The sequence below is a fragment of the Taudactylus pleione genome, unplaced genomic scaffold (genome assembly GCF_031769625.1).
Source record: "Taudactylus pleione unplaced genomic scaffold, aTauple2 ptg000363l, whole genome shotgun sequence".
NCBI lineage: Eukaryota > Metazoa > Chordata > Amphibia > Anura > Myobatrachidae > Taudactylus > Taudactylus pleione.
The window spans coordinates 1,100,238-1,161,185 of record NW_028284764.1 but is presented as its reverse complement, the minus strand read 5'-3'; the positions used below and the strand labels follow the sequence as shown (position 1 = coordinate 1,161,185).

At 45.9% G+C, this 60,948-nt stretch overlaps 1 protein-coding gene across 1 annotated transcript; it reads left to right on the top strand.

The window, feature by feature from the left end:
- The first annotated feature begins 476 nt into the window (after window positions 1-476).
- Window positions 477-58,879, top strand: LOC148508502 (calpain-14-like). Its single transcript, XM_088444423.1, has 24 exons — window positions 477-556; window positions 18,501-18,955; window positions 20,151-20,220; window positions 22,471-22,589; window positions 23,861-23,997; window positions 26,577-26,751; window positions 29,230-29,295; window positions 29,407-29,492; window positions 31,089-31,163; window positions 32,082-32,242; window positions 32,653-32,816; window positions 34,210-34,221; window positions 36,342-36,547; window positions 38,733-38,769; window positions 40,313-40,363; window positions 41,220-41,277; window positions 42,529-42,593; window positions 43,843-43,911; window positions 44,875-44,953; window positions 45,357-45,476; window positions 46,524-46,642; window positions 47,179-47,232; window positions 49,429-49,501; window positions 58,755-58,879. The coding sequence occupies exons 2-24, from the start codon at window positions 18,722-18,724 to the stop codon at window positions 58,877-58,879; spliced, it is 2,355 nt and encodes a 784-aa protein (XP_088300549.1). The 5' UTR covers window positions 477-556; window positions 18,501-18,721.
- The last annotated feature ends 2,069 nt before the right edge of the window (window positions 58,880-60,948 follow it).

Sequence of the window (60,948 nt, the reverse complement as noted above, 5' to 3'; positions counted from 1 at the left end):
CCTGAGACCACCAACGGAGTATGAAAGCGTGGGTGACCTGAGGCCACTGGTGGAGTATAGAGGCGAGGGTGACCTGAGACCGCCGGTGGAGTTTGGAGGTGAGGGTAACCTGAGACCCTCATTTGATGGTGCTACAGGTCAGGAATTGTCCAAGCCATGCATGCGTTATGGACAGAAGGTGATGGTTGGAGGTAACTTTGTTACAGAGTGTGCATTACCGTAATAAAACATGTTGGTCACTTTCCCTTGGAATGTTTTAGTAAAGCAGAAGACTGGTACATTGTAAGCCGCTGAGTCTGTAAATATTGTCGTTCACACAAGTCCTGTCATGAACCAGGAGAGAATTTTACCATGTCTAGGAGGCGGTGAAGAAAACATATTCAGGGACATATGAATGAGCAGGCAGAAGGGGCGGTCCCAGGGGTTATTATGTCACAGCAGCTGGCTGCACTTATAAAGCCAGTCACACAGGTACTCGGGAATAAAGTTACTGCCTGACACACAAGGAACTAGCTGATCATAACAAGGATCCGACTCTACCTGGTCCACCTAACAGGTTAGTCTCTGTCTCTCTCTGTGGGTGATCATTTCAGCTTTCCTATCCTATAAAGGGCGTTTATAATGCGTTTAATCCAATGTGGGGTATTGCGCTCATTTTCCGGTGTGTAACACCACAGCGGAGAGATTTAAGTCTACTTTATAGTGTTGTACAAAGAATAACTTATCTTAATGAACATTAAATTGTGAACTTGATGAGTGCAGCATTTAACCTGTTACTGCTGATGTCTGAGGCAAGTTCAATTGATAAAAGCTTTTAGTGTAAGAATAAGTAGCAGAACGTGCACCAAACAATGCACTTGTGTAACACAGGAAAGAGACAGCTGTCATCCGCAATAGGCAATTTCATGTGACAATGTGACTATGTGCTCATTTTGGTAAAGTGATGACTTATTTACTATGTGTGCGATTTTATTAGCAGAAAAAATCACTGTATATTCTGTAGATGTGTGGTGTGTGAGTGTGTGTGTGTGTGTATATATATACAGTATATATATATATATATATATATATAAGTCCACAGTGTGCTGTCACAGGGCAGGACAGAACACAGCACATCACTCCAGGATTTTGTATATAAATGCAAAAATGTATTCAACTTTTCAAGGCCCTTGCGGCCCCGTCGTCAGGAAACAAACACACGTTTGTTTCCTGACGACGGGGCCGCAAGGGCCTTGAAACGTTGAATACATTTTTGCATTTATATACAAAATCCTGGAGTGATGTGCTGTGTTCTGTCCTGCCCTGTGACACCACACTTTGGACTTCTATACTATTGTTTGTGCGAGCACCCAGGTATTTCAACATCAGAGGAACATTGGGTCTCATTCAGAGCCGCTCATAAGTGGCCGTTCGCTCGTTCCGAGCGATGTTCGCACATCTGCGCATGCGTACGGTTTGTAATACGCATGCGCGAGCCAGTCAGTGCGGCCGAAAATCATTTGTTCGCTATATAGCGAGTGCCTGCTAATTTGAGTGACAGAATGAGGCGTATGTGGGTGGTAACAGGGGAAGGTGCTTGAAAACGGGGAGTGGAATTCAGAACGCAGGCGTGCTTAAAGGTCAAAACGGGCATTTTATGGGTGTGCATAATTAATACAGCAGCGTCATTGACCACGTCACTTGGTTGTTTTATAGTCAGAACTGCTCGCAATATAGCGGTAGGAAAAACCAACCACAAGAATAGCGAGCAGTTCATACGCTGTTCGATGTACTCGATTAATCAAATAAATAGCGGACATGACGTATGATGCGAGTGGCCAGGGGGTGTCTTTTTCAAAATTACGACCGCAAGTTTTGTTCGCTCGTTCAGACATAGAGGCGTGAACAGACCGCAAAGAGCGAACGGTTCATTTGAATAGCCACCCCTTTTTCCTGAACGAACGACCGCAAATAGCGTCCGGCTCTTAATCAGGGCCATTGAGTGCCGAACCATACCAAGCCTATATATATATACTGTGAATAAGGTAGAGGTAGTGAGAGGCTGGTGTCTCGGCTGCTGTGAAATTGCAAGTCCCAGCAATGTGTGTCATGGCAGCAAGCGCAACTGGCATGGCATGCTGGCACATATAGGTCATAATACATATTGAAAAAACAAGTGAAGAAAAAAACAGGTACAGAATGCGATACAACAATACAGCATTCCTAGAAGAAGGCCAACGGCGGCCGAAACGCGTTGGAACACACAGCACACCCAAATCTGACCACCAGCTAGAAGCATACGCTGCCATTTCAGTCCGGTATCAAGGAAAACATTCCCCCTAGCAGTGGTCACGTGACCCAGAAGTGAAGCAGAGACGCCGTCCACGAGCCGAACAGACATCCATAGAGGGCCGAAGAGGGAGACACACAGCAGCGCGGCAAGAGTCAGGTAAGTCCCGTGTTGGAGAGGTCGAGAGATCAAAACCGGCTTCATTCTCTCCCAAGGCAGAGGAAGACTGCCCCGCAGTCGGGAACCGGTACGTGCCACAACAAGCACGGTGCTGGTCCCAGACGCCGATCAGCCACCTCAGCCAGGGACTCCTGCCACACTGTCCCGCAGCCGCACACTTCCGCCCTGAAGGCAACCCGGGCACCGTATTCCCATCTGCACACCCTGCCATTGCGAACTATTGAGGGTCAGTAACGGGACGCCGTTACCAGACCTCACCCCAGAGAACAATTGAACTTATCCATACCAGTCTACATGCACTGACTGGACTTAAGTGCATCCCCTGTACCAGTCTACATATAGACACAAGACCTTTTGTCACCACACATAGACAACCCAGTTACTTTGTCCCTGTGTCTATTCATTTTTCTCCATTTTATATACTGTATTGTTGTATCGCATTCTGTACCTGTTTTTTTCTTCACTTGTTTTTTCAATATGTATTATGACCTATAGGGGCCTATTCATCAACACTAAAATAACGTTTTTAAGGACATTTTCCTTAAATAACGTTATTTTGGTATTCATGAACAGACTTAGGGGGTCATTCAGACCCACTCGCAAGCGGCAGTAAGCTCGCAAGTGGGTCGATGTTCCCCACTGCGCATGCGCATGACAGAGGGAGCTCCGTCGTGCGCATGCGTGAGACCCGGACTGCGACAGCCAAGCTGTCGCTCCGGGTCTCGCACCAAAGGGGGCGTGCTGTCGATGGTGAGTGACAGCACGCCCCCTTTGGTGGGCGTGCTGGGGGCATGCCTGCCAGACGGAGGCGTTCCCATGGGAACGCCTACCGTCTGAAGCCGGCCCCACTGACATCACTAGTGATGTCAGTGGGAGTGATTTTGGCTCTGATAGAGCCCAAATCACTCCAGGACTTGTGGCTGGGAAACCCTACCGCAGGGTTTCCGTTGCAAGTCCGATGGTCAAGACCATCGCGACCATCTTTTTGGACGCTCGTATATGCTGTGGGTGGTCACCCACAGCTATACGAGCGTCCATTTTAATGGAGGAGGGCCCTGATTCAGAGCGAGCGCTCTGGTCAGAGCGTCCGGCTCTGAATCAGGCCCTTAGCACAGGAGATATCACAGATATCTCCTTGCTAAGTTCCCCTGCGTTAATTTCCACACTCCCCATACATTAGTACATTAGTATGGGGATGTGGAAATTGTGGTATTCATCAAATTCCGAAAATTATAAATTTTCGGAATTTGATGCAGTTACTATTCGCCACTGTGAGGTGGCGAATAGCAGGTGAAACTTACCTGTATCCGCGTGTGCAGGTCCCCCGACGAGTCCCTCCGGCGCTCTGCTCTGTCCTCAGGCTCCGGAGGCTGGTCGGACATGTGTGCTCCCCAGCATGTGGTCTGCAGGGAAACCACATGACAGACCAGCAGGACGGAGCCGGAGGCTGCTGCGCGGACAGGTAAGTCGGGGGGGGGGGGGGTCGAGGGGGTACACAAACTTAACGCATCTGTAGTAGGGGTGTGCACCGGCCACTTTTCGTGTTTTGTGTTTTGGTTTTGGATCTGGATCTTTCTTCGTGTTTTGGATCTGGATTGGTTTTGCCAAAACCACCCTTCCGTGTTTTGGGTTCTGGGTTTTGTGTTTTGGATCTGTATTTTTTTTTAAAAAAGCATAAAAACAGCTAAAATCACAGAATTTGTAGGTTTTTCTGCTCCTATGCTATTATTAACCTCAATAACCTTAATTTCCACTCATTTCCAGTCTATTCTGAACACCTCACACCTCACAATAGTGTTTTTATGTCCAAAAGGTTGCACCGAGGTAGCTGGATGACTATGCTAAGCGACACGAGTGGGCGGCACAAACACGTGACCCATCTAGGCGTGAAACTGCAGTGGCAGACAGGATGGCAGTTTGAAAAACTAGGCCCCAAACTGTACATAATGCAAAGAAAAAAAAGAGGTGCAAGATGGAATTGTCCTTGGGCCCTCCCACCCACCCTTATGTTGTATAAACAGGACATGCACACTTTAACAAACCAATCATTTCAGCGCCAGGGTCTGCCACACAACTGTGGCTGAAATGATTGGTTCGTTTGGGCCCCCACAAAACAAGCTGGCAATTAATGTGTCCCTGCACAAACTGGCTCTATGGAGGCAAGATGTCATCCTCATCCTCCTCATCCACCGATTCCTCACCCTCTTCAGTGTGTACATCCTCATCCTCACAAAGTATTAACTCGTCCCCACTTGAATCCACCACCACAGGTCCCTCTGTACCTTCTGGAGGCTGGTCTCCCTGGAAGAGCTGATAATTCATTTTGATGAACATCATCTTCTCCACATTCTGTGGAAGCAACCTCCTACGCCTTTCGCTGACAAGGTTCCCGGCTGCACTAAACACTCTTTCGGAGTACACACTGGAGGGGGGGCAACTCAGGTAAAATAGAGCCAGTTTGTACTGGGGCCTCCAAATTGCCTCTTTTTCCTGCCAGTACAGGTATGGACTGTCTGCCATGCCTACTTGGATGCTGTCACCGATGTAATCCTCCACCATTCTGTCAATGGTGACAGTATCATATGCAGTGACAGTAGACATGTCAGAAATTGTTGCCAGGTCCTTCAGTCCGGACCAGATGTCCAAACTTGGTCCTGCCTGCCCTGCATCACCGCCAGCGGGTTGCTTAGGATACCTAAGTTTTTTCCTGGCAGCCCCAGTTGCAGGAGAAAATGAAGAAGGAGCCGTTGACGTGTCACGTTCCGCTTCAGCTGACAGTGTGTTCACCAGCAGGTCTTTGCACCTCTGCAGGCTTGTGTCGGCCGGAAAGAGAGACACCACATAGGCTTTAAACCTAGGATCGAGCACGGTGGCCAAAACGTAGTGGTCTGATTTCAACAGATTGACCACCCTGGAATCCTGGCAAAGCGAATGAAGGGCTTCATCCACAAGTCCCACATGCCGAGCGGAATCGCTCCGTCTTAGCTCCTCCTTCACTTTCTCCAGCTGCTTCTGCAAAAGCCTGATGAGGGGAATGACCTGACTCAAGCTGGCAGTGTCTGAACTGACTTCACGTGTGGCAAGTTCGAAGGGCTGGAGAACCTTGCACAACACGGAAATCATTCTCCACTGCGCTTGAGTCAGGTGCATACCCCCTCCTTTGCCTATGTCATAGGTGGATGTATAGGCTTGTATGGCCTTTTGCTGCTCCTCCATCCTCTGAAGCATATAGAGGGTTGAGTTCCACCGCGTCACAACCTCTTGCTTCAGGTGATGGCGGGGCAGGTTCAAGAGTGTTTGCTGGCGCTCCAGTCTTCGGCACGCAGTCGCTGAATGGCGAAAGTGGCCAGAAATTTTTCGGGCCACCCAAAGCGTCTCCTGCACGCCCCTGTCGCTTTTCAGAAAATTCTGCACCACCAAGTTTATTGTGTGAGCAAAACATGGGACGTGCTGGAATTTGCCCAGATGTAATGCCCGCACAATATTGGTGGCGTTGTCAGATATCACAAATCCCCAGGAGAGTCTAAGTGGGGTAAGCCACTGGGCGATGATTTCCCTCAGTTTCTCTAAGAGGTTGTCGGCGGTGTGCCTCTTACTGAAACCGGTGATACACAGCGTAGCCTGCCTTGTAACGAGCTGGCATTTCTGAGATGCTGCTACTGGTGACGCTGCTGCTGTTGCTGCGTAAGGTGATACATCTACCCAGTGGGCTGTCACAGTCATATAGTCCTTAGTCTGCCCTGTTCCACTTGTCCACATGTCCGTGGTTAAGTGGACATTGTGTACAACGGCATTTTTCAGGACACTGAGGACACTTTTTCTGACGTTTCTGTACAGTCTCGGTATCGCCTGCCTAGTGAAGTGGAATCTAGACGGGATTTGGAACCGGGGACACACTACCTCCATCAATTGTCTAAATCCCACTGCACTAATGGCGGATACCGGACGCACGTCTAACACCAACATAGCAGTCAAGGCCTCAGTTATACGTTTTGCTTCAGGATGACTGCTGTCGTACTTCATCCTCCTCGCTAAGGACTGTTGGAGGGTCAATTGTTTAGTAAAAGTAGTGGTGTTCCTACTTCCTCTCTGGGATGATGAACGACTCCCAGCAGCAGCAACAGCAGCAGCGGCAGCAGTAGGCGTAGCAATGCAGGATCCTCCAGAGGAATCCCGGATAGGAGAGTCAGTCATGCCAGTGACATGGCCTGCAGGACTACTTCCGATCCTGACTAATGGAGGAAATTGACGAGGAGGGAGTTGACGGTGTGGTTTGCAGGCGCTTGGATACAACAGGACAACGGGATTTAGGTGTCCCTGGACTGCTTACGGTCTTAGCCAAAGTTTCTGAACTTGACAGTAACTTTTTATGAACGCGCTGCAGGTGCCGTATAAGGGAGGATGTTCCTAGGTTGTTGACGTCCCTACCCCTACTTATTTCACCTTTACATATGGTACATATGGCAAGACAGTTGTTGTCCGGATTTGGATAGAAATATTGCCAGACCAAAGAGGTGGAATGTTTGGTCTTCTGCCCAGGCATGACCGTGATGGGCTTTTTCATCCCACGGACAACAACTGTCTCCCCCGGAGCCTGATTTAAACAAACCACATCACCATCAGAATCCTCCTCGCCAACTTCCTCCTCAGCGCCAGCTACACCAGTATCCTCATCCTGTTGTACTTCAACAGTGACATCTTCAATTTGCATATCAGCAAGTGGACTGTGGGTGCTCCTTTCAGCACTTGCAGGGGGCGTGCAAATGGTGGAAAGAGCCACCTCTTCCCGTCCAGTGCTGGGAAGGTCAGGCATCGCAACCACCACCACACTTGGACTCTCCTTGGGGATTTGTGATATCTTCTTAGAAAGCACAGTTCTTCGCTGTGCTTTTGCCAGCTTAACTCTTTTGATTTTTTTAGTGGGAGGAGGGCTTCCATCGTCATGTGAAGCTGAACCACTAGTCATGAACATACTAGGGATCGACCTTAGCCGTTCCTTGCCACTCCGTGTCGTAAATGGCATATTGGCAAGTTTACGTTTCTCTTCAGCTGATTTAAATGTCTTTTTCAAGGTCATTTTCCTGAACTTTGCCATTTGGGATTGTATGTGCCCTCTACTATGACATTGGGCATCGGCCTTGGCAGACGACGTTGATGGCATGTTATCGTCTATGTCATGACTAGTGGCAGCAGCTTCAGCACTAGGAGGAAGTGGTTCTTGATCTTTCTCTATTTTATTTTTATCGGAGAAAGTTTGGTCCTCCATTTATGTTATATCGATTTGATATATACGTGCGGCTAAACACAGAAAATAATTTTTTTTTTGGTTTGGACTGGAGTGTACTTTGTGGGTTACAGCACCCTTTAACGGTCAAGCCAGCCGGCCCTTTACTTATGACACAGGCGCACGCTTGGCACTACTTTGTTGATGCACGTGCGGCTACTGCGCACACAATTCACAAACACAGAAAATAATAATTTTTTTTTGGTTTGGACTGGAGTGTACTTTCGGGGGTTACAGCACCCTTTAACGGTCAAGCCAGCCGGCCCTTTACTTATGACACAGGCGCACGCTTGGCACTACTTTGTTGATGCACGTGCGGCTACTGCGCACACAATTCACAAACACAGAAAATAATTTTTTTTTGGTTTGGACTGGAGTGTACTTTCGGGGGTTACAGCACCCTTAACGGTCAAGCCAGCCGGCCCTTTACTTATGACACAGGCGCACGCTTGGCACTACTTTGTTGATGCACGTGCGGCTACTGCGCACACAATTCACAAACACAGAAAAAATTTTTTTTTTGGTTTGGACTGGAGTGTACTTTCGGGGGTTACAGCACCCTTTAACGGTCAAGCCAGCCGGCCCTTTACTTATGACACAGGCGCACGCTTGGCACTACTTTGTTGATGCACGTGCGGCTACTGCGCACACAATTCACAAACACAGAAAATAATTTTTTTTTGGTTTGGACTGGAGTGTACTTTCGGGGGTTACAGCACCCTTTAACGGTCAAGCCAGCCGGCCCTTTACTTATGACACAGGCGCACGCTTGGCACTACTTTGTTGATGCACGTGCGGCTACTGCGCACACAATTCACAAACACAGAAAATAATAATTTTTTTTTGGTTTGGACTGGAGTGTACTTTCGGGGGTTACAGCACCCTTAACGGTCAAGCCAGCCGGCCCTTTACTTATGACACAGGCGCACGCTTGGCACTACTTTGTTGATGCACGTGCGGCTACTGCGCACACAATTCACAAACACAGAAAATAATTTTTTTTTTGGTTTGGACTGGAGTGTACTTTGGGGGTTACAGCACCCTTTAACGGTCAAGCCAGCCGGCCCTTTACTTATGACACAGGCGCACGCTTGGCACTACTTTGTTGATGCACGTGCGGCTACTGCGCACACAATTCACAAACACAGAAAATAATTTTTTTTTTGGTTTGGACTGGAGTGTACTTTCGGGGGTTACAGCACTCTTAACGGTCAAGCCAGCCGGCCCTTTACTTATGACACAGGTGCACGCTTGGCACTACTTTGTTGATGCACGTGCGGCTACTGCGCACACAATTCACAAACACAGAAAATAATTTTTTTTTTGGTTTGGACTGGAGTGTACTTTCGGGGGTTACAGCACCCTTAACGGTCAAGCCAGCCGGCCCTTTACTTATGACACAGGCGCACGCTTGGCACTACTTTGTTGATGCACGTGCGGCTACTGCGCACACAATTCACAAACACAGAAAATAATTTTTTTTTTGGTTTGGACTGGAGTGTACTTTCGGGGGTTACAGCACCCTTAACGGTCAAGCCAGCCGGCCCTTTACTTATGACACAGGCGCACGCTTGGCACTACTTTGTTGATGCACGTGTGGCTACTGCGCACACAATTCACAAACACTGAAAATAATTTTTTTTTGGTTTGGACTGGAGTGTACTTTCGGGGGTTACAGCACCCTTTAACGGTCAAGCCAGCCGGCCCTTTACTTATGACACAGGCGCACGCTTGGCACTACTTTGTTGATGCACGTGCGGCTACTGCGCACACAATTCACAAACACAGAAAATATATTATTTTTTTAGCACTTGGGGGGAGCACCCCTGATGGACAGAGCACCCCCTGGACAACACTACAGCACTCCTTTAGGACTGGGACACTGCACAGGACTTTGGAGTGGACACAGCCCCTATGGAGAACTGACTGCACAACACAGTCCAGCCAGCCCCTATGGACTTTGAAGTAGTGGACACAGCCCCTATTAACAACAGCAGCACAGCACAACACAGCCAGCCCCTATGGACTTTGAAGTAGTGGACAACAGCAGCACTACACTACACTACACTACACTACACAGCCCTAACTCCCACCCTCCCTCTTCACTGTCCACAGCCGAGTGAGAAAATGGCGCCGACGCGGGTACCTTATATAGGATCCAAAACCCGCGAGACTCGGAAGGCGGGATGATGACGTTTTGCCTCGATTTCAGATCCGAGTCAGGCGGGAAAAGTCGAGCCTGACTCGGATCGGACTCGGATCGGGGGGGCTCGGGGGGGTTCGGATTTCAGAAATCCGAACCCGCTCACCCCTAATCTGTAGGCAGTGCTGCGCATGCGCTGGTTTTACAGATGTAACAGCGCATGCGCAGCACTGTTTCCAGATGTGATAAGGTAGTGTAGCCAGGGAAAAGTATCTATTTCCCGAAAAGCTGTCATCGCAAAATTGCCAGCTTTTCGGAATAGATACTTATGGAGAGGTGGAATGATGAATTCCACTTATAATTAGCTAGAACTCCATGAGAGTTCTAAACCTAATTATCTCTAGAGAATTTTTAGGTTTAATGAATAGGCCCCATAGTGTGAGATTATCCTTTATGGTAATCTATTATTATTATTTCCAGTAAAATTCTGATGTACTTGATCTATTACTGTTTTCACATTTATTTCCTATATAATACCACCATACAATACCAAAACATTGTAAGGGGTGAGCGCTGTTAATTTTACTAATACTGTATCTCTAGAGAATTGGACAATTCTCATACGAGCTTCACACCCAATACAGATACACCCACTCCAGTGCGCAACCTACAAAATACCTGTATTATATGCTGGCACATATAGTTCCACAGCATCATGAGGTGGCCTTTGTGGACTGACCTTGGAGCACGCAAACCATCTGGGTTTTCTGTGTAATAATATAGGAGCTTTAAGCAGTTGTCTTGAAAAGAATCGTTAAAATGATTTATTGCAGAAGACTAGTATTGTGGTGTTAAGACCCGATGGGGCCCTAGGTCAAGATGCTGGTTTGGGGCCACGTTCCTCCACCATGAATACTCCTGGCCCATGTGTCCACCGGGCGGTAGAGACCTCTCCGTAGGGCTGGCAGGGGTAAAGGAGTGAATCTACCGGGGAAAATAGACTTTATTACAATAAATTCTCACTAGATGAATGAAATGTATCTCATCTCTCTGCTAGTCGCTGGGGTGATGGGTAATGTAACACGATGGTTCTGTACCTTTGGACAGTAAGCACAAGTGCCCGCCAGCAGGAATGTATAGCTTTGTAACACCGAAACAGCTGGGGAGCTTGGCAGGAGATGCTGGGACTTGTAGTTCTGCAATAGAGGCCTGGAATGACGACACTGGCAGTTCCACCGCAAGACTGGCTGAAGTTGGTAAGGCAAGGCATGCTGAGTCTTGTAGTTTTGTTACAAGAACTACAGAGCTGAAGAGCTACAGGTCGCCTTGCCTATACCCGAGCTAGGATAATTACTGACTCAAAAGACGATGACCTGAGCAATTACAGTTATGGGAGAATATTTTGAAAATGGGCCTTGGCCTTTTATTTTTAGACATCTTAGCCAGGCAGCGGGCCAAGCACTGCACACACGTGATATCAAGTGTGTCATTAGAAGAAATGAATAGAATTTAGATTAAATACAGCGGGGAAGCTGCAATAAGGTCTCCACCAGTCTGGTCTCAACCCAGCACGAGCCAGTGGCGGCATCATATGCAAATGTGATAGATTACAGTCTGCTGCCTCTGTAGTTGTTACAGAGAACAATGGATTTTGGCCGATGTAACTTTGGGAAATCATGACAAACGTCTCTTTCTTTTTTAACCCCATGAACCCAGGGAAATGCATTTTTTCTATATTACTTAGTAAGCTCAGCGTTTCATAAACACCATTGTGGTGTTAGCTGGAGACGATGGATATTAACGGTTGTTCGGCGACTCGTTTTGTAAACTGCGACTCACTAGGAGCAAGTGGCGTCACTGAGGCACGAGGCATTTCATGCCTCATACCTCGGTGCTTTATGGATTAACATGAGACACTGGTTCAAATTTGTTGCCTATAGGTGATTTATTTTTACAATGTCATATTGTGCTTAAATCAGTCTTTGCTCCTAGGGCTTACCATCTCATTAAGTAAGTGACCCACGTACTGTCAGGTGAATTTACACATAGGGCCTATTCAGAGTTGTACACTAATGATGCCACTGCTGCGTCTGTGTACCCAGCTTCTGTGCCAAAGTCGCAGATGCCAAGGATTGTATTGAGACACTGCCCAGCAGCTTTGCATATCCACGTACAAAGGCAGAGCATCGGTGACAGATCCTTGGATAATCGGCCTCCTGAGTGACCCTACGGGCGCGGAGAGAGGCCGCCTGTTCTGAGATGCCGGAGTCATGCTTATTGTGTACCCTTTACCTCCCTCAAACGCTCCCTGACTGTCACTCATGCTGCGAATAAATAGTTGCTGGGATCTTGATGCATGCATAGTGTGACTTAGGGGCTTATTTACTAAGCAGTGTTAGGAGACAGAGTGAAAAGTAATAAGAAAGTGATAAGGTGCCAGCCAATCAGCTCCCAACTGTCATCTCACAGGCTGTATTTGAAAAATGACAGTTGGGAGCTGATTGGCTGGCACCTTATCACTTTCTTATCACTTTTCACTCTGTCTCCTAACACTGCTTAGTAAATAGACCCCTTAGATGCATGTGCAGACTGCCGATTATTGCTCAACTGCAAAAACACTGGCATAGCGTTAACTTTGGGATTTTTAGAAGTGGAGATGTTGCCCATAGCAACCAATCAGATACTACTTAACATTTATCTACCACCTTCTAGAAGATAATAGCTAGAATCTGATTAGCTGCTATGGGCAACATCTACGCTTCTAAAAACCTGCACTGTAGTAAATATATCCCTTTAGTATCAGGCTCATAGAGGGCAAATGAGAATATCACAGAAAAAACAGGTCCAGGAAATGACGTCAGCAGATATTGGCTATTTCTAGGTGTAACGCGCTGCGTGACTTTCCTGTAGATTACTAATCCATTTCAGTTTTGACAAATATGTCAGAAGAGACAGATCGTGAAGACAGAAAGAGTGAGGTCATGAGGGACGAGAGCGCAGGTGGAGACAGGTGGCGTTTTGTGCACTATTTGTGACATTCAGCAGCCAGGGCGCAATCAGTTGTGTTAGCCATACGTATGGTGATTTTTTACTGTTTATATTAATTGTTTTTCCTGTTCATTTATTTATATTAATATATTAAATATTTATTTTTATATATATTATTTTTTTTTTTTATTATTATTATTATTATTTTATTTTTTTTCCTGTTTATTTTGGTGTATTTTAATACATTTTTATATTGACTAGCGCCTGTTATATATATTTTTTGGTTGTGTGTAATCAGGAAGTTACGGGAGAATTTTAGGATGATGTGAGTGGAGGAAGTAACAGCCGAGAACAGCATGTGGGCACCTTCTATCACAGGCGTTATGTGTTTACTAGCGGTTATTTATGATATTTATTATCAGTCTTTTATATAGCGCACACACATCACGCAGGGCATTGCAGAGAATATTTCAATCATCCACACCAGAGCAGTTAGCTCTAGTGGTTGTGGAACTACTAGTCCCAGCATGCTAGCCTGTAAACTGCCACTTTTTGCTGCTGGTGTAACAACATTTTGTTAACACTGATTTGGGACTCGCTCCTTACATTGTGTCCGAATATAAAAAATAATAATTGTGGAAAGTGATATTCTGATAAACTTTGAGAGGTAGAGACTGTGGGGTAAATTTACTAAGCGTCTGGTTTTGCCGGGGTTATGAAATCCTTACCCATCGCCGGTAATCTGAAGCACCAAACCACTGAATTTAGTATTCTGCTTTTTTGATCTGGTCCGACAAACCGCCGTCGATGTCCATCTGTTTTACAGCGGTTTTGTGGTTTTTTTTTTAAATGGGATTTCGATTAAACCCTTCATAAAATCACCAAAGATGCAACATTGCCGCTTAGTAAATATCGCCCTGAGTTTTGCGCTGCCCATGTAGAGGTTGTGGGGATCGGTTGCTGTACAGTACTTTCAGTGGAACTTTATTCTATGTCTGTGGTGTATACATCCAAAATAAGTACAGCTCCAATGTCCAGGGCCGGTGCGAGGCTTCTAGGCATCCTAGGCAAAACTTCTGCCTTCTTCCCCACCTTCCTCCTACTTATTTAGCCCCTCAGGTGATAATGACGTCACTGGTGGAGTGGCGGATAAGTTTTGTGCTCTCTCTCTCTCTCTCTCTCTCTCTCTCTATTATATATATAACACAAAACTTATAAGCCACTCCACCTGTGAAGTCACTATCACCTGAGGGGCTAAATGAGTACGAGGAGGTGGGGCGCAGGCAGAGGTATGTATGTATATATATATATATATATATGTACACAGTATATATATATATATATATATATATATTATATATATACAAACACACATATTTATATACACACACACAGTATATGCACATTATATATAATATATATATGCACACATATATTTATTTATAAATATATATATATATACACACACAGTGTACATATATAGACACACACAGTATATGTATATATACACAGTATGTATATATATATATAGAGTATATAGGCTTCTAGTTACAAATGACTATTCCCCAGCCCCCTTAACTCTGCAGCGGGCAGCTTGTGGTTCATGGATTGCGTGGAGAGCCCCCGATGTAGAGGCCGTCAGGCTATAGAGCCTGTGCGGCTCGTGACTTCAAGTATGGGAAGAGATAGATCCCCTTCCGTTTCTGTACAATGACGTCATCTGCCAGTGTCCAACATCATTCCCTACCATCCAAGTGGGCACAGAGGGGGAATATAATCATGCGGCGAGCGAAGCGAGCCACCGAGCCCGCAAGGGGCCAACTTTCTTATTTTCGTGGAAAGTGTGGGCAGAAAACTCCCCTTCCGCCCTCACTCACGTCACTTCCAGGTACGGCTAGTGAAGGGGATTTATACTCTCCCGCTTCTGTATTGGCACAGGAGGGGCAGGGTACAGAGGGAACCTGTCACTGTAGGCGGAGCGGCAGAGGTGGCTGGCCGGTGTCACAGTGACGTCAAAGGCGCCTGACCCAGCTGCCGCAGTTTCTCTGTGTATGTGGGGGGGTTTGCCTTCTGGGGTAGGCAGGTGTCACCGGGTCTCTCGGGTTGCAGGAGCTGCATCCGGGAGAGGGAAGACCATGCCCCCTCTCCAAGGAAGCCTCAGCGGGGCGCCCATCAGGTCCCGGCGCCCCTAGGCAGCTGCCTAATGGAAGCGCCGACCCTGCCAATGTGCCCATTCCCTCATGAACAGTACAGATTTTAGGGGAAAAAAGTAAATATGATTAACTAAAGTACTGTGTCCTTTGGGTTGGGTACGAGATCCCAGCAGTCAGGGTTGCGATGGTCAGAATACTGACAGAATTTGATAAATGTTATAAGTCTTACCCTAATTCTCCCCCTAACCCTAACCCATCTTTCCTGCAGCCTAACCCTACCCCCTGCAGTCTTACTCTAAGCCTCCTCCCCCTAGTGCCTAATCCTACCCCTAATCACAACCTTAATACTCACTGTGAGCATGTCAGCGGTTTGGATTTTGGAGCCGGGATTCAGACTGCTGTCGGGATTCTGGCGCCGGATTATGACCATCGGGATGCCGAATACATCCCGTGTACGGAACTAGTGCACATGCCTCATTATTTCTTGTACGCCATTCTCCAAAATGTATATTACAGATATGCCCAGCTGTATCCTTGCTTCTGGCACGGCAAATCGCGCCACGCAAAGCGCGAGACCCTCGCCGGCGAGCGGATATGCGCAATGCATACGTGCCCGTGGCTCCATAGGAACGCATGGTGCGATTGAAGGGCGCGCTATAGCGTACCGTAGTATATGCAGGTATGGGGAATCGCATGGTGTGATGCGTATGCACGTTTGTGGCGCGATCAGCCGCAATGTAACTGGGCGCATCTGTATACAAACTTTGTTGAATCCAGTAATTCATAAATAGAAGTCTAGTATACAAGTCAGCGATTGTTATCATACTGTATAGGTGGGGTGTAATATTAGCCCTCATTCCCCACATAAGCATACGATGTGACAGGCAGCCGCCTCCTGCACGTGAGGAGCTGGGCTTTGGAATAAGTGGATTGGTGAGTAACATGTTCACAATCTGCTGGAAGGTGTCTGATAGCTGACTCAGTGAGTACAGCACCTGTCCTGGCAATTCCGGTTCTGTCTGCAGTAAAACACGGGAGTTACTCAGCAGTCACAGCACAAACCGGGCTGTAAAGTCTTTATGCTTCTATTTTAGTTCAGTACAGTATGTACAGTCACACAGTACCACTGCTTCATGTACAGTCGCACAGTACCACTGCTTTATGTATAGTCGCACAGTACCACTGCTTTATGTATAGTCGCACAGTACCACTGCTTTATGTGTACAGCCGCACAGTACCACTGCTTTATGTGTACAGCCGCACAGTACCACTGCTTTATGTGTACGGCCGCACAGTACCACTGCTTTATGTACAGCCGCACAGTACCACTGCTTTATGTATACGGCCGCACAGTACCACTGCTTTATGTACAGTCACACAGTACCACTGCTTTATGTGTACAGCCGCACAGTACCACGGCTTTATGTACTGTTGCACAGTACCACTGCTTTATGTACAGTCACACAGTACCACTGCTTTATGTGTACAGCCGCACAGTACCACTGCTTTATGTTTACAGAAGCACAGCACCACTGCTTTATGTGTGCAGCCACACAGTACCACTGCTTTATGTACAGTCACACAGTACTACTGCTTTATGTACAGCCACATAGTACAACTGCTTTATGTGCACAGCCGCACAGTACCACTGCTTTATGTTTACAGAAGCACAGCACCACTGCTTTATGTGTGCAGCCACACAGTACCACTGCTTTATGTACAGTCACATAGTACAACTGCTTTATGTGTACAGCCGCACAGTACCACTGCTTTATGTACAGCCGCACAGTAACACTGCTTTATGTGTACAGCCGCACAGTACCACTGCTTTATGTGTACAGCCGCACAGTAACACTGCTTTATATGTACAGCCGCACAGTAACACTGCTTTATGTGTACAGCCGCACAGTGCCACTGCTTTATGTGTACAACCGCACAGTACCACTGCTTTATTTGTACAGTCACACAGTACCACTGCTTTATGTGTACAGCCGCACAGTACCACTGCTTTATGTGTACAGCCGCACAGTACCACTGCTTTATGTGTACAGCCGCACAGTACCACTACTTCATGTGTACAGTCGCACAGTACCACTGCTTTATGTATACAGCCGCACAGTAACACTGCTTTATGTGTACAGCCGCACAGTACCACTGCTTTATGTGTACAGCCGCACAGTACCACTGCTTTATGTGTACAGCCGCACAGTACCACTGCTTTATGTACAGTCACACAGTACCACTGCTTTATGTACAGTCACACAGTACCACTGCTTTATGTATAGTAGCACAGTACCACTGCTTTATGTATAGCTGCACAGTACCACTGCTTTATGTATAGTAGCACAGTACCATTGCTTTTTGTATAGTAGCACAGTACCACTGCTTTATGTATAGTAGCACAGTACCACTGCTTTATGTATAGTAGCACAGTACCACTGCTTTATGTACAGCTGCACAGTACCACTGCTTTATGTATAGCTGCACTGTACCACTTCTCTTGTTCTGTGTAACTTTTCAGTATCTGCATGGATATTTACACAGTACTGCTTCTCTTGGCTGTTGTGCTCAATACCGAGTATTCAAAATCCTATTTCTAACCCAAAAAGCGATTGAGTTAAATGGGAAACGATACTGGGTCTAAAGGTGCGTACACACTGGGCGATAAAGTGGACGACTGAACGATAACGATATCATTATCGTTCAGTCGTCCACTTTATCGTCCATTTTTAAGCCCAAAAAGATGAACGATGACGACGACGCGCGTTCCCGCGGGTCGTTTGTCATCATCGTTCATCGGGCTGACATGCAGGCCAACCTGACGATCTCGTCAGGTTGCTGCATGTCAGGGAATGGGGGAGAGAGCCCGGCGCTGAACGATATCGTTAATGATATCGTTCAGCGGCTGTGCTCAATGTCATAAACGGCATTGAGCACAGCCTGCCGGGGACAACACTACACGATATCGCTCAGGGAGCATATCGTCTAGTGTGTACGCACCTTTACTGTTAGACCCAGTATCGTTTCCCATTTATCATGGCCTCACATCGCCTTATAGCGCCTCACAGCACCTCACATCGCTTTATATCACCTCACATCGCCTTATAGCAGCTCATGGCACCTTGCAGCACCTCACAGCGCTTTACAGTACCTCACAGCACCTCATAACCCACCACCCTACAATGACTGGATATGAGAATTTGCTTATTTGTGGTGTCATTCCGGCCGGCTCTTGCTATCTTTCCCATGAAACGTGCATGACGTCACCCATTGGTTTAACAACTGTATTTGGTGCTAGTAATTATTGCTCATTATAGACATTAGTGACTGAGTCATGACAACCGCGTCGTAGGCCCAAGTCAGACAAACTACATCTAGTTGACAAGGGACAGTGACCAGGCCTCAGACTCCTCTTCAGGTCCATGATTATGTATAACGCAAAGTGTAATTGCATTAAAATGCTGTGAACATCTCTACTTACAGGACAGGACTGAGAATACACATAGGTGGGATTCTGGAGAGGCCCCTTCCAGTGACTGCGAACGATATTTGGAGAATCTGCTGGAAGTGACTCGTTGGGAAAGATCTGCCGGATAATTAGTCTGATCATTGGAATCTTGCATTGATTGGCGCCGCCAGGTAGAGCTACTTGGTTAGTGGCTCACTCTTGACGCCTGTTTCAACGCCTCACCCTCCATCCCAAAATGCCTCGGCTTTCCTTCATCACCGTGGCGAGAAAGCCACCGCAGATCTTGCGTACAGGGACGTTTAGAAAGCCTCGGAGACTTGACAGTCAGGATTATCAGACCTTGTTGGACAGGTGCCTGAAGTACAAGCAGTTGTTTGTGGATAGCGGCTTCCCGGCCGAACTCAGCTCCATCGGCTGCGGGAATCTCTTGCGGAAACTACCGCCTTGCGTTGAGTGGAAAAGGCCGCAGGTAAATTCATGATGAAATCTTGAAATAATATAAAATTTTTATATATTGTACCTTAAATGGGAATAAATATATTTGCTGATATCAAGCTTCACTACCAGATACATTTAAGGCCGGATTAAGGTTTGTGGGGGCCCCGGGGTAACTAACTTGTGGGGGGGCCCCTACCAATAAAATTGCAAAATTATTGCAAAATATCCTATCTAGATATTTGGTTTTGGAAATTGCGTTGCACGTTCTACTAGTACAACACAAATGTGAATTGTAGGTGACATATTTTTTTTCCCAGTGACATTGGATATATTTTAATTGGTGCTTGTATGAAATGAGTATACATTCTAATAGAGAAGAATAGACTACCCTTAGGGGTCTAGTTACTAAGCAGTGTTAGGAGACAGAGTGAAAAGTGATAAGGTCCCAGCCAATCAGCTCCCAACTGTCATTTTTCAAACACAGCCTGTAAGATGACAGTTGGGAGCTGATTGGCTGGCACCTTATCACTTTCTTATCACTTTTCACTCTGTCTCCTAACACTGCTTAGTAAATAGACCCCTCAATAATATTTGCTTTCAGCATGAAGTTCTGTAACTCAAAAATTCACTGACTGTACAGGAAAAAAAGTTCAACTAAATTCTCTACAGAATGTTTTTTTAAAAATAGTCTTATTAAAATTCAAGTTCTGTGCTGCATACTAAAGTATAACAAAAAAATAAAATAAAATGTTACTTCCCCTTTAAGCTTTATTGCAGCAATGTACCGTAGCGCCTAATTAAATCATACAAAGGTACAGTAGCTGTAACTATTGAGATTTTACGTACGCTCACAGCTGATTATAACTCGGCAATTCGATTATTTGCTTTCCCCCTCTATATTTAGATATTGTGTAAAGCTAAATGTTCTTGCAGGATCCGGCTTTACAGCCCCACGGGGAATAACTAAACAGGGATGACTGTGCTGTATTTAATATTTACCGCTTTCATTTCATTCTTCTGTGTACCTCTCTGTACTTAATTACGGCACGGGACTCGCTGTAATTATTGCAGCAAGGATGGAACAAACATTTTTAAAGTCAGACTGTAAAATCGTCTCTATATCTACATATCCCTGGGACAAAAAAATGAACATGCAGCGAAGACAATGAGAGAAAGGGAAATAAAAAAGAAATATTGCGTAATATAATATTTTGTTATCCTCGCAGGAGCTGGTGAAGAATCCGCAATTTTTTGCTGAAGATGCCAGTCGCTTCGATTTGCATCAGGGACTAACAGGTACTGGAGGCAACTTTATGGGAATAACCCCACCCCACACCCAAATCTTTTATATATGTTTTAGGGGATGGCAGAATTTTTTATGTCTATATTTACAGTTAAGTCCACCATCAGTGTTATTTTAGACCATCAGTATCATTTTAGACCATCAGTGTCATTTTAAACCATCAGTATCATTTTAGACCATCAGTATCATTTTAGACCAGGGGTCAGGGAACTTTTTTACCTTTTACCCCAAAATATATTTAGATACGCCGACGTTACCCCCTTGATTTGAAAGGAAGGAAATCATATAGTAGTGCCCTCATATAATGCCCCTGTAGTAGTGCCCCCATATAATGCCCCTGTAGTAGTGCCCCCATATTATACCCCTGTAGTAGTGCCCCCATATAGTGCCCCTGTAGTAGTGCCCCCATATTATACCCCTGTAGTAGTGGTCCCATATAGTGCCCCTGTAGTAGTGCCCCCATATTATACCCCTGTAGTAGTGCCCCCATATAATGCCCCTATATAGTGCCGCTTGTACAAAAAAAAAGAAAAACCCACTTACCTTAGTCCCCGCTCCTGCATCCGCCGCCGTCCTGTCAGCCCGGCTGCTCCTCGGAACTATGGGACAGACGTCGTGACCATAGTGCGCATGGAGTGAGGCGGAAGCTGGCGTTCAGAAGAGAACTCCAGCCTCCGGCTAACGCAGCGCTGCAGGGAAGGAGCCGGGCGCCCGCTGGTAATAACATCTCAGCGGGCGTCCGGCTTAGAGCCTCCCTGCGGCACAGCTGGGCATGCATATGAATCATTCTATATTATAGAATGATTCATATGCATGCCCGGCTGTCCGTCCATTACCCCCAGGAATTTCATTTTTACCCCATGTGGGGTACTTTACCCCTGTTCCCCGACCACTGTTTTAGACCATCAGTATCATTTTGCATTTACCAACCCTGGGAAAATATTTTTCAGTTACATTAGCACAAAGCTCTTGTGCTTCAGCTGCACCAGAAACCGTCTATTTTCTGGGCCTGATTCAGACCCGCTCGCAAGCGCAGGACGCTCGCAAGCTGGTCGATTGTGCCAAATTGCGCATGCGCACGACAGAGGGAGCTCCGTTGTGCGCATGCGCGAGACCCGAATAACGACGGCCAAGCCGTCGTTATGGGTCTCGCACCAAAGGGGGCGTGCTGTCGATGGTGACTGACAGCACGCCTCCTTTGGTGGGCGTGCCGGGGGCGTGGCTGCCAGACGGAGGCGTTCCCATGGGAACGCCTACCGTCTGAGTCCGGCCCCACTGACATCACTAATGATGTCAGTGGGAGTGATTTTGGCTCTGATAGAGCCAAAATCACTCCAGGGCTTACGGTCACCTAGACCCTACCGCAGGGTCTTGTCGCAAGCCCGATGGTCGTGATGGTCTTGACCATTGCGACCATCATCATGGACGCTCGCTATAGCTGTGGGTGGTAACCCACAGCTATGCGAGCGTCCATGAGGCCGCTCCAAGTTGAGGGAGGAGGGCCCTGATTCAGAGCGAGCGCTCTGGTCAGAGCGTTCGGCTCTGAATGAGGCCCTCTGTCCCCTGCAGTTTCTCACTTGTGTCATTTAGCTCAGTGGAAGGTGTCATTGTTCCAACTACATTCTAAAAGATTTCTTAGGTCTCTATGTTTTTTAATCATTTACATTGTATCATACAGGTGAAAAAGGATTTATTGTTACATATTAGTACACTTTATTGAATCTCTTTTTGTCCCATGGCCCTTCCTGTTGGAGTCTATCTATGGTTTACGCAGGGCCGTAACTAGGGTAGTGCGACCAGTTCCATGGCACAGGGCACCGCGGGACAGGGGGCGCTGTTTGGGCCTGTTAGTCTTCCTGTATATTATCATTCTCACTTGTAGCTTCCTCTTCTTTTATCCCCAGCATCTCCTGGCCTCCCCTATCTCTTCCCTGGCCCTTCCCCATGAGGCCATGGCCCTTTTTCATGTACACTATATTATGTCCCTAGTATTACAAAATTGGGAGGTGGGGCGCCAATGCTCTCTCTGGCACAGGGCACCGAAAAGTCTAGTTACGGCTCTGGTAAACATGCCCAGATGTGTTGGGGCCTATCAGGAGAGAGTTTGACGACTTTAGGATCTAGAGACATGCCACGTAAATAGCCCGTAGACCTCGCCTCTGTGCGGTCCAGCCTCTCTGACCTTGTGCTTCAGTCAGATACAATGAATGCATAAATGTGAACCCTCTTTGTCCCTTTGCTAGAGAATTGCTGGTTGCTGGCGGCTCTGGCCTCAGTCACTTTCCACAAGGACTTGCTCACCAACATCGTCCCTTGTAACCAGAGCTTCGACAAGAACTACGCCGGAATCTTTCATTTCCGAGTGAGTATGAATGAAATGGGCACTTGTCCCACAAGAGGGGTCCTATCTAGAATCACCTCTATTATTATGGTTATTTTATATCGCGCCACCAATATACGCAGTGCTGTACAGAGAATCAATGTCATTCATATCAGTGCCCCATAGGAGCTTGTGGTCAAAGGTGGAGATGTATCTAACCTTGGAGAGAAATGGAAGGCAACCAATGCTAACCACTACACCACCGTGCTGCCCATCTCTCCTTTGCGTGACACATATTTATTCATTTTCTTACACTGTGTAACCTGTGCTGCTGGCATTGTGCGTTCCCTAATGTTGACACGTTCACAGCTCACATTCTGCGTTGTTTTTCGCCCTCATTTGCAGCGTGTTTTACTGCGAGCGCCGTAGGCGTCCCCTCAGATCCCAGTGACCGCGGGAGATTGTTATAATTTCCATGTAAAATGCTGGTTTATGGAGCAAACAATTCCCTTCTCGCGCCAAAATGCTGATATTTATTTACTGCTCGTCATTAGGAAGCTGATTGCTTAGCGCCAGTCTGTACCTGGTCAGAGAAAGCGCCAAGCTGACTGTAAATTGTAATCACTGTATATTACCAGGGCTCTGCGTCCCTCTAATGGTGTACTATGGAGGAGTAACGCTCTATATAAGATTGGTTACAGGTATTCCCAGGTCTAGTTCTAGTACATCATATTAAAATAAAAGCACTGTTTACATCTCATAGGCAGGGAAGGTGCCAGTAACAGCAGACTAATAGAACGATGATTACATCCGGGGGAGATGTACTAAGTTTTGAAGAGAGATAAAGTGGAGAGAGATTAAGGGGTCTATTTACTATGCTTTGTTAGGAGATAAAGTGAATGGTGATAAGGTACCAGCCAGTCAGCTCCTAACTGTCATTTTTCAAATACAGCCTGTGACATGGCAGTTAGGAGCTGATTGGCTGGTACCTTATCACCATTCACTTTATCTCCTAACAAAGCTTAGTAAATAGACCCCAAAGTAGCAAGCAATCAGCTCCCGTCATTTTTGAAACACCTGTAACAGCCTGTAACGTGACAGTCCGGAGCTGATTGGTTGGTCTTCATCTCTCTCCACTTTATCTCTCCCAAAAAGCTGAGTACACCTCCCCCTCCATGCTTTGATCGATCTCCCCCACAGGGTTATGCAGTATTAGTGAAAGTAAACAACAGTAACAGTTTAACCAAGAAAACATAACACTGAACTTGTTATATTCATATAATGAAACATACAGTACATGATTCCCTTCGCAGTTCTGGCGCTTTGGAGAGTGGGTGGACGTGGTGGTCGATGACCGTCTACCGGTGGATAAAGATGGAAAGCTGCTGTTTGTGTCGTCTACCAGGAAGAATTTGTTTTGGGGCGCGCTTTTGGAGAAAGCCTATGCCAAGTGAGTCTACCCGGAAATATTTTGTTTAGTGTTCATAAATTACCACTAGAATCTAATGGCGCAATAAACAAACACAATGCATCGAGACTTAGGGGCTGGTCAAGAGGACAAGTGTAGGTGTTTCCTACGGAATCGGTATGATTTACCGCCGGACCCATGCCCGGCAATTCCCATGCCCGGCGATTCCCATGCCCGGCGATTGGAATCCCGACAGCGGCATCCCGGCAGAGAAGGAAATCCCGATCGTCCCCAGGTAAGTATTCTCTAACCTATTTCTACCCCCTAACCCTAACCCTCCCTTAGGGCTGCCTAACCCTAACCTTCCCCCCCAGTGCCTAACCCTAATCCCCCCTCTAAGTGCCTAAACCTAACCCCCCCCTTCCCCGCCACCTAAACCCTGGGAGAGGGGTGCCTAACCCTAAGTCCCCCTCAGGGGGGCCTAACGCTAACCTCCCCTTCCACAGCCTAAATCTAACCTCCCGGGGGGGTGCCTAACCCTAAGTCCCCCCCTGGAATCCCTAACCTAACCCTCCCCCCCGCGGCTATCCGCGCTCAGCGCCCGGCGTCCCTTCTATCGGGATGCCGGGTGTCGGGCTCCCGGCGTATGTCTAATGACAGGTGCCTGTCTTTAGACCCTTGCCAGGATATGACAGTCGGGAAGCCGGCTGTCAGGATTAGGTCTGCCGGTTTCCCGACTGAATACCGTTTCCTACAGCAACCAATCAGCTTTATAGCTATCATGATGTACAATGTTCTTGGTAAATGTCATGATAGCTTTAATCTGATTAGGGGACAAGGAGGAGGGCAGGTGAGACGTATGATAGGGGTTGGTGCTGCCCAATGGGGATAGCCTCAGTATTCCCTGAAAATGAACAGGCTGCAATCCAAAGAACTTTGCTTCAAATGTCTGCCCGCAGCAAGTAGGTGAGGGGCGCACTTTAAATATAACATTCTTGCCTGTATACATAGGACACAAATAATGGTCAATTAGCAGAACGTTACAACATAATTCTTAAATAAGGTGAGAGAACCTAAAGGAATCACTACTCTGTCCCACTGTGGCGTCAGAGACTTCAATCGTCACTTTTACGGCAAAACAGTTGAAAACGTTTTACTGTGAAATTGCTGTGTATAAAGCGTAGACATCAAAAGTATGTTATAAACGTGACGCAAAAAAAATGTGCAAAAAAATAAAACTCATTTATTTATAACAGGGACCCTTTATGAATGTACCTAACTATGGTGTTTATTCTGTATTTGCCCACAAGAGGGCAGCAGTGTACTGCCTTACTCCACTGCCTTTGTGGATAAAGAACATTTTTATAACCTGTAAGAGAAGAATTAAGTGCTTATTATACAACCAAGAATTATCCAGCCACTCCCGGGTGGTGCTGTGTAATACGGCTGGGACGTCGTCTGTCCGGCACCTAGTCCTAGTATCTTTTCTGTGCAAGCGTTTGGAGGGGTGTAGTAGGTATTACCGCCGGTCCTAAAGCCGCTCCTAAAACCTAATCCTCTCCCCTGAGGCTGTCCGCGCCCGGCACCCGGCTTACCTTCAGTCGGTATGCCGGGCGTCGGGCTCCCAGCGTATAGATGACAGGCGTCGAGTTTTCGACGGCTGTCATTAGTACCTTGCCGGGACTAGAGAGTCGAGAAGCCGGCAGTCGGCATTTAGACCGTCGGCTTTCTGACTACATGCCGTTTGGAGTGTCCAGTATTTGTACTTGCATACATTACTGCCAGCATCAATAGCATGGCATATTTATTTTAATCAGGCTTCTGCCTCAGGTATCTGGAAATGTAACATGGATGCTTGAGAGTAATGAATAATTTTACGTCTAAGGAGAATGAAGGAATTTAATATTAATGATATCAATCCTCGCAATAGCTGGTGAGAAGAGGTTTAAAAGCTTACTCGCTCACAGACATATCGCATCAGTTGTGCATCACAGCCGATGGCCGATATATCTGCAGATATTTTGGCACATCGTGCTGTGTGTACGGGCAGACCGGCCGTACGCTTGCTGCAGAGGCTGCCGGTGCTGACATCACAACTGGGCGGATACATGTAAATGCCTGCCCAGTTGTGACATCAGGCACGACACATCGGGCCGACGATTGGTAAGTGTGTATGCACTTAGCAGTCATCAGATACGATGGCGATTTGGCTGAAAGGACGATCCGTCGTCCTAGTGTGTACCCAGCTTAAGACTGGTTTGTCCAATTCTTCTCCCAATTCATCCCTGTGAGATTGGAAGACTGTGTACGGTGACTCAATCCTATCAGTAGATTGTTTCAGCAGATGCAGATTGGGGATCTGCTGCAAAATTGCACTGGTGGGTAGGCATAGATTGGGTGCTGCATCTGTGACCTAGGTTTTTGGTAGGATTTTGTCAACAGTCTGGTCTGGAGTTGGATCCCCGGGGGATTGGACAAGTGTGTACCCATCTTTAGATGGCGAGTTCAGCCAACACGTATTGGTTGAGTTTGAAAAGATAAAAGTCTGATTTCCAAAGTTTGTAGTGACCCCTGGTGGCCGGAGGTAGCTAAAATATTTTCCTCTCTGGTGTCTTTAACAGGCTCTGTGGCTCCTATGAAGACCTACAGATCGGTCAGGTGTCTGAGGCTTTGGTGGATTTCACCGGCGGCGTCAACATGACCATCAAGCTGGATCGTTGTCACCCTGACCTGTGGCAGACCATGTTACGTGCAGCGTACAGCGGGTCTTTAATGGGCTGCCAGACTACGTCAGGAGTAAGAACCATGAACTCTGTACAACAATGTTTTTGCACCCTGTCCTTTCCGGCGCGTCTACCCTACTTTATCAAGTGTTGGTATTAAGGCAGATAAGTAGAGGGGGCATGGCCAGATCCGCTCAGAACGTTGACTATCAGAATGTCAATACAACAATGTAGACAGGCTCTGAATGTCGACAGTCAAATGTCAACATGTTGGAAATGTTGACTTTGTCATACCAGACCCGATGGAGGTACCACCATGCTCCCAGGGGTGTTTTCCTACCCCACTGTGCAGTATCGGACGGAAGATTTTCCTCAAAAACCTTCTGACCCGGAATACAAAGTTTTCTCAGTCAGGATGGCTGTACAGAGCCCTGAAATCGGGATCGTCCTGCCCCCATTACCCCCTTACTCTTCAGCCTCCAATCAAAGTATATAATTACAGGTTTAATTTTATTAACAAATGTTTTTCTGATCTTAAAGCATTTATGTGTTTTAAAATGAAATTAGTATGTGATATCACATTGCTTTAAGTTTGTAAATGTAATTAGTATCGGCCATTTATACGGGTTGGGAACGGGATGCCAGCTCTTGGGATCCCGGTGGTCAAAATCACAACAGGGTTAGGATACTTACTCCTGTCCAGGGTCGTATCTATAGTGGGTGCAGGGTGTGCGGGGAACACGGTCCCCTGGGTCCAGGGGGGCCCCGCACCGCACACCCTGCACCCATAATATTACTTACCTCTACGGAGTCCCACGTTGGCGCGGGGGTCCGGCGCTGTAAAACTACTGGAAAATGGCCGTGGCGGGAGGGGTCGGAAGTGAAGAGACGATCTGCGATCCCAACGCTGCCATCGAGGCCGTCGCCTGGGATCACCATCACGTTCGATGGTCGCGATGTTGTGCGGCACGGGCCAGCTGAGTAAGCCTCAGCTTGTGCAGGCTGGCTGGCTTGCAAGGCCAGGAAGTCTGCGTACATGGACATGTGACAAGTCTCCGTTCTGGGAACGCAGGCCGTCCCCGCAAACACCTCTGTCTGTCAATCATGCAGCGGCATGGGGAGGACTGCGTGCGCTCTCACAGGCAGGGCCGGATTAAGGTCTGTGGGGGCCTCTGGGCAACAAACTTGTGGTGGCCCCTATATACCACCGTCCCCTGTATGCAGTGCCCACAGTAGTACCCCCAGACCCAGTAGTGGTCCCCCCTATACAGTGCCCCTTATATAATGCCCCAGTAGTGGTCCCCCTATACAGTGCCCCCAGTAGTGCCCCCAGACCCAATATTGGTCCCCCCTATGCAGTGCCCCTTATATAACTCCCCAGTAGTGGTCCCCCTATACAGTGCCCTCAGTAGTGCCCCCAGACCCAGTAGTGGTGCCCCCATGCAGTGCCCATTATATAGTGCCCCCAGTAGTCCCCCCTTATGCATTGCCCCCAGAAGTAGTCCTCCCTATACACTGCCACCAGTAGTAGCCCACCCCTATTCAGTGCCGCCAGTTGTTGTCCTATGCATTGCCCCCATGAAGCGGCCCCCCCTATGCAGTGCCCCTCACACACACACAAAAAAACCCCACAACTTACCTGAATCCCCGCTCCTGACGCGACCGCCGCTGTCCGCTCCGGCTCCTCTTCTCCTGCAGTATGGGAGAGACGTCAGCGTCATGAGGTCACTGCCATCATCACCCGGGGGGAAGCCGGAAGATGGAGCTACACTAGCGGAGGGGACACTAGCGGTGGGTGAAGCCACCGGCTGCACCGCTGCTAGTGGGGGCCCCTCTGTGTGTGGGGGCCCAGGGACGACCGCCCCTGTCGCCCCCCCCCCTTAATCCGGCCCTGCTCGCAGGATCCGTTCTGCACATCTGTGTCCTCTGCATAATCAGCTGCTATATTCCCTGCCACATGTACACACACATACACATACACATACACACCGGGGTTATTTATTGGTTGTTGTCAGGATCCAGTTATCCTATCAGTTATTTTGTTTTTGGAGTGTGGGAGGAAACTGAGCAACTGGAGGATAAGATCACAAACATGTGGAGAACATACAAACTCCACACAGACAGGGAATTTATCTTATATAATAAAAAATGTTAACTCAATAATTACAATTAAAGGGAAAAGTTTACTTAAAAATGAAAAAAAAAAAAACCCATTAATATTTATTTTGCAGGTAATACCAGATTATGACTTATGTTTATGCACTGAAAATCATGATGAGCATTTTCTGACGTTCCGCCTTCCCATAAAGCTTGTTCTCATATTTTCTAATGAAATCGAGTGCCATGTGTGGAAGTGCTGGTATTTGTAGTTCAAGACAATCTGCAGAGTGATGTATTGCTTCCTGTAAGGGGTTGAGGCTTGCAATCGCTGTAATATTGAGGATGGTAATGTCACAAAGCCGGAGAGCGAGCGCCATTGTATGTTGACAACGTCTGTCGCTGCGCTTTTATCCCTGACCTATTTTGTGACTCTGTTCTGTTCTCTGTTTAGCCTGAAAGGGTTTTGAAGAATGGATTAGTGGCAGGACACGCGTACACCGTGACAGGAATCAGACAGGTAAAATCCAAAATGATAAACCCCCAGGAGGAATTCCTTTCTCTTCTATAAAGTAGCTTTCACTGTTTGCGTTCAATAAATGAGTAAACGCTGCCACCTCCTTCCCTCCAGGTGACCTGCAAATCCGGAACAGAGAATTTAGTCAGGCTGAGAAACCCATGGGGAAAGATTGAATGGAAAGGAAATTGGAGTGACAGGTAAGGTAAACTTAAAATAAAAAAATAAATAAAAATAAATAAATAAAACTAAATTAAATTTATATATATATACACCACACACACATTTATTAATTCAGTATGTGGTAATATACTGCCCTCTAGTGAGGCGGTGTGTAATTACAGGGTGACAATACGAGATTTGGTTTAACATGTTTTTAATTAATGCATAATTACTATGGGCTTACTTATCAAAAAATTATTTTGTGAAATCCTATCTTATCTCTTGTATATTATAAATTTGTTACACAACGTGGCACTAAGTTCGGTTGTAGCTTCTTTACCCTCTGTGTGATGTAAAAAGGGATTTAACCTCATTTAGCTAATTTGATCTTAAATTAAGCAGTTTATTAAGTATTTTAATGGCAATCATTAAGGATAAAAATTCAAAAAAGAATCAAGTTGCATAAACACCCAAAGCTATTTATTTATTATTATTATTCATTAACATGTACTTATATAGCGCCAGCATTTTCCGTTGCGCTTATCTTGCGTAAGCCAAGTGGTCCCTGAGCAGCGGTAATGTGCACTTGTGGTTATAGAGTCCTGAGTTATGTATCAGTTACTACATTAAAAGTCGTTCTGCAACAATTCAGACTGAGATATTTGACAGGTGTTGAAAACTTTCACTTAGTAAAGAAATGCCACCATTTTACTAAATCCTGAATTGTTTTACTGGTCACTGGGATAATTATATCTGCTTTAGCGTTGTGCGATTTTATTCAATAGGGCCCTTTGTGTATGATGTCAAGTTCTACTAGTTAACCATGTAAAACCAGACATGTTACACGGTTAGATTGGAATTAGCGATCTGCACGCTGTGGGCCTGATTCAGCTGTGCTTGTAGTTGCAGCCACTGGTGCGTAATTCCGCAGAACCGCGGCAGCCATAATATGGAACTGCTGGTATCAGACTTCCCCTGGTGTAGTAGCCTGCGTCTGAGTGTGCAAGCACTGAGGCGCCCACTATCGCTGTCTCTGCACGCTGACTGTAACATCGCCGGTGATTCCTAACACGCCAGCATCGGCGCACCATCGACGCTTGCCACAGTGATATGGCCGGTGCAGCGTCTCCGCCTGAACATGGCCTCTATGGCTGTGGAACGTAACCGCCTTCAATGACACGTCCGCGTCACTCTTATTACACGCATTCACTTCTGCCCGTTTCCCTGTCACCTACCAGGAACTCCCACGGTCCCTGTACGCAAAACTGCGCACATCGCCCCTGTACACAAAACTGCATTTGTGCGTACGCTCAGGGCAACGCATCTGCCATAGGGGGTTTGCAGAATGTTACGGGCAGACGCAGTAGCAAAATACTTGCTCCACTTGGTAAAAATGGGCGCTCCTCGCTCCTCTGGATCAGGCCTGTGTGCCGATTGCTACTTTAATTCAGCAGACTGAGATGAGTCGGCATCAGCATTGCAGATCCTGGAACAAGAACACGGTGTGTAAGTCATTTGATACAAGCAACGTGCAGGATAAATCCCTTACACCTGTCTGCGCTGTCATTTATATGATGTATCTGGGAGCCCACAGCCGCCCCTTCCATTCATTTCCCTTTGTGACTCGTTGCCAGCTCCTCGAAATGGGACCAGCTTTGCCTGAAAGAGAGACTATTGCTGCGGAAGACCCGAGAAGATGGAGAATTCTGGTAATTATAATAATAACGCCTCTAAGGACATAATATATGGCATTTAGTTCAGCGCGTTTTGCAGCTCGCAGTGTGCGCAGTATGAGCTATCACTGATGGAGACAGTGGGGGGAGATGTACTGAGCCTTTGAGAGTGAGAGTAATGTGGAGAGTAATAAAGTACCAACCAATCAGCTCCTAACTGTCACTGTTACAGATTGAAAAATGACAGGAGCTGATTGGTTGGTGATTTATCACTCGCCAAGGCTTAGTACATCTGCCCCAGTGAGATAAAAGACACGCAGTGTTTGTATTCCATTTTTCCTCCCATTATAGTGAAGGGAGGCTCCCGTATTCTCAGCTGTGCCTCTCTATGTAATTAGGAAAGTGAGCTTAGCAGCATCTTCAGAGGTTCAAAGGCAGCAATGAGCACGTAGTAAACAATATTTATTTATTTTTATATAAGTGAAATATACACACAGATATATGCAGTAAACACCAATAACCAAATAGCATTTTCACATGATAGATATAGTAATAGTGAGTGGGCAGCAGGCCTCTCTGCCACCTAGTGGCCAGAAATAGTACTGCAACAATTAGGTTACCCGCAACATCCATAATCAGCTTAGAACGTTTTGGCTTTTTTTTTTCTGCATGCTCAAATGTGCAGCTATGTACCATGGTCTATGAACAATTGAAACAATGTTTTCACTCATGGATACAAAAACAAAACGAGCAATCGATTATGTATGCCAACTATTTGCCAGCACAAACACCGCTCTTCAAATCATCTACAGTACCTCTTCTGCGGTCTGCCAATGAGCAAAATGGCCACCTCCTGTCATTGATAAGTGCCATTAAAAAACAAATGCAGAAACACAGGCTTGGATGTCCCCAATATGTTACGTAGAATGGCGTCTTTGTCTCACCTCGCTGCAGGATGTCTATTGAAGACTTTGAAGCCCATTTTGTGGAGCTGGTTATCTGTAAGCTGACCCCCGATCTCCTGAGCCACGAGAAAGGCAAGAAGTGGACGTTATCCATGCAGACAGGGAAATGGGTGGCTGGGGGCTCTGCTGGCGGCAGAATGACATATACAGGTAAAGTGACCTCCGTCTATCGGTACCACAAGGCTGTAGGGTGATCTGGGCTGTCACTTGGTGATCTGGAATGAGGTGGAACATCGAGATAATATAAAAAAAAAAGATTCATTTTTGTTTTCTGAATCAATGGAAACATCTCGGTATAATCCATTCTGCGCAGCACGTTAATAATACGCTCTACTGTTTTTGCAGAGTTGTCTCGCTCCTTCCCGAGCACTGTGCAATCTCTCCGCAGCGCCATCATAGACCCCAGCGCCCTATTGTAGGACTGTAGACTATTTGCTCAGTGTATTGCCCAGGAGATTGGCTGCCCAGTTGGGCAAACCCTTGTGAGACCCGAGCGATTTGCAGTCTCAGCAGTTTAATGAAGCATGATATAATTCTAATTGATGCATTATTGTTTGTAGAGTCCTACTGGAAAAATCCCCAGTACCGGCTGAAGCTCTTGAAAGGAGACAACATGGAGAAACACACTAATTCCTGCAATGTCCTGGTGTCGCTGCTTCAAAAGCAGAATCACAAGCACAGGAACCAGTCTCCACCTCTGTACATCGGGCTGTCCGTCTTTAAGGTATGCTGAGATTTACTCTATAAGGGGTCTTCCATACCTATAGATAGATGGTTCAGTGTTTAATATTAAATACACATACAGCGAACAAGGTACCTGCACTGTCACATACCTACCAGCAGAGGCGCCCATATAATTATATACCAACCAGCAAGGTACCTGTACTGTCACATACCTACCAGCAGAGGCGCCCATATGATTATATACCGACCAGCAAGGTACCTGCACTGTCACATAGCTACCAGCAGAGGCTCCCATATGATTATATACCAACCAGCAAGGTACCTGCACTGTCACATACCTACCAGCAGAGGCGCCCATATGATTATATACCGACCAGCAAGGTACCTGCACTGTCACATACCTACCAGCAGAGGCGCCCATATGATTATATACCAACCAGCAAGGTACCTGCACTGTCACATACCTACCAGCAGAGGCGCCCATATGATTATATACCAACTAGTAAGGTACCTGCATAGTCACATACCTACCAGCAGAGGCGCCCATATGATTATATACCAACCAGCAAGGTACCTGTACTGTCACATAGCTACCAGCAGAGGCTCCCATATGATTATATACCAACCAGCCAGGTACCTGTACTGTCACATACCTACCAGCAGAGGCTCCCATATGATTATATACCGACCAGCAAGGTACCTGCACTGTCACATACCTACCAGCAGAGGCGCCCATATGATTATATACCGACCAGCAAGGTACCTGCACTGTCACATACCTACCAGCAGAGGCGCCCATATAATTATATACCAACCAGCAAGGTGCCTGCACTGTCACATAGCTACCAGCAGAGGCTCCCATATGATTATATACCAACCAGCAAGGTACCTGCACTGTCACATACCTACCAGCAGAGGCACCCATATGATTATATACCAACCAGCAAGGTACCTGCACTGTCACATACCTACCAGCAGAGGCGCCCATATGATTATATACCGACCAGCAAGGTACCTGCACTGTCACATACCTACCAGCAGAGGCGCCCATATGATTATATACCGACCAGCAAGGTACCTGCACTGTCACATAGCTACCAGCAGAGGCTCCCATATGATTATATACCGACCAGCAAGGTACCTGTACTGTCACATAGCTACCAGCAGAGGCTCCCATATGATTATATACCAACCAGCAAGGTACCTGCACTGTCACATACCTACCAGCAGAGGCGCCCATATAATTATATACCAACCAGCAGAGATTATTTAAATCTAAATACACACAGTAAATATGTAAAGAGAAATGTAGAGAGAGTTTTGTGCAGAATCACAACTAAAGAATACGAGGTGGGGGGGGGGGTGTTAGGATACAAATGACATCTTATTTATACATTTTACTAATAGCCCTTTTTTTCTGTCATGTCTTGCAGGTGCCTCTTGAGGTGAGTACCATCAATGCCTCATTTTGTGTCTTATGTGATACACAGTAGCGTGAGGATCTAGATGAGATTAGTTAGCCGGCCGCCATCGGGATTGTAAATTCTGCCTCTTATTGCCTGTGCTCTGAGCCCATATTATACATAGCTCTGTTAGCCCAGCACTTGCAATAATGTCAAAATCAATGGCACAATGCATTTGTAATGCCTGAGAAAATAAATTCATACCTTGGAGCAGACGGCATAAACAAAATATTAGTCTGGGCCGGGTTTGGAAGTTCACATAAAACAGCTCATTTTCAAAAGCCTCGCTGTAATTTAATAATAATAATTATTATCCATAATTGCACGCTTGGCCAACAGCAGAACGATGGGGGCAGCGGTGCCTGCTGATAGCCGCTGTGACGGCACAATAGTAATCACTGGATACTGGGAGGTCAAATGCAGGTTTTATTGAACGGGAAGATTAATGCTGAAGGTTGTACACCCGCAGCCCGTCGCAGGCTTTGAAGGATAATAAATCCAGATATTGACTACAACCTGCAGCAGTGTGTTCATTTTTTTACAAGCCAGAGGCATAGATACTTCAGAGGAGGAAAAAAACAAAAACAAAACTAAATATAGACCTATAAATTGGTGGCGTTTTACAGTCACGCTCATACGTCGGGGTTTTTCCTTTCCACCCTTTTTTTTCCCCGTTTTAATTGGCTGAGCTACGAATGTGAAGTGAATCAGCTACGTCATAAGCATTAGGGTGCAGCTGCCACTGAAGCGTAGTGGAAGCAGCCATGTTGCCTGCGGCCATTGCTCCACCAGGAAGCGGTGACGTCACTGAGGCGGCCATTTTTCTGTGACTGTCCAAAAAGTTCCAAAAAAGTCCGGCTGTCGGGGCGTGGGTTCCAGTAAATGGATCTACACTAAAAAGGGCGACAGTGTATATCTAGAATAGACCCCTAATGGTATACAGTCAATAGGTAGACAAGAATAGAAGGTCGACACATGAAAGGTCGACATGGACGAAAATAGACAAGTGCAAAAGGTCGACAGGGTGAAAAGGCTGAACACTGAAATGGTCAACACAAAAATTGCCGAGATATGTTTTTTTTATGGTTAGGCACTTACCGGAGGGTTAGGCTCTTGGAGGGATGGTTAGGGTTAGGCACTTACGCTAACAGTTAGGGATAGGCACTAGGAGTGACAGTTAGGCATTTACCGGAGGGTTAGACACTAGGAGGGACAGTTAGAGTTAGGCAATTACCCCGACGGTTAGGGTTAAGCACCAGGAGGGATGGTTAGGCAGTTACGCTAACAGTTAGGGATAGGCACTAGGAGTGACAGTTAGGCATTTACCAGAGGGTTAGATACTAGAAGTGACAGTTAGGCACTTACCAAAGGGTTAGACACTAGGAGTGACAGTTAGGCACTTACCGGAGGGTTAGACACTAGGAGGGACAGTTAGAGTTAGGCACATACCCCGACGGTTAGGGTTAAGCACCAGGAGGGATGGTTAGGCAGTTACGCTAACAGTTAGGGATAGGCACTAGGAGTGACAGTTAGGCATTTACCGGAGGGTTAGACACTAGGAGGGACAGTTAGGCACTTACCGGAGGGTTAGACACTAGGAGTGACAGTTAGCGTTAGGCACATACCCCAACAGTTAAGGTTAAGCACCAGGAGGGATGGTTAGGGTTAGGCACCAATGGGAGGGTTAGTGTGAAGATTAGGGTTAGAAAATAAAAAAACGTGTCGACCATTATTGTGTCAACCTTTTGACCCTGTTGACCTTTTGTACCAGTCTATCTACATCCATGTTGACCTTTTGTCCCTGTCTACCTATTGACTGTCTACCATTTGGGGTCTATCTAGACATTGTCTATTTTTTTATGTAGATCTTTCATACCAAACCCGTCAGATGTCCATGGGGTTTGTCCTCTGACACTGCTTTTAGCTAGCAGCACTGAATGCTTTGTGTTATCACAAATCATTATCAAATGGCTCCAATGCCTTTCTAGCGACTTATATTATAATCTGCATGTTTCATGAATACACGACAATTTATCCATTAATTGGCCACCATTGAAGGGTGATGTAAGATGTATCGCACTTTATGTCTCTCCTCCGCGCAGTACCAAGGCGTTGGAAGCAAGCTACCTCAGGCGTTCTTTGCCAACAACCGCCCAGTCAATAACAAGTGCGTTTTCATCAACGAGCGCGAGGTGACGCAAGACTTCCAGCTGCTCCCCGGGTCCTACGTCATTGTCCCGTCCACCGCGGAGCCCGGAGAAGAGTGTGAGTTCATTCTTCGGGTCTTTTCCAGGAAGCATCTCCTAGAGTAAGTACCATGGTTACCTCTCCAAATTATGAGTTCTACCAATTGTCAGCCTTTGGGGCACAGGAAGTAAAAATACAACAAAGCAAATGTTCCAGTAAAGGACATATATATACGTCAGACAGGGGACGCTCAAACCTCCCATTGTCCAAAGTGTATTACAGTATAACGAGGCAGCGAGTTCTACAGACGTAGTTTCACCTGAGGTTCTCCAAACTCACGTCCTTGAGGCACCCTAACAGTCAAGGGCCCTGATTCAGAGCCGGGCGCTCTGACCAGAGCGCTCGCTCTGAATCAGCGCCCTCCTCCATTAAAATGGAGCGTCCTCCTGGACGCTCGTATAGCTGTGGGTCACCATCCACAGCATATACGAGCGTCCAACAAGATGGTCGCGATGGTCTTGACCATCGCGACCATCGGACTTGCGAAGGAAACCCTGCGGTCGGGTTTCCCAGCCACAAGCCCTGGAGTGATTTTGGCTCTATCATCTAGTGATGTCAGTGGGGCCGGCTTCAGACGGTAGGCGTTCCCATGGGAACGCCTCCGTCTGGCAGACACGCCCCCGGCACGCCCACCAAAGCGGGCGTGCTGTCAATCAACATCGACAGCACGCCCCCTTTAGTGCGAGACCCGGAGCGATGGGAAGCCCGTCGCTCGCCGGGTCTCGCGCATGCGCACGACGGAGCTCCCTCCGTCGTGCGCATGCGCAGTGGGGAACATCGACCCACTTGCGAGTGTACTGCCGCTCGCGAGTGGGTCTGAATGACCCCAAGGTTTTAAGGATATCCATGTTTGTGCACAGATGGTATAATGAAACTGACTGAGGTACTAATTAAGTCACCTGTGCTTAATCATGGATATCCTTAAAATGCGGACCGTTCGGGTGAGGTTTGTAGCCTAACCCTGATACGAGCTCTAATGATTGAATGGCTTATTGTCAGTCCCGGTAAGAACTGATCCGCGCAGGTAAATAGATTGCAGACGCTGTACGAGCAGGGGCATACAACGCTGATGGATTTCAGGATGTGGGTGTACATGTCAGTGTTAAGAACACACAATGTTGCGCATAATGACCCTGATTCAGAGACGAACGCTAAATCCTCCTTCCACCGCGTTTTTGTACGCAGCGCCTGTGCGAAATTATGCAAAAGCCGCAGTAGGCGTCTCAAGTAAGAAGACGCTCATTGCCAGCTTCGCTGATTCGATGCTGTGTCCGAAGATCAACATCGGATCAAGGGCCTGATTCAGAGCCGCTCGTAAGCGGCCGCTCGTTCGCTCCGAGAGATGTTTGCCCAACTGCGCATGCGTACGGATCTTTATACGCATGCGCGAACCAGTCAGTGCGGTCGAAATTCATGTGCTCGCAAAATAGCGAATGCCTGATAATTTGAGTGACAGGAGGAGGCGTATGTGGGTGGTAACAGGAGAAGGTACTTGAAAACGGGGAGTGGAGATCCGATCGCAGGCGTGCTTAAAGGTAAAAACGGGCGTTTTATGGGTGTGCATAATTAAAACAGCAGCGTCATTGACCACGTCACTGGGTTATTTTATAGCCAGAACTGCTCGCAAGATTGTGGTAGCAGAAACCAACCACAAGAATTTGCGAGCAGTTCATACGCTGGTCGATGTACTCGATTAATCTAATAAATTACGGACATGACGTAGGATGCGAGCGGCCAGGGGGCGTATTTTTCCAAAAAACGACCGCAAGTTTTGTTCGCACGTTCAGACCTAGAGGTGTGAACAGACCGCAAAGAGCGAACGGTTGATTTGAATAGCCACCCCTATTTTCTGGACGAGCGAGCGCTAATTGCGTCCTGCTCTGAATCAGGCCCCAAGTGCGGGGACATTGGGCATCTGACTGACCCTCAGGTTCAAGGACGGAGCCTCTGGCTGCGGCAAGCCCAGAAAACGAGGCTGACATTTTCTGGAACGCTCCCTGTCGCTGCCCCCCAAACGCCATCAGGATGTCAATCTTGCTGCTGCTTCTGGGGCACTGCGATCGGCGGCGCAGGACCAGATCTGCACATGCGCAGTGCAGTTCTTTCATATACGCATATCATTGAACATCGGAGATTTACGTAAATATTGGATTAATGTACATTTCTGAATCAGGCCTGTATGATCCTTTATGTGTTTTATATCCAGCATAGTAACATATGTAACACATGTACATGTTTCATTGCAGGGAACAAGGGAAGAACACAAATATTCTGTGCTGCAAGGTAAGAAATGCAGGATCAGGAGGACACTTAGGGGTCTATTTACTAAGCAGTGTTAGGAGACAGAGGCCCTGATTCAGAGCCGGACGCTCTGACAGAGCGCTCGCTCTGAATCAGGGCCGTCCCTCCTACCTTTTGGAGCGGCCTCCCGCAGCTATAGCGAGCGGCCAAGACCATCGCGACCATCGGGCTTGCGACGAGACACTTGCGGTAGGGTCTCGCTGCCGCAAGCCCTGGAGTTCTTTTGGCTCTATCAGAGCCAAAAGCACTCCCACTGACATCACTAGTGATGGGAATGGCTCCATCTGGGCAGCCACGCCCCCGGCACGCCCACCAACGGGGGCGTACTGTCAATCACCATCGACAGCATGCCCCCTTTGGTGCGAGACCCATAACGACGGCTTGGCCATCGATATTCGGGTCTCGCGCGTGCGCCCGACGGAGCCGCCTCCGTCGTGCGCATGCGCACTTGGGCAAGATCGACCTGCTTGCAAGCGCTCGCGAGCGGGTCTGAATCAGGCCCAGAGTGAAAAGTGATAAGGTGCCAGCCAATCAGCTCCTAACTGTCATCTCACAGGCTGTGTTTGAAAAATGACAGTTGGGAGCTGATTGGCTGGTACCTTATCACTTTCTTATCACTTTTCACTCTGTCTCCTAACACTGCTTAGTAAATAGACCCCTTATAGTATGACCAGAACAATGCTACTTAGTCCTTAATAAGACAAACAACACTGAAATACAAATTGTTTCTCACAAACGAGCAACTGATTACCCTCCATAAATGCAGTACCTATATATATATATATATATATATATAAATACATACATACACACACTTTCATCCTTTGTGTCATTGGCGCCTGTGAGATTATTTCATTCTCCCTGCCGACCAGATTAGTTTTTACCAAAACAAAATATGTTTACATGACAAGCTGGGCTCCCTCATTACCCCGTATCGTGACTACCAATGTAATTACCATTTTAATGAGGTCCTTCCATGTCAGAGATAACAGATGTTATGTAGGGAGCACTGTGCCCTTATCACAGTAAATTCGCTTGTCGTAGCCGAGAGAGAGAGAGAGAGAGACAGTTCTGTCATCTCGAGAAATAGTCTCAAACCCTTTCCCTTAATCCAGTCTGACAGGGACCACACAGCGACTCCATAACAGTATCACTAACAGCTGCATTCACATAGATGTTAGGTGTTGGTTGATACATAACTTCCGGACCCTTTTACTAAACGCGTCAGTGCTTTTCAGTCAGGTCATTATATCATCAGGATAGATTTCTTGTTATTGACCTTGGTTATGACAAAGCTCAGCACAGGATACAGCCACACACAGGGATCAGCTTTGCATTCTGTTTGGCAATATAAAGAGGTGACTGAAAACCCATGGGTCTACATGTCGTGATTATGTTATGGATCACAAGATATTAGGCAACATGTAATCCTTTACGTTTATGAAGTGTGAATACTTCAATTGCTAGGTTTGTGTTTTTATCCCTCTTACACACAGCAAATAATAATTATTCTTATTTCCAACAGAAAATTGCTGACAAACAGGATGATCTGGAAATCTGGAGATATTTTGAGAAGGTGAGAGAATAGTCGCTGAGATCATGTGTTATAAGCTCACAGGGGCCTGAGGATACAATGACGATTTAGGCAATTTCAGAATAAATCACAAATCAAATTACTGCCCAGCTGGGGCTCCTGACGGCACGACCTCTCATTTAGTCAACAATATGGCGTCTCCACTGTGACTAGGTAGCGTGGCCTCATTATATGTGTTATGTAATGTGGATGTATACATACAGTATGGGGTGTGTATGTAATACACCTTAGCACATGAGCTGGCCGCAGGTATTTTCAGCTCCCATGATGGCTGCAGGCGAAACGCGTTAATTCTCCAGGCAAAGACCAAGAACACCAGTATTAATGCAGACACACAAAAAAAAAAATCACAGATGCACAACTCCAATTACTTATATATATATAAATACATTTTGCAGTAAATAGAGGCTTTTAGCATAATCATGGCCAAGGTTCAGGGCCTACCCACCATATCCAGGTAACCTCTGTAGGGTAGGTCCATAACATACAGGGGTTACAATCCAGGGAGCAGGACACCCCCAAACCAGCTCAGCCGAGCCACCCCAGGGCATCGCTCTAATGAGAAAGGTGAGGTGTAAAGTAAGATAGATAAGAGCAGCTACAGCTGCATATATAGGATGGAGAAGTGAAAATACAAATAAAATAAACAATAAACAAACAGTAAAAGTGTTAAAATGTGCAAAAAAGGAGAAATGTGTTATAATGCGATTCCCTGAAGCAGACCAACCATAGCAATCCAGGGGACTTGCCTATAATGTGCATTCACAATGCCGGACTCCATGCTCTAAGCCAATGGGGGCAGGGTACAGTATTAATGCTCTGTATTTCCCATCCACAGCACCCAGAAATCAATGTCTCCCAGTTGCAGATGCTGCTCAATAAAGGAATGTGGACAAGTAAGTGACAAATTATATAGAGCATCACAGCTCTGCAGTATATCACAGTGTCTGACGGCTCGTATTTACTAACAAATATCCCTCAATAGCTGCAGTCACTGTTTTTTTTTTATCAATCTATCTACAGTATCTGTAGTATGTACTGCACTGTATATATAAATCAATAAATATATATATATATATACATTCACACACACACATATATATATATATATATATATATATATATATATAATGTAAGTGTGTGTTGGCAGCAATATATCAAGCTTTAGCAGACTAAGGGCCTGATGCATTGGTGCACATAGTATCGATACCGCACGCAATTGGCCGATGCTTTAGGTCAGCGCATGCTATTATACGCAGATCAAAATTCCGCGCAGAGGGATGGAACTTTGCCGTTTCTGGGTGGTAATGCCGGTGGCTAGCCAGACCTGGGCGTGTCATGGGCATATTGCGCTCAGTGACTGTGTCTAATAACGTAGCCATGTTCCAACGGAGTATCTGCGCCTCCATAGGCCTGTCACAATCTTCAATGGAGCCACCAATGGCGCGTCTTACCACGCACAGCGACGGATTAGACCCGCAGCTGGTGGGCATCTCAGTGGGAAGTCCATTGGGCACGGCATTAGCATTAAGAATTGCGCCTACAACTGAGTGCACCACTGAATCGGGTGATGGTCGTTTAGATATTGGTGCATCGAAGTGCAAATCAGTGTATAGTTACCTAGTACTGATCCCCACCTGATATCGCAACAGAGGACGGCAGAAATTGGGCTGCATTCTCTGATATCACTTCTTGTTAGCAAATATCCTATTTACAGTCACTTGCTGCAGATTCCCTTTCCCTCTATAGCAACCTGACTTGATATAACACCTTCTAGCCAGCGCGGTGCTAAGTCACCAGCACAAAACCGCGCCTGCGTTCCCCTGTGGCGAGTAGACATGAATCACAAATAAATTTATCATCGCACTTTATTAAGTTGTAGTTACTTTAATTGATCTCACTTTGTTACAATTCAATAATTGCTAATTATCTTGATTTATTAACAAATGCTAGCCCTCGTGTGCCTGCGTTCCACGGCTGGTACAGCTGTTAATCATTGTATAACACGCTCAATGAAATCCCTCGCTAGCGGGTCGCTGAATGTTTTCCTTGTGCTTGTTGCTATCTGATTTGTTTCATTTGTCAGTGATTTGATTCTGAACTGTATAGGACTTTTCCATTTACATGCTGTCTGCATTTTATCCTAGGTGTGAGGCTTGCACCAGTCAAGTTCAGCCTAGACGCTTGCAAAGTCATTATGGCTCAGTTGGATGTATCCTTTCTGGTGTTTTTTGCAGAAAACACTTTGATTTGTGAACTTCTTAGAATTCCCCCCGGGGCCCTCTCCAACCATTACAGTGAATCAGGAGCACTTTTATTTTCAGTGAATTACACGAAGCATTTCATTAGGAGCATGGATTCGCCGAGTGTGTATTTTACAGTATATTCATCACTCGCTGAAAGGCATTTAGCTGTATATATATATATTTTTTTCCTTTAAGCCCAGCACTGTGGGTGCAGCGATTAGGGAAGCTGCAGTAAAACTAGAAGAGTTATGTATTGGTGATCTTCAAAAAAAAAAAAAAAAACTAAGGGAAAATGCAAGAGGCTGCAATTATCTGCAAGTTTGACGCCCGTTTATAAAACCACAAAGTTATTAAAGACGAAAGTTCGTCGGGTTTTACCTTTTAATAACATTGCTAATTAAAAAAGAATTTAGAAAGATCTGAAACCTATTACATTTTCCCCAAAAAGTTAACGCTAAACTGGTTTATTTTAAGGATGTGCAGGCTCGGATTAGTTCGGATGTTCCCGCCAGGTTCGGAATTTTCCCGCCAAAAATTTGGTCTCAGAAAGAGGCAAAACGTCATCTTTCATGGACAAACATCATCTTTCATGGACTTTTGTCCAGGAATGATGATGTTTGTCCATGAAAGATGACGTTTTTCCTCTTTCTGAGACCCCATTTTTGGCGAGAAGATCCGAACTAATCCAAGCCTGCAAATCCCTAGTTTATTTACTAAGGGAGCCAATTTATACATAGCATTCTGCCATCTCGTTGTTACCAAGATCCTAGAGCCTTCAGGGGTTTTTGTGACGGGGTGGGGGGAGTAAGACAGTTAATCGCGCCATCACAGTCCTCAAATGCCACGACTTGTGTAACCTTGCAGTAAGAGGTGAGCCACGATGACACCATTCACAGTGAAACGCGTCAGCCAGACGTTCCATGACAGCAGGAAAGTGTGTGACTGTTTTCTGTGGCCCAGGTGGGGTTACTGCCCGCCAATGGAGGCGCCCTGTGCTCAACAAGTGACACTGGAAACAAATCTGTGATTAATAGTTATAAATAAATGATTAGTTAGTGAATTATATGGGAACAATAGTGTAAGACCAGTCTGAGTTATATCATGAAAAGTGTATATATTAATCAATGTGTACCCAATGGAATAATCCCATGTATGTAGGTTGTGATTAAATGAAACCCATCAGGGTATTGTTCTACGCCTTAACTTACATCACAGGTAAATGCATCTGGGACACTGAATATGATCGAGTTTTACGGTCTCTGGCAGCGAGTAATCTCTTACCAGGTAAGTGACAGCGTGCAGCTTTGCTGTGTGTAACATGTGTGGGGGCCCCAGACATGCTAGTCCTTCTGGGGCCACTAGTGCATCTGCATAATGGATAATTCTACCATCAACTAAAAGGTTACCGTGGGGGGGGTCATTCTGTGTAGTGTCGGTGGGGTCTGTAGACAAATAGGCTACGTGTCTCGGCAGCAGAGACGATCGGGCTTTGCGGTTATTGGAGTAAAGGGGCGCTACAGTAGGTGCGTCCCAGGGATAATTATGCAGAATGCACACAGAATTAACAGAACACGGTCGGAACACTTATCTGTAACATCCAGTGGTGGCTCCAAAGATGGGGGTGGAGCACAGATAGGGGAGCCACACCAACTGCCACTCCAAACGTCGCCGGACGAGACTCGCTGGCAGTTGGTGTGGCTCCCCTATTTGAATTTTGGACTGTGCTGCAGCCTCACCTCTGGAGCCGCCACTGGTAACAACCCATTAGCAGGTGTTTTGAACAAGTGTTAAGCTATAGCGAAAACGTCTATCAATACAGCAGGAAGGAGCCGGGGGCCCCTGGGGAAGGCTGGGAGGGCCGCAGTGTGGCCCTAGCGGTGTCTTTTTCCCGTCACCACCGTTAGATGATAAATAGGCCTGACTCCTGACACAGTAAAGCAGATACACTTACACATTGCACCCTTATAATATATATATATAATGGTTTCTGTTTGGCCTACACACCCATAATAATAGAGCAAGTGCGGCTTTGCCCTTGTACAACGCGGAGCCATTGAAAGGTCGCTCCCAGCTAATCTTCCCAGATGCATTAAATAATGTTCTGTTTGCTCAGACTGAAATTGAGATTTATGGGATTCGCTGGGTGCAGGGACTGAAACAATTCTATTTTTAAGCCGTGCGAGAAGCAAAAAAATAAAAAAATAAGGGGAATACTGTATTAACCTTGTAATCTCATTGTTTCCATAGGAGATTTTTCAGAGGCGAGACATTGATAAATCGGGATATTTGAAACTGAATGACCTGCAGGCTGCAGTGCAGGAGAAAGGTAAAATATTTAATGCTTCACCTTCACGAGGGGAGGGGGAAAGTCACACAGGAGCAGGGGGCTGTTGGTGTATTGGCTGCGATTATTCAAACAAACCAGAATTTTCTCATCTGTGACGCTTCAGCGAAACATCTACAGATCATACACAAGATAGGCAGCATGTGTGACCTGTATTCAGCATTTCAGGGGCGTGCGTCCCCTATACGGATGGAAATACGTTGTATTTCTGCCGTCCCGTTGATTCTGCTATCTGCCCAATAGAACGCGTAGACTATCCATCAGCCTTGTCGAGTTTAGATCAGTGCTGAGATAGGCACTGGGGGGGAATAGAAATATTCTATAACATGCCGTTGTTATTTCACCCAATGTTTATTTTCTCTTTTTTTTCCTGTGTGTGCGCCAGAAGGAAACACATTAGGTCCTCAGTTCTACAACCTATTGGCGCTGCGATACGGCAACTCGTCCCTGAAAATCAATTTTGAGAATTTCGTGTGCCTCATGCTGAGGATGGAAATCAATGGAGGTACGCCATGTCACCAAAAAGACATTACACTGATTGCAAAGGGCAGTTTCCCTACTCCCGGGATGTCATAACACATGAAAAATGCCCAGTATAAAGGGTATATTTACTAAAGTGAGAGTTTTTAAAAATGGAGATGTTGCACATAGCAACCAATCAGATTCTAGCTATTATCTTCTAGAAGGTGCTAGATAAATGATAAGTAGAATCTGATTGGTTGCTATGGGTAACAACTCCACCTCTAAAAACCTGCTTTAGTAAATATCCCTCTAAGAATCCAGTCTTAGGTACTTACATAATAGGGTGTGATCTGGTGCCTCTGCGGGAACTCTTGCAAGTCTTCCCATATTTTTAAAAGCTGATTGCGCTTTAAAAATACGGGGAGACTCGCAAGAGTTCCCACAGCGGCACCAGATCGCACCCTATTACATAAGCTGCCTAGTGTCCATGGGCCACGCAGTGCCTCACGCCTCAGCTGTGTCACTAGGACTGAGTGAATGGATAGGCTGCAGCATCATGAATATTGGTCTCAGCGTAACTCGCTGATGCCCCCAACTCATAGTAAATTGATAGGTTTAATTCTCCTGTATAAAGGCTCCTATCACAAAATGGCTGCCTCCATCCTTTCTGAGGGAGAGCACTGTATAAACATGCCCAGTTATTGTAGCCTTTCTACATTAACCCAGAATAAGGTCCATATAGAAAAGCTAAAACATGAATTCCGTTTATTGTCATGAACAGATGCCAATTTGATGTAAATTATCTATTCATTTGTCCTATTTGGGGTCTTCTATTGATCTGGGCATTTTTAAATGATTGTATTCCAAACATCAGGTTCTAGCTATGAAAACTGGGTGGCACTTATATCTGTACTGGGAGCTAGATGGGGCGTCACTTTGTACAGTGACGGTAACACCTCAGATTGACAAAGGCCGGTGTTAGGGGCCTCATAGAGGGTGGAAAGGAGTCAATTGGGAGCAGTGCTCTGCCCCCTGTTGTTTGCAGTTGTGCATTGCCCACTAATGCAAGCTGTGCTCCTCCTCCCTCTAGCAGTGCCTCGTAGGCCGCACCGCACAATGTCCCTGCCACCGGCTCCACGTTCACCTGCTCCTGGCTCGACTCGTCCCTTCCCCATGTTGTGCCATCGTCACCGCCGGCCAGCGGGACAGGTAGGACGTGGGGAAGGGACATTTATTGATGTGTGATAAGAAGACGTGCAGAGCATTGCGCTCACTCATTGTGTCTGCTTGGCATGGAGTGTGTATGTTTTGTCCGTGTGGCTGACGTGTGCGCAAGCAACAGAACGTGTAGGCCAGGAGTATTCAACACACTCCTCCAGCTGCTGTGAAACTGCACATTCCAGCATGCCCTGCCGCAGTTTTGCTGTCATGGCATGCGTAAACTGCAGCAGGGCATGCTGGGATCTGTAGTTCCACAGCAGCTGGAGGGCCGCATGTTGAATAACCCTGAATTGTAAGCAGCAGATGGGATGATGATACAGCTTGTGAGTGCAACCAAGCTTAAATTATGGACGAATGGGGCACCTCTATGGGTATGCGAGGAGAAACCTACGATGTTGGTGGTCGCGAGGTGCTAGTAAGAGGGTCGGAACGCCGGACCTCTCGGCTATCACAGCTGAGTGATTTGCCCCCATAGATTTCTATATCACCTCATGTCATTTCTCTCTCTCTCTCTCTTTCCAGAGGTATTCAAGAACTTAAGCCAAGATGGAAAAGGCATTTATCTGAATGAGGCTGAGGTAAGTGCCTCCTACACCGTGTTCTGTGCTAGATGAAGGGGCCTATTCTCAGTCCGCTCTTGTGCAAGGTGCTGGGCTGATGTGCCAGTCACAGGATCACTGTATAACATGGCCGCTCTGAAGGGGAGAGGTATCAAGCCTTGGAGAGTAATAAATTGGAGATGTTGCCCAAGGCAACCAATCAGCGTCTAAGGGCTGTATTCAATTAGAAGCGAAAAGTCTGTTGTCGGACTTTTCGCCATCATCTTTGGTTTTGGGTGCGTTAAAAGTATCGCGCTCGTCCCCGCTTATCCCAGTATTCAATTCCAAATCGGCAAAAATGGCACCCGGCGGAACTGAATTTGGCGACAAGTTCTGTCAATTTTGGGGAAATCAGCCTGACACCCCCCAAAAGATGCACTGACATGGGGGATCACTATGGGTACCCCCAAATAGCCCTGCTAAAGGTATTTGGGGTTTTTAAATGGTCTCAATAGGTGCTATTTAGCGTCTTTCAGCAAGTGGTGAAGAATAGCATTTTGCTACTTTTTTGGGGGAAAATAACTAGTTCCATCAAATTTTGGGGTACATGAAAATGGGTGCAAACATATTTTAAAGTTGCTAAAGTCAAGCATTAATAAGCGCCAAAAACGCACCTTCAGCGATCACCTACAATCCAAAAAACACCCCCCCATACTTGCAGACCCAAAACCCCAATTCTGCACTTTTTGCTGCCGGGTATTCATAGGCGAAACTTTTTTGCCTATTACATTGCATTGCGTTTTCGCACCGGTGAAAAGACGCTGAAATTGAATACGGGGATAAATGAAATCGGCGAAAATGACGTCATCGGCGAAAAATTATCGCAGAAACTGACTTTTCGCTTCCAATTGAATACGGTCCTTACTGTCAAAGACTGTTCTAGATAAATGAGAGTTAGAAGCTGACTGGCTGCTTTGCGCAATTTCTCCACGTTATCTCGCTCCTTGAATTGATACATCTGCCCCTTGGAATTTAGCACTCGGAGTAAAAATAGTTAATTGATTACTGTACTCTCCAGCAATGAGACTTCCCCTGGTAGGACCAATTCACTGACGTCATCCACACTGTAGTAGTAATAAGGCACAACTTAGACAAATATCACCTTTTAAATCATCTAACCGTAATACTGACATCATTAACAGTACGGCTAATGCTGGCGTTTGTGCCCGGGGGCACCTGGCTCCCAGGGACTGTAGGTGATTTACATTTAAATTCCAGTCTGTAGTATAATGTATTATGGTTATCCGCTTCCCTGGGATTCATGTATTGCAATTAGCGAATGCAAATAACACTATTATTCTTCCACTTTCAGAGTTATTAAGTAGCGGGTCAATATGAATAGCTCTCTGCGGAGAAGCCGGTAGCATGTTAGGATTCTTATATGTCTGCCAGTGCTTGTTTTAATGCTGATATAAAACAGTAACATCCTTCATGTTTTGCCGTACATAACTTTCCACGGCTATTCCCCCCTTCCTTATAATGGGTACTCATCACCTACATAGGAATCAGCTATTCTGTAGAGTGAAAAATTTTCAGAGGGAAATGTGCTAAGATGCAGGATTTGTTTTTTGGGTGTGGGCGGATTTGAAGCTGACGTTTTTGCCCTCCACGCCGCCGGATTTGCTATCCCGCGGTTTGGAGGGTGCAAACTCAAACTGCCTGAAACACTCGGAAAAGTCTGCTGATTTTTCCTGTTCTGTCTAATACTAATGTCTTTGGTCTTTACAGTGGATGATGATGACCCTATACTCCTGAGGACCAAGAAACCATTTCTGCCGATTCAACTGTCACAATCTGTTCACCGCCAAACTTTTTTTGAATGACTATTTTTATGACTCTACGTGGAAAACTATTTTGTGTTCAAGTCCGGCGACATTTCCGAAACCTTAATTATTTTTTTTGTAGTAATTATTATTATTATTATAAATTTTTTTGCAACCTATTTATTTAATTTTGTGTGGATTTATGAACTTTTTTTGGACTTATCTGTGAGGAAGCGGACCGCGCTAATTAGAAGGTGAGGATATTTGTTTCTATTATTGTCCAGTTACATACAATATTGATATTATCGATGTCTTGCCAATGTGAGGGCAAGGATATGTGACCCATGATTTTGAACGTTATCAACACAGAATTACAATATATCTTTTTAACTTATTGTTTTTAAACCTGCAGGTGTCGCTCTTTATATGGCTTTGCAATCAGTTAATCGGCCGTTATGCCAAATGCTTACTTAATACAGAAATTGGTATCTGCAGAGTAGAGGGAGGTGCCACATATCAATAAAAAATAGGGAGTAGCAACAAACTTTAAAGGAGGGATTTGGGAGACACTAAGGGAATGATGTGACAGAGCCAAAAACAGTGTGCTTGTAGTGTATGCCTTGCCCGGGCCATAACTAGCTATGGGCAACCTCTGCCATTGCTTAGAGCACAGATTGCTGCTGAAGCACACGCGGGGCATCCTGTGGACGCTCCAGACTGGCACCCTGCACAGTATATACAGCCGATCGGGCGTCCTGCGGACGCCTGGTCAGCGCTGCACTTACCAGAGCAGCTGGTCACATCCCCTTCAGCACAATGTCATAACATCATGTGCGTGACGTCATGACGTCCCGCCCTCAGTGGGCGGGGCCGGCACAGGGCACAGCCGTGCCGTGTTATGGCTCTGTGGCTTGCTTTTTATAATTTTTTACTACCAGTTATTAATATAGCGCACACATATCCCACAGTCCTGTACAGGGAGTATATAATTATAATGGTTTTCTAGAAGCTCGATAAAGCTGTGCGATAACATTCTAATCAACCTTCATTTCTTAATATGTGCATTGCAAAACCATTTTCACTGTTTCAAAAAGGATACTTGGATAACGCCTTCACGCGGCGAGCAAAAACATTTATTATATCATCTATTTTTCTGGTGAGCCCCAATAAGAGCACAGGGGGTCATTCAGACCCGCTCGCGAGCGCAGGACGCTCGCAAGCGGGTCGATGTTCCCCCACTGCGCATGCGCACGACGGAGGGAGCTCCGTCGTGCGCATGCGCGAGACCCAGTGAGCGACGGGCTCTCCATCGCTCCGGGTCTCGCACCAAAGGGGGCGTGCTGTCGATGTTGATTGACAGCACACCCCCTTTGGTGGGCGTGCTGGGGGCATGCCTGCCAGACGGAGGCGTTCCCATGGGAATGCCTACCGTCTGAAGCCGGCCCCACTGACATAACTAGTGATGTCAGTGGGAGTGATTTTGGCTCTGATAGAGCCAAAATCACTCCTGGGCTTGCGGCAGCGAGACCCTACCGCAGGGGCTCCGTCGCAAGCCCGATGGTCGCAATGGTCAAGACCATCGCAACCATCATCATGGACGCTCGCATATGCTGTTGGTGGTCACCCACAGCTATGCGAGCGGCCAGGAGGCCGCTCCATTTTCATGGAGGAGGGCACTGATTCAGAGCGAGCGCTCTGGTCAGAGCGTTCGGCTCTGAATCAGGCCCACAATTAGCCGTCTCAGCAATAGCTTCTGTCAGTCTCTATTTCCCGAGATGACAGCAATGGCTCTCTCAGAAGTAACTTTCACCCATGCAAATTACGTTTCACAGTAGTAGTTACACTTCAAGAGCAGTTACTTATTTACTCACTAGTGAATGACTTCAAAATTTCCCTAATTTTCACCATTATTCCAGTAAGGAAATGAATCTCTAGCCAAGTCCCTTCCTAATAATTATGTAACCAGGAATTTGATTAGAGAAAAAAATTCCAGTTGGCTGTTACCAAACTCGTAACATAAACAAGAAACTTACAGGAAACAACTTTGCATCCTATGAAAAATAATCCGTATAATGCGCAGAAAGAGGACGCAGCTGTTATAGACCCCAGAGACGCCTGTGCATATATTTGTAATGTGTTTTTGGATGTCTGACCTTTAGCTGACATAGAGCTGCCCTTTATATTATGTCCTACAGTTAGTCTGACAGTATTTGTGCTAATGAGGTGAGGGAATAGAGGCCACACTAGCAAGAAAATATGAAGTGGAGCCTGGACAACAATTGGGCTAAATACATTTCATACTGTAGGTGCCATCTGCCTGGTTTCTAGCAAAGTAATATAGAAACATAGAATTTGATGGCAGATAAGGACCTCTTGACCCATCTAGTCTGCCCTGTATACAAATAGAAGGGGAGAAGTTACCAGTTACCGCAGATGCAATACATTTTATACATATTTTTTTAACTAATATACAGTATAACTTATATTTTAAACATATTACAAGAAGAGATGTGCGAGTCCAGATTTCTGAAATCCGAACACACCAGAATTTAGGGGTTCAGAGAAGAACCTCATTATATAAACAGTGAGGTACAAATGGGAGAAAAACAATTAACATATAAATCACGCAAGACAGAGGGCCTGATTCAGAGCCGTACGCTATTTGCGTCCGCTCGCTGGCTAAAATGGGCCGGCTATTTAAATCATGTGTTCGCACTGCGTCGCGTAAAGCCGCCCACTAAGTAATAGCGAGCGGCCGCACTATGCGCGCGCACCTGTATAAAGACGCCCCTTTGCCACTCGCAACACACATCATCTCCGGCAGTTGTAGGATTAATCGGGAACATCGAGAGCCATCGGAGCTGCTCGCAGCGCTTGTGGTAGGCTTTTCCCACCACAACATTGCGAGCAGTTCAGACTAAAATACAACCTAGTCACGTGTGTAATGACGCTACTTTGCTAATTATGCACACCCACTAAACGCTGTTCTGACGGTCTGACACACCTGCGTTCGCACATCCACACCCCCGTTTACAAGCACCTTCCCCTGTCACCACCCACAAACGGTGCTATCTGTCACTCAAAATAGCGCCCCAACTGCAGGCTATGGGTGAGCACTTTCCCATCGCACTGGCTGGTTCGCGCACACGCATTGTGACTCATACGCATGCGCAAATTGCGAAAAATCGCTCAATGCGAGCGCAGCATAGCGTCCGGGTCTGAATCAGGCCCAGAGGTCAATGACTATAACCCAGTGTGAGAATAAACACCAAATGACATATAATTTACAACATGTATATAAAAAGTAGCTGTATGTTGCTACCTTGTCACTCCTATGCTAGGTACACGCTAAACTACATATGTACCCAGCGACATATCGGGCGGTCCGCACACACTGTGCAATCCCACCTGATATGCCAGACCCCGCTGCATAGCGCTGCATGGGATGGTCAGCCGCATTGCCTGATTTGACTGCATGTACAAAAGATCAGGCGATGCGGCTGACCACCCCACGGGAGCGCGCATTGCGCGATATAGTGCATACACAGTGGACGATTTTAACGATTTGTCGCTCCGATGCATCGCATCGGCCAAATCGTTTACAAAATCATCTAGTGTGTAGGGGCCTTTAGTATGCTAATTAAAGTATTATTGTAACAGCTGCTGTGGATAGATTTAATATAAAGTACAGCTTGTGTGGTGTATAACAATAAGATACAGTACACTTATAACAATAATTGTTTACTACCGTTTGTTTATCTGCTACTGTGTCTATCTGCTGTGACTATGTCTATCTGCTGTGTATCTATCTACTGTGTGACTGTGTCTATCTGCTGTGTGACTGTGTCTATCTGCTATGTGACTATCTGTGTCTTATCTGCTGTGTGACTGTCTATCTGCTGTGTGACTATCTGTGTCTATCTGCTGTGTGACTGTCTATCTACTGTGTGACTATCTATGTCTATCTGCTGCGTGACTATGTCTATCTGCTTTGTGGCTGTCTGTGTCTATATGCTGTGTGACTACCTGTGTCTATCTGCTGTGTGACTATCTGTGTCTATCTGCTGTGTGACCATCTGTGTCTATCTGCTGTGTGACTGTGTATATCTGCTGTGTGACTATCTGTGTCTATCTGCTGTGTGACTATCTGTGTCTATCTGCTGTGTGACTATCTTGTGTCTATCTGCTGTGACTATCTGTTTCTATCTGCTGTGTGACTGTCTATCTGCTGTGTGACTATCTGTGTCTATCTGCTGTGTGACTATCTGTGTCTATCTGCTGTGTGACTATCTGTGTCTATCTTCTGTGTGACTATCTGTGTCTATCTGCTGTGTGACTATCTGTATCTATCTTCTGTGTGACTATCTGTGTCTATCTTCTGTGTGACTATCTGTGTCTATCTGCTGTGTGACTATCTGTGTCTATCTTCTGTGTGACTATCTGTGTCTATCTGCTGTGTGACAATCTGTGTCTATCTGCTGTGTGACAATCTGTGTCTATCTGCTGTGTGACTATCTGTGGCTATCTGCTATGTGACTATCTGTGTCTATCTGCTGTGTGACTATCTGTTTCTATCTGCTGTGTGACTGTCTATCTGTTGTGTGACTATCTGTGTCTATCTGCTGTGTGACTATCTGTGTCTATCTGCTGTGTGACTATCTGTGTCTATCTGCTATGTGACTATCTGTGTCTATCTGCTGTGTGACTATCTGTGTCTATCTTCTGTGTGACTATCTGTGTCTATCTGCTGTGTGACTATCTGTATCTATCTTCTGTGTGACTATCTGTGGCTATCTGCTATGTGACTATCTGTGTCTTATCTGCTGTGTGACTGTGTCTATCTGCTGTGTGACTGTGTCTATCTGCTGTGTGACTATCTGTGTCTATCTGCTGTGTGACTGTCTATCTACTGTGTGACTATCTATGTCTATCTGCTGCGTGACTATGTCTATCTGCTGTGTGGCTGTCTGTCTATATGCTGTGTGACTACCTGTGTCTATCTGCTGTGTGACTATCTGTGTCTATCTGCTGTGTGACCATCTGTGTCTATCTGCTGTGTGACTATCTGTGTCTATCTGCTGTGTGACTGTGTCTATCTGCTGTGTGACTATCTGTGTCTATCTTCTGTGTGACTATCTGTGTCTATCTGCTGTGTGACTATCTTGTGTCTATCTGCTGTGTGACTATCTTTGTCTATCTGCTGTGTGACTATCTGTTTCTATCTGCTGTGTGACTGTCTATCTGCTGTGTGACTATCTGTGTCTATCTGCTGTGTGACAATCTGTGTCTATCTGCTGTGTGACAATCTGTGTCTATCTGCTGTGTGACTATCTGTCTCTATCTGCTGTGTGACTATCTGTGTCTATCTGCTGTGTGACTATCTGTGTCTATCTGCTGTGTGACTATCTGTGTCTATCTTCTGTGTGACTATCTGTGTCTATCTGCTGTGTGACTATCTGTGTCTATCTGCTGTGTGACTATCTGTGTCTATCTGCTGTGTGACTATCTGTGTCTATCTTCTGTGTGACTATCTGTGTCTATCTGCTGTGTGACTATCTGTGTCTATCTGCTGTGTGACTATGATGTTGCAGTTTTAGTTGCGAATCACATTATAAACTGGTACAATACAAGATTGATACTTTATAACTTTATTGTCACCATAGACACAGTAGCGGATAAACAAACAGTAGTAAACACCAATTATTGCTACAAGTGTCTCTTATCCTTATCCAACACAATTTCCCTGTGTGCAGGCAGTACCAGATTATTAAATCTAAAGCAATTTACATAGCAGCTGTCACAATAATACTTTCACTAATTATCAGAATGACAAGGCAGCAACACAGTGCTAATCATTATATACATGTTGTATGTGCCATTTGGTGCTTGTAATCACACCATGTAATACTCATTGACCACTGTCTTGTATGATTTATATGTTGATTATGGTTACCCTTTTGTACAGAGGTGTACACCTTTTCTCAAATCGCACCAGATAGTCCCAATTGGCGTGCCACAGACATTGTGACTTAGCCGCGCCATGTGACATTTTGTTAAAATATGCCTCTTAGTGACATCACTAATGCGACAAAAACACACTGCAGGGGTGTACTGACTGCCAAGTCACAGGCTGTGTTCGAAAAATGACAGTTAGGAACTGATTGGCTGGTACCTTATCTACGTTCACTTTATCTCCATGCAAGGCTTAGTAAAGTTTGAAAAATGACAGTGAAGAGTTAATTGGTTGGTACTCTGGGGTCTATTTACTAAGCCTTGGATAGAAATAAACTGAACGTAGATAAGGTACCAGCCAATCAGCTCCTAACTGTCATTTGTCAAACACAGCCTATGTCTATGACATGGCAGTTAGGAGCTGATTGGCAGGGAGTTTTTCTCCCATTACTTTACTAAATAGACCCCACAGTCTGCAGCGTGACAGTTAGGAGTTATCACCCCCCAAGCTTAGTACATCTCCCCCATTAATGGGAGAGGTTAAATCATCATGGGGTAGGTGTATTATAGCGGCACTTAACGTGCCGCTATAACGCTTCCCGCTTCGCCTCTTTACCGAGGCGAAGCAGGAAGCACTACCGATGAGATGTATAAACATCTCATCGGCCGGAGACGGGGAGCGTTAACTCCCCCCTCCGGCTCTACCCGTTAGAGACAGCAGCGCATCAGCCTAGTGCTGATGCGCTGTGTCTCTGCCCCGGCCGGCAGCAGCCCCAGCAGGGACAGTGCTGTCCCTGCTGTGGGTATAGGCTAGCGCCAGGCTGTAGCTGTTAATAACGACACCTACAGCCGGCCGAACGGTCAGACGATCTGACCATTCGTACATAGCCCAGGCTATCGGCGCTGCTATCTTGTAGATAGCAGCGCCGATAATGACAGGGGCGCATAGCCATTTACCACCCATAGTCATTTACCGCCCAGACCCCCGATCATACATCGGGGAGAAGCGGTATCAGCGCACATAACGTGCGCTGATACCGCTTCTGGGCTTCATACATCTCCCCCCATATTTGATATGTTTACAGTAACACCTGTGTATTAGTATAAAACGTATAGAGTGTGTCCGTGGTAACGAGTTCCACCTCTTTTTGTATACAATAGTTGTGCTAATAACCGATGGCCTGTTACTGTATATCTGATCAGCCCGGCTGCGAGGCCTATTCTGTGTCCACAGTCTCCCCACATGTAACAGTATCATCACATTAACACTGAACTGGCTGCAAGCTGAGGCTGAGCTCTGTGTCACGGTGATAAAATCTGAATTACTGTAGTGTTGTATCCGTTTTATTACAGGGGATGATGAGCGCGGTATATCATTCTGTTACTGTCAGGGCGCTGGTCTACACGTAAAGAACTGAGGGATGCAATTACATTTACATTGAAGCGTCATTAGCTGTGTATTACTCCTTTTCTGTAAGGAACATCGTCTGCCAGAGAACATTCATTTAATGAGATATTTACATTTATTGCAGGGCACCGGTAGCCGAGCAGCTGTAGTGTCTTTCCTTTCTCAGATTTAATATTTGCTCAGGTTGTAGACATATTAATAAGCGGAAGGTGTAATGCAAGTTGTTTATATCGGGCGGTCCTGATTCCTGTGCATGCTGAGCTGTTAAAGGCCGGAGATTTATATTTTATTTTTGCATAATTACTTCCACTACCGTGGACAGATCAGATTATGCCAACGAGACGCAACCTGATATATGTCAGGGGCCGCATTGGGCGGCTCCCTAAACCTCAAAAAGGCAGCGCAACACTCTTAGGGGTGTATTTACTAAAGTGCAGGGTTTTTAGAAGCGCAGATGTTGCCCATAGCAACCAATCAGATTCTAGCTATCATCTTCTAGAAGGTGCTGGATAAATGTTAGGTAGAATCTGATTGGTTGTTATGGGCAACATCTCCACTTCTAAAATCCCACCCTTTAGTAAATATACCCCCTTAATCCCAGTGTCAGGTTAAATGAATACAATGTAGCAATCAAACAAAAAGGTGCCTATCTGTAATAACATCTCAGACAGCAGACCTTTTACACAAGCATTACAGGCTATAACACAGAGATGTGAGAGCTGGGGGCTGCAGGTGAGGGCGTGGAGGGGCTGCATTCAGCCCCAGGACCGTCTGCTCCCCGTTACTGGGTTATGCCATGCATAGGGGGAGATGTATCAAACCACTGAGAAAGGTAAAGTATCAATCAATCAGCTCCTGACATTTTACAGGTTGTGTTGGAAAGTGACAGTTAGCCGCTGGTTGGTTGGCACTTTATCTCTCTCCAAGTTTTGATACATCTCTCCCATAGTTTTATGTGGTCCCCTCTCTACAAGCTATAAGGTAACGTCAGGGGTAGTGACCACCTTTGCCATCTTATTCCCTTGATCCGTCTCCTGCAGCCAATGTGTCTACCACTATACAGGGCACAAAGAGAGAGGAGGCAGGCTGCTAGCTTTGGGCACAGGCGGTGGTGATGGGGGGGGGAAGTTGACCCTGCCAGAGCTCCATTCATGCCACCAATATGCTGTAGCCATACCCCCTTCAGCAGCAGACCACCTCTGTGTGGCATCTACACATGGGCCCATATTCACTATGTGGTATGGACAAGCCATGAACACTAGCCAGCCGCCTTACTTAAGTGCCAGGTGTGAGAGCTTTCGTGACATCTGTGCCCATGTGGACTAACGTGACCCAGCATATAGCCATACCTCCACATAGGTGCTATAGAGTAGGTGCATTGTGACCTAAGGCCCACACTGTCATCTTAATACCAGCCCTGGTATGAATAAAGCTGCTCTCATTTGCTCTTCTCAGTCTTCCTTCAGTCCCTGCACCCAAACTCTACCTTCTGTCTTTGTTTGAGATGAGGATGGGAGGATGGAAGATTATCTCTTCCATCAGCAAAATCTGTGACCAAGTGCATAGCGCGATGGATTCAGATTATCGGAAAAACTAGGGCGTTATAGAAAGTAATATTTAACTCTTTAAACTGGAAGGGGCGATTATTTTTTAAGCTGCTGTCATTTTTATTCTGCTCAATATCTTCAGAGCATCTAACTCCAGGTTACTGCCTCTCCCCCGCCGCGTCGTCCTCTAGCCTAAGGCCGGTAGAATTAGATTTGGCTGTGCATTCTGCAATACCAGAGAGATGGACAGTGACGGTTCCAGGTGTATAATGCAGACAGGAACAGAATTATAAATCACTTAACTAAAAGAGTCAGCTGGATGCTTAAAACCATCAGAGCTTAATTTGGCATATCCAGTAGTACGTGTGCAGGTCAAACCCTCATGTCATATCCAGCAGTACGTGTGCAGCTCAAACCCTCATGGTATATCCAGCAGTACGTGTGCAGCTCTAACCCTCATGTCATATCCAGCAGTACGTGTGCAGGTCAAACCCTCATGTCATATCCAGCAGTACGTGTGCAGCTCTAACCCTCATGTCATATCCAGCAGTATGTGTGCAGGTCTAACCCTCATGGTATATCCAGCAGTACGTGTGCAGCTCTAACCCTCATGTCATATCCAGCAGTACGTGTGCAGGTCTAACCCTCATGTCATATCCAGCAGTACGTGTGCAGCTCAAACCCTCATGGTATATCCAGCAGTACGTGTGCAGGTCTAACCCTCATGTCATATCCAGCAGTACGTGTGCAGGTCTAACCCTCATGTTTGTTGCACTAAGCAGGATGGATGTATTTTTTTACATTACGATTTTCAATCTTTGTCTTCTGCAGAAAAAAACAAAACAACTCTGTATGTAGAAGAACGGGACCGATGTTCTGAATCTGCCAAGCTGCTTAATAAGTGGAGAATTACAGAAGATGTATCAGCAGTGACTAACGCGTTTTGGGCTCTGTGAAATGCGCTGTGACCTCTGCTTTACATATATCTAAAAAAAATATACACATATACACTACCTCCATTCAGAATGACAAATGCAGTATATGCATACTTAAAAAATAGATACCATAGTTGTTGTTTTTGGAAGCAGAGGGGAGGACTACAAAAAATGTGCGTTTCGGGGTGACCCTAAACGCGTCTTCCCGGCCTGCTCACTGATTTTTTTTATGGCGTGATACAAGTCATTGCACAGTGATGTATTTTACCGAAATCATATAGAGGTGTATGGAACATGAATGTACAACGCAAGTCATCATGTCATTGAAATGCCTTGAATTATAGACTTTGTCTGGCATCCTGGAGTAAAAATACTTGTATATATATATATATAAAATGAATGTATGTATACTGTATATAAAATGTATATATATATATAAAATGAATGTATGTATACTGTATATAAAATGTATATATATATATAAAATGAATGTATGTATACTGTATATAAAATGTATGTATGTATATATAAAATGAATGTATGTATACTGTATATAAAATGTATGTATGTATATATAAAATGAATGTATGTATACTGTATATAAAATGTATGTATGTATATATAAAATGAATGTATGTATACTGTATATAAAATGTATGTATGTATATATAAAATGAATGTATGTATACTGTATATAAAATGTATGTAAATAAGTTTTTCAGGTTGAACATTTCAGATCCGCTACCGGCCAATTTGTTGGGAGTAAACTGCCGACGCTGGACGTGCGCTGCAGCCCTGTTTCATTTTACAGTCGGCACTACTTTTTTAACTCTTATTTATTAGATTATTTAACATATCTGTTTTATATTTGTTTTTATTTTTACTATGTAATGCAAATTGCTCTATTTTTAAAAACAAATAGTAATAAAACAATTCCGAACTGCACTATAAGTTTCCCCAGCTCACGCTTGTCACTTTCATTGTGTTTGTGAATTCGGGTGAATATGCTTTATGTGGATTAATACATATATGGTGTAGTATAATCTTTTAAAACATTTAGGGGTAAATTTACTAAGATTCGAGTCTGATCGAGTTTCTTTTTTTTTTTTCAACTCGATTAACATCGCTGAAACTCGGGTGAATTGAGGCTCCTGAAACTCACAAATTTACTAAGAAGTGAGTTTAGCTGAGAGTGAGATGGCCGATGGTGAAGCAGATGGAGATTTCTTCCCCGAGTAGCAAGTTTTGAAGGAGATGACTCACCCGAGATTGCAGTGTCTTCTCTCTGCCTAACTCTCCCGAGCAAGCAGCCTGCACATATTAGTGAGATATGAGAAGGCTGCTTGTGTGTTGTACCTGTAAAAAAAGGGTTACATCTTTAAAAAAAATAATGTAGGGTCCCCCCCCAAAAGCATAACCAGCCCCGGGCTGCTCAGCCAGTCCTGGTTCCTAAAATTATGGGAAAAAAACATGTAGGGTTAGCCCGTAATTTAGGAACCAGCACCTGGCTGCAGGGCCAGTCCTGGTTTTAAATTTAGCTAAAAAATTGCATAGATCTCCCAGTATATTTAAAACCAGCACCGGACGCAAACCGACCGGAGTGTAATGCCACAGCTAGGAGATCCTATCACTGCCAAAGCATTCACACCCCAAGCTGGTCAGGCCAAGCCAGGGATCTCAGGGGAGGTGGGGACCCCCCCCAAGATGTGGTCCTCCCTCTACAGAAACCCCAGGCTTAGTCTGAAGCCCAGGGCTCTTCCCCGCACCACTGAGCTGTGGGTACGGGGTAATAGTGGGGGCAATAGTTCAAAACTGTTGTATTTTACAGTGAAACTACAGGTGCCAACATGCCTGCTCTTTGCACTTGTGGAACTACAAGTGCCAGCAGGCGGCCGGTACCCATAACCCCACTGTAAAATAAATAGTTAAATAATCACAGTACACACACACCGTATACAGTATAACGTTAATACATACACCTATCCCACTCACACATACTTACATGCTGCCAGCTGGTCTGTCCCCTTGTCCCGTAGAATCCACTGGGAGTTCCTAAAAAAAAAACAATACTCACCTACATTATGGCACCA

Coding starts and splice junctions, on each gene's coding strand:
- LOC148508502 (XM_088444423.1), top strand. CDS start 18,722: ATGCCTCGGCTTTCCTTCATCACCGTGGCGAGAAAGCCACCGCAGATC. Junction 29,493..31,088: donor AAAGGAAATTGGAGTGACAG/GTAAGGTAAACT, acceptor ACTCGTTGCCAG/CTCCTCGAAATGGGACCAGC. Junction 45,477..46,523: donor GAGGATGGAAATCAATGGAG/GTACGCCATGTC, acceptor TCCTCCCTCTAG/CAGTGCCTCGTAGGCCGCAC.